This window comes from Trichomycterus rosablanca, chromosome 1 (genome assembly GCF_030014385.1).
Source record: "Trichomycterus rosablanca isolate fTriRos1 chromosome 1, fTriRos1.hap1, whole genome shotgun sequence".
NCBI classification, from domain to species: domain Eukaryota; kingdom Metazoa; phylum Chordata; class Actinopteri; order Siluriformes; family Trichomycteridae; genus Trichomycterus; species Trichomycterus rosablanca.
This window is the reverse complement of record NC_085988.1, coordinates 71,032,697-71,104,785: the sequence shown is the minus strand read 5'-3', so window position 1 is coordinate 71,104,785 and position 72,089 is coordinate 71,032,697. Positions and strand designations below refer to the sequence as shown.

At 41.2% G+C, this 72,089-nt stretch overlaps 2 protein-coding genes across 2 annotated transcripts; both read right to left on the bottom strand.

The window, feature by feature from the left end:
• Nucleotides 1-5,093: 5,093 nt before the first annotated feature.
• si:dkey-39a18.1 (uncharacterized protein LOC557637 homolog) lies at nucleotides 5,094-12,270 on the bottom strand. The gene is made up of 6 exons (XM_063009190.1): nucleotides 12,246-12,270; nucleotides 10,750-10,827; nucleotides 10,489-10,612; nucleotides 9,700-9,896; nucleotides 8,437-8,559; nucleotides 5,094-5,655 (listed from the first exon to the last, which is right to left on the bottom strand). The coding sequence occupies exons 2-6, from the start codon at nucleotides 10,794-10,796 to the stop codon at nucleotides 5,094-5,096; spliced, it is 1,053 nt and encodes a 350-aa protein (XP_062865260.1). The 5' UTR covers nucleotides 10,797-10,827; nucleotides 12,246-12,270.
• Nucleotides 12,271-16,055: 3,785 nt separating this feature from the next.
• Nucleotides 16,056-56,740, bottom strand: cand1 (cullin-associated and neddylation-dissociated 1). The gene is made up of 15 exons (XM_062995948.1): nucleotides 56,445-56,740; nucleotides 48,018-48,161; nucleotides 46,519-46,673; nucleotides 46,254-46,377; nucleotides 40,936-41,192; nucleotides 34,575-34,680; nucleotides 32,820-32,965; nucleotides 28,601-28,893; nucleotides 28,296-28,437; nucleotides 23,305-24,798; nucleotides 21,018-21,113; nucleotides 20,735-20,904; nucleotides 20,483-20,647; nucleotides 20,278-20,385; nucleotides 16,056-17,222 (listed from the first exon to the last, which is right to left on the bottom strand). The coding sequence occupies exons 1-15, from the start codon at nucleotides 56,510-56,512 to the stop codon at nucleotides 16,998-17,000; spliced, it is 3,693 nt and encodes a 1,230-aa protein (XP_062852018.1). The 5' UTR covers nucleotides 56,513-56,740; the 3' UTR covers nucleotides 16,056-16,997.
• Nucleotides 56,741-72,089: the final 15,349 nt, after the last annotated feature.

The window sequence follows — 72,089 nt, the reverse complement described above, 5'->3', positions numbered from 1 at the left end:
GGACAGTATGGAAAATGTAAATAATAAAAAAACAGAGTTTCTTACATTTACTTTAACTTTTATTTGATTGCAGACAGGATGGACCTGAGATATGTCATGTTTTATCTGCTCAACTTCATTTCATTCATTAATAAACATCCATTCCTGCATTTCAGGTCTGCAACACATTCCAAAAAAGTTGGGATGGGGGCAATTTAGGGCTGGTAATGAGGTGAAAAAACTAAATAATGATGTGATTCCAAACAGGTGATGTCAACAGGTGATTGTAATCATGGTTTAGTACAAAAGCAGCATCCAGTGTACCTCAAAGAAAGATTGGAAGGGATTTGCATATTTCTCCCTCTACAGTGCATAATATCATTAAACGATTCAAGAAACCGGGAGGAATTTTAGTTCATAAAGGCCAAGGATGCAGGCTTAAGCTGAATGCCCATGATCTTCGATCCCTCAGACGGCACTGCATCCATACTGTCCCACCTTTTTTTGATTTGATAAATTTTTATACATGTAATATACGTAACAGTAATATATAACAGAATGTTTTAAAGTATGTGCATAAGTAATGCCAACGTATGTAGAATACAAGTTCATGCATTCGATCAGGTATTAAAGTTGGATGAGAGGGCCTGGCCAACAATTGATGTTCCAGTTAAATCCCAAAGGTGTAATGAGGTTACAGTTCTGTGCATGCCACTGGTGCACAATCTTGTCTAAACATGTATTTATAGACCTTGCTTTGTGCACAGAAGCACAATTAGGACCTTTTGCCACAAAGTTGGAAGCATATCATATATTTTGAATATTTTTTTTTTATTAACTCACCACTTGTAACAATCACATTAATCTGTGTCAGGAATAAAACATACAGCACAACTCATAATCAGAAGTACACTTTGATAAAAATACTACTTTAACATACGAGAAAGCAAGTTGTGCTAACCAACATCCAGAGATAACACAAGCATCAACAACAAATAAAACAAATCTCACTTTTTTATTTACTCTCAGAGCAAAACGTCAAGCTACAAAAACAGTTAATATACCTTTGTCAAATGTGCATGATGTAAACACTAACAAAATCCCATATTTAACCTTATACACCGACCATGCATAACATTATGACCACTGACAGGTGAAATGAATAACACTGATTATCTCTTCATCACGGCACCTGTTAGTGGGTGGGATATATTAGGCAGCAAGTGAACATTTTATCCTCACAGTTGATGTGTTACAAGCAGGACAAATGTGCAAGCATACGAATTTGAGCGAGTTTGACAAGATCCAAATTGTAATGGCTAGACGACTTGGTCAGAGCATCTCCAAAACTGCAGCTCTTGTGGGGTGTTCCCAGTCTGCAGTGGTCAGTATCTATCAAAAGTGGTCCAAGGAAGGAACAGTGGTAAACCGGTGACAGGGTCATGGTCGGCCAAGGCTCATTGATGCATGTGGGGAGCGAAGGCTGGCCTGTGTCGTCCGATCCAACAGACGAGCTACTGTGGCTCAAATTGCTAAAGAAGTTAATGCTGGTTCTGATAGAAAGGTGTTAGACTTAATATAGCCTCCATGTCTTGAGTGTCTTGAGGGCTGTTTTGGCAGCAAAAGGGGGACCAACACAATATTAGAAAGGTGGTCATAATGTTATGCCTGATCGGTGTATCTGTAACATTCAGAGTGATATCAGAGTTGTGTCCCTCTGTGGGTTCTAGTTTGACCTGATTTGTAAATTTTTCATAGTTGACAAATCAACATGCGTCTGCGTCTCCTTTGGTTCAGGGCTTAACAACAGCTGGGCATTGAACACACAACCTAGGATTAACACACAAACTAGACCACACAGAGGGACAAGTGGGGTTGGAGACCTCAGTTACTTGTGATTTGTCATTCTCTGTCATCAGCGCTTCACAAGTGTTACTTCATTTCAGGTGGAAGGTTTCCTATATATCATGGCTTCTCTCGGTCTTATTTGCCAGCTCCTTGGTTGGCAAATCTGCATTTCTCTGAAGCAGTGATGCCGGATCGATCGATCTACTTATCGTTCAATTGCTGACGCAGAATATCAACATTCTGTTTATTTCTGGGCGCTCATCCTGGTGTTGCGACTTGTAGGGCCTTACATGGGAACTGTTGGATTCGCCTATATAACCAGCGGTATATTCAGGGAAGTTGGTGTGATTAGGATTCAGAGATCCACTCGAGCATTGCTGGAACTGACAGGTTCGGGCAGTTCCCTGTCTTCCCTGTTTTCCAAGAGCTGGTAACCAGGGACAGCCAAAGTAGCTTGTCAGATTGCAACATCCAGTTCTCATTACTGCACTATCCCTTTCCTATCCACTTTCTCCTTTGCGGGTTGTGGATGTTACTGTGTCTTTAATTTGTTACTTATTTGCGACTGTCCCACTTTTTTGTTAGCCCCAGCATTTTTTTACTTTGATTAATATATGTATGTTAATGAGTTTTATTTCTTCTCTGGTAGATGTGTGGGGATTGCGCCTTGCTAGAGAGGGAACGAGCCATGTCCAGTCCCATTATAGCCCCTAAGTAAAAAAACTGGAGCAGAACATGCAATCTGGTATCACAGCTTCTAAAGAAACATGTGTGCCAGCCAGTGCAGTGACAAAGACCTTTCACCTGAAGCACTTCAGCGCCTATAGATCACAAGTGATTGTCATTAAGAGAATTGTGACCCCCCTTCACCCAAACTAGGCCACACAAGGTGCACAACTCTTAACGTGGATGGCCTGCCGAATCTCCATTTGGTAGCCACCCTGTTAAAGAGCTCCCCCCTCAAGGAACGGCTCTTAAATGCCAAAAATAGCCTGAAAATATTTTCGGACAACATTTACAGAAGCTGCGTAATAGCCATAATGGGAAGGGAGAGGTGGGACAACATGCATTTGCTGCCCTCATAGCCGTAATCCCTAGAGGCGGAAGGAAGAAAGTGGAGGGGGTTTGTAATTTGGCTTACAAAATTAGCTACAACTTTAGTAAATTGAACATTATTATCATCAGCAAATGAATCCCATATTACATGGAAGATTCACATTGCCGTATTTACCTTCGTACATCTAGCCCAATATAATGAGCAGTCAAAAAATGTGTCTCAAAAAAGTAATCACTGGTATCATTTTCCCAAACATACCAGCTTGTCTAAAACTTAACACCAGGCTCCATGTAAAGCCTTGGTCAGTAATGATTTCTACAAGTTATTGATGACTTTAACAACTATACTTTGTGTACAGCGCTCAATATAACAGAGGGTCCTGATCGAAAGCCACTCCATGGGCATTGTGTCTGACTCAGCAGGCTTCATCGATTTTATTCCGTAAAAGATAATTACAGTACATTTCAGTCAGACTGATGGAGAATCTTCGCTCTGGGGGCATAAGGCATCAATGCCCTGATAGCTGAAGCTATAAAATTGCTCACCTCGCTCATCCTCTGTCTCTTATTGACTTTCTTTAGCAAAGTGCAGCCAGGAAACATCATTTACAAACACGGTTGAAAGACCCCCTGTGGCTGGATCAGAGACACATGGGTTTCCAGCTTGAGGTGACACTCGTAGCTCAAAGCCCAGTAAAGCTTCTGTCTCTGCTGACTTCTTAACACTGTAGTAATGATGTTTGTTACCTCCGTCATGCTTCCAAGAGGTGGATTAAATGCTTTCCCGTTTGGCTCTTTGTAGAATCAGGCAAGTGGGTGGAATCTGTATAAACAGTTTTAGACCGCTCTGCTCAGTCACTTAATTATGTTGTAATCATCTCACAAGAGCTTTCTCTGCATAACTAATGCATTAAAGGGAAAATGCAAAATGCTATGAGCCCATGAGTGATTAAGAGCATTAAATAGAAAAAAACAGCCTTATTTACCAAAAAATACAAGGCCAGTCAAATGTTCTGTACATTATTTAGAGAATTAACACCAGTAGTTTAATGTACACATATACACCAATCAGCCATAACATTAAAACCACCTTGTTTCTACAATCACTGTCTATTTTATCAGCTCCACTTACCATATTGAAGCACTTTGTAGTTCTACAATTACTGACTGTAGTCCATCTGTTTCTCTGCATGCTTTGTTAGCCCTTATTCATGCTGTTCTTCAATGGTCAGGACTCTCCCAGGACCACCACAGAGTAGGTATTATTTGGGCGGTGGATCATTCTCAGCACTGCAGTGACACTGACATGGTGGTGGTGTGTTTGTGTGTTGTGCTGGTATGAGTGGATAAGACACAGCAGCGCTGCTGGAGTTTTTAAACACCTCACTGTCACAGCTGGACTGAGAATAGTCCACCAACCAAAAATATATCCAGCCGACAGCGCCCCGCGGGCAGCGTCCTCTGACCACTGATGAAGGTCTAGAAGATGACCAACTCAAACAGCAGCAATAGATGAGCGATCGTCTCTGACTTTACATCTACAAGGTGGACCAACTAGGTATGAGTGTCTAATAGAGTGGACAGTAACAACACACACTAACACACAACCACCATGTCACTGCAGTGCTGAGAATGATCCACCACCTAAATAATACCTACTATCTATTAGTACTGACTACAGTGAGTAATTTTAGAACTACAAAGTGCTTCTATATGGTAAGTGGAGCTGATAAAATGGACAGCAGTAAGTGTAGAAACAAGGAGATGTTATGGCTGATCAGTATATATATATATATATATATATATATATATATATATATATATATATATATATATATATATATATATATATATATACGTATATATATATATATATATATATATACACGTATATATATATACTGTATATAAACAATGCATTTTACGCTTCCAATTTGGTGGCAACAAATGCCCTGTTTTAGATTGACACAAAATGAGAATTATACAGACAAATTTGGAAGCATATATTCATCAGAGCTTATTTTAAACACCTATTGGCAATCGGTGTGGCTAAAAACACTAATTCATTAACAGAATGTCATGCATTTCAACACTATTTCTTAATGTTTAGCCAAACTATTAATATAGGATGTTCAAAAGTGTTGACAGGCAGTGTATTTGTAGGTAAGCTACTTTTAAAAGAATGGGCAGAAAGAAGGAAACTAAACTACTCAAGCTACATGCCTGTTTTCCGGGTGGTGCAGGTGGTTGGGGGAAGGTGTCGGACAAGTCATTGTTATGCTGGGAAGTCGCTTGCCTGGAGAATTGCAAAGCTCCACAGTGTGCTCGTTCAGAGAGCGGTGTGCACCCTGGGATACAGGTAGCATGGCACCCAGGTGCAGGAGGTGATAGGAGTTGACCTGTGGCAGTGGAGAATTAAGCAGCTGATGACACAGATGCTCCTGAAAGCCAGAAAACTGCTCCAGCAGGTGTGGATCACTGGGACAGGGGAGGAAGCTTTCCTCTAAGAGGCACTGAAGAGCTCCTTTGTTGAGAGCCTGTGGTTTCTTCAGTACAGGTTTCAGAGGTTGGTGAGATTGTACAGACAGCCTGGTGTCTTTCATCTTGTCAGTAGTGACAGGGTAGACAGGCTGTACCACTGGGCTCTGAAAGGTGATGCGAGGTCCCAGGGACAGTGATGATGAAGGCAGGTGCTGGAAGCTTTCTCTGATTATCCATGTTTTTTCAGAATGATGACTCGGATTGAGAGGAGAGTGACCAACTTTGTGTGGCCTTTAAAAACAAGAATATATAGTATTACAGCTAGAAACGATTCACTGACACAGAGCAGTTGAGTATCTATCACATATAAATATTACAACCCCAAATGAGAAAAAGTTGGGACAGCATGGAAAATGCTAATAAAATAAAAATGCAGTGTTCCTTACATTTACTTTGACTTTTATTTCATTGCAGACAGTTTGAACCCAAGATATGTCATGTTTTATCTGCTCAACTTTATTTAATTTATTAATAAACCTTCATTCCTGCATTTCAGGCCTGCAACACATTAAAAAAAAGTTGGGACAGGGGCAATTTAGGGCTAGTAATGAGGTGAAAAAACTAAATAATAATGTGATTCCAAACAGGTGATGTCAGCAGGCGATTGTAATCATGATTTGGTACAAAAGCAAAACCTTTGTCAAGCACTACAATACGGAGTTACATGCACAAATATCACTTAAAACTTTACTGTGCAAAAAAAGAAGCCTTATGTTAACCATGTCCAGAAGCGACGTCGACTTCTCTGGGCTTGGAGGCATCCAGGATGGACCATCACACAGTGGAAACGTGTATTGTGGTCAGATGAATCAGCATTCCAGGTCACTGTATGCTCCGAAACAAAGGTCATCCAAGAACCATCCAGACTGTTATCAGCAACAAGTCCAAAGGCCAGGGTCTGTCAGGGTATGGGGCTGTGTCAGTGCCCTTGGCAAAGGTCAGTAACACTTCTGTGATGGCAGCATTAATGCAGAAAAGTACATTGAGATTTTAGAGCAACATATGCTGCCTTCAAGACGTCATCTTTTCCAAGGACGTCCAATGCATTTTTCAACAAGACAATGCAATACCACATGCTGCACACATTACAAATGCATGGCTGCAGAAGAAGAGGGTACGGGTACTGGACTGGCTTGCCTGCAGTCCTGACCTGTCCCCAATACAGAATGTGTGGAGAATTTTGAAACGAAAAATGCGACAACGACGACCCCGTACTGTTACACATCTTAAGACGTGTTTGCAGGAAGAATGGGACAAAATAAAAGCTGAAACACTAAATCACTTGGTCATCTTTTAATTGTGGTGAAAAGGAATGGCAACATTACAAAGTGGTAAATGCTTTACTGTCCCAACTTTTTTTTTATGTGTTGCAGGCCTGAAATGCAGGAATGGAGGTTTATTAATCAATGAAATGAAGTTGAGCAGATAAAACATGACATATCTCAGGTTCATCCTGTCTGCAATCAAATAAAAGTCAAAGTAAATATAAGAAACTCTGTGTTTTTTATTATTTGCATATTCCATGCTGTCCCAACTTTTTCTGATTTGGGCTTGTATTTTAAATATTTTTACCCTAATTTCTATTTACTGTATAAGTAACCTGGATGTGATCGCAATGGGTTTCCCTTCTAAGTCTATGAAAAAGTTGATTATGAGTTGCATAGCAACATGGGTCCTGTGAACCTTGGTTAAATACGCTGATCGGAGCCCAAAATTATGAGTTTTGGCTTTTTTTTTAGTGCCTCCAAATCCCAGAATTCTTTATTTTTGCATTTTCCCCTTTTCCTTCTAACCATCATTTCCAATTCCCAATTGCAACCCCTCTGCTGCCTGCACCACCCCCAACCCGGTACATTTGCAACCTCTGGTACACTTGCAGTCGAAGACACTCAGTAGACTCAGTAGTTAAGTCACTGGACTAGCAGTTAGAAGGTTGCTGGTTCAAACCCCACCACCACCACCAAGCAGCCACTGTTGGGCCTCTGAGCAAGGCAAAATTGCAACTCCTTTGCTGCCTGCACCACCCCCAACCCGAACAAGGAGAGCTGGACTGTCATGCACCCCATCTGACATACATGCAGTCACATACACTTCTTTTTACCTGGATTCGCCACAGCTCAGTAGTTAAGGCACTGAACTAGTAATTAGAAGGTTGCTGGTTCAAGCCCCACCACCATTACCAAGCTGCCACTGTTGGGCCTCTGAGCAAGTCCAATTGCAACTCCTTTGCTGCCTGCACAACCCCCTCCCGAACAAGGAGAGCCAGACTGGCATGTGCCACCTCTGGTACACTTGCAGTCGCAGACACTTTTTTTAACCTGGATTCACCACAGCTCAGTAGTTTAGGCACTGGACTAGTAATAAGAAGGTTGTTGGTTCAAACCCCACCACCACCAAGCTGCCACTGAGCCGCTTCTGGTACATTTGCAGTCGCAGACACTTTTTTTTTTAACCTGGATTCACCACAACTTGTTTACTGTCATTCAAACCCTTAATGTTATAGATACACTTTAATTTAGCTTGAATTAAACGCTAGTATGGCTGTAGGAGCTGATAGTTATGTAAATTAGCCCACTCTGCTCACTTTCTCTTTTGCCCTTTTCTGTACCTGAGTTTGTCTTTCTGTCTCACTTCTGTCTCTGCGGCACCTTGCTCTCTGATAAATCCTCTCCATGCCAGGGAGGCGAGACTAAACGCACTTCAAATCATCAATAGGCAGAAAATGACTACGCTTCTGCTGCTCAAGATATCGGCTGTGCTCTTTTAAAAATGCACTCGGAAATGTAATGAAAGTTATTTTCTGCAAACTGAGGTTCAGTCCTGACAGCAAAACAGAAAAGCACCTTGACTGTGACATCAGGTGTATTTATACATCAAACAAAGGGGGAAATGATGCCTCCATAAAGAAATGTACAGGTTATTGAAAAGTGAAGTGAAATGTTCCTGTTGTAGTCTTTGATCAATGAGCCTGTGGTTTTAGAAGTCATTACTTTGTGTAAAAAGAAATAATACCTGCATCCTGCACGGCATGGTGGTCTCTCCTGACTGGTGCTCTCCCAATGAGCCTTGGGTTTAATGGCAGGAAGAAATCCTCTGGACCTTGTACATCCAGTACCTTTTACCATAAGAGTGCATCTGTGGACATACATACAGTATATATCAATATAACATATTTAGTGTTATGATATGGTCTTTTTACATCAAGTATATAGCCGCTATTTGGCCAGCAGTATGTAGATCACTGACTGAGCTTGTTGAACATCCCATTCCACAATCATAGACATTTATAAGGAGATGCCCTCCTCTATTAAATGAACATCCTATTCCACAATCATATACATTCATAAGGAGATGCCCCCCTCTATTAAAAGCTTTCCACAAGACTTTGCAGTGTATTTAAGGGGATTTGTCCTCCTTCAGTGATGTACGATTAAGCCTAGATGCATGCTATTTATTTATGCATTTTTTTCATTTCTCCTGATTTAGCGTATTCAATTTGTCTTCCGCTGCTGGGGGATCCCTGATTGCATTCGAAGAAGGTATATTCCCTGCTCACGCCTCCTCCGACCCATGCACAGTCCTTAGCGGACCCTTTCTTTTTCACCCATGCACTCCGCACAGGCGCCTCTATCTGCTAATCAGGGTCCTTGCACAGAGTTAGAAGACCTCACCCACATAGTCCGGTCATCCCGCCCTAGCAGACACGGTATCCAATTAGAGTCTGCTGCAGGCACTGCCAATTATGCTTGCTAAATGGCGCCCAGCCAACCGGTGGCAACCGAGGAGTTCAGAATCTCAGCGCTGGTGTGCTAGTGGAATATCCCCCTGCACCACCTGGGCACCCCTAGATGCATCCTAAAGATGTTCAGTGCACGTAAAGACAGGTTGTGCAGACCACTAAAGTTTCTTCATGCAAAACCAATCAACCTTACTAAGTGCACTGAGGCAAGTTCAATTCAATTATACTTCATTGTAAATTAATAGTGCAGTATGTGTACAGTCCACATGAGCATGATGGAGCTTAATATGTAGAAATGCTCAGTAAACTGTAAACTATAGGGAGCAGAGTTAGTAAGTCATGCTGAACCATAAAAGAGTCTTTTCCAAACTGTTTTCATGAAGCTGGTGGCATATAATTTACTTAATATAATATAACTGATTTTATGCACCTGTTAGCAATGGGTGTATCAATGGCTGAACCTCTGAACTTAATAAATAAGTGGTGTGTTCACATACTTTGTCCTATATTTTGTATGCTGTAATATAGTTTCATACTTGGAGGTGAGAAGAAGCGGCAGGCTGAGGTCAGAGATGACGTGTCCTTTATGAAGTCTGTGTGACCTTTTGACCTCTTTGTCAAAGGCCAATGTGTTCATTACTGTAGGCAAGCTTTTGAGACTCTGAGTGTCTTCGTCGTCCTCATCTTCCTGATCAGCGGCTCGAGTTAGGGAAGGCAGTCTCACAGTTACATCCTGCACATCACACGAACAACACAAAATTATTCAAAAACTGTTTTTTGTGACTAAATAAATACAAAGTGTGATAAAAATAGGAATGCCACAGTTTCCAGTGAAGGATTTCAGATCATTAAACAAAACAAAGTGAATTTGAGTAAGGGCCGGTCAAGGTAGAAGTGCTTTATTGGTCATTTATACACATACAGTACATGTGTACAGTACAATTAAGTTCTTTTTCCACATATCCCAGCTTGTTTGAGAGCTGGAGTTAGAGCGCAGGGTCAGCCATTGTACGGCACCCGTAAAGCAGACAGGGTTAAGGGCCTTGCACAGTGGCTGCATAGCAGAACCTGGATTTGATCCGACAATCTTCCAGCTGACAGCTCAAAGCTCTACCCACTAGGCTACCACTGTCAGACCTGTTTGTGTGGAGTTAAATGCCATTATCAAGCCATTAAGAAGCCCGAAGACCCAAAAAAGAATACAGGATCCTCTGGAGAAACACTATTCCTATGGACACCAGAAGTCATAAATGACTTCACTTAATAATATTAATAATAATAACCTAGCAGTAAATTAAAATTAGGCACTCAGGCTCAGTAGTTACCTTTCGTTGTCGAACTGAAAGTGGTTCAGAATAGTAGGATGGTGCTGGAGAAACTGCACGAGTTGGTGACCGACTCCTCTTCACCTTGCGATTATTGCATTTTCGGAAATGTAGTTCAGCAGGCCTGGTGTCAGAAAGCTGTATTATTTTATTTTCGGACTATGGACAGTTTGCTTGAAATTAAAATTTTATACATCTGAAATGTCACTTTAAAAATGCAGTGTTATCTTTCTATAAAATAAAAATGATAATGTTTCTTACCAGTTTGCTGCCTCGTCCATGACAATGTGTTTTTCTGCGACGCCCATTCTCTTCTCTTTCCTTTCCCGAGAAGAGCAACTGGTTAAAATATTTGTATATAATTATAATTGTTGTTTTTTTTAATCAATAATAAAATACACCGATCATGCATAACATTATGACCACCTTCCTAGCATTGTGTTGGTCCCCGTTTTGCTGCCAAAACAGCCCTGCAACTGTGACACACTGTGTATTCTGACACCTTTCTATCAGAACCAGCATTAACTTCTTCAGCAATTTGAGCTACAGTAGCTCGTCTGTTGGATCGGACGACAGCCTTAGCTCCCCACGTGCATCAATGAGCCTTGGCCGCCCATGACCCAGTCGCCGGTTTACCACTGTTCCTTCCTTGGACCACTCTTGATAGATACTGACCACTGCAGACCGGGAACACCCCACAAGAGCTGCAGTTTTGAAGATGCTCTGACCCAGTCGCCCTTGTCACACTCGCTCAAACCCTTACGCTTGCCCATTTTTCCTGCTTCTAACACATCAACTTTGAGGATAAAATGTTCACTTGCTGCCTAATATACCCCACCCGCCAACAGGTGCCGTGATGAAGAGATAATCAGTGTTATTCACTTTACCTGTCAGTGGTCATAATGTTATGCCTAGTTAATCAATGAAGCGATACGCTGATGCAACATCATTGTCTGGGAGAAGTTTCACATTCTTTATTTGTTCGTGTGGGTTTCCTCCAGGTACTCCGTTTTCCTTCCCAACTCACTAAAACATGCAGTAAGTAAAGTGGCTATTTCTAATTGGCCCTTGGTGTGAGTTAGTGAGTAATTGTGTATCAGTAAGTGTTGCTCTGCAATGGATTGGCTCAGGTTCAGGGTGTATTCCTGCTTTGTACATAATGTTTTCTAGTAACCAGGACAAAACGGTAAGTAAAAATGAATAAAATCGCAGTGTTAATTAATCACAAATGCTTTACCCGTAAAAAGAATATTGCTTAATTAAAATTAAGATCTTATTGCATATAGATGGCCTATTACTAAACCTAGCATGGTATGGAAAAGCATTAGCATATAAATGGATATTCTGCTGTTTTGCTGCTTTAGTGCAAAATACCATTTTTGAACCAGTATGGTGCCTATTCTTCTATTGCTGATCCAGGAGAATGCAGATAAAATAATTAAACGCACAATCCACCATGAAATAAACTGTTATATGTCCCAATTGTTCTCTTTCAACTGCGTATTTTTTCTAATCTCACATCTGAATCAGTATCTGAAGTTACTTTTAGTGGGAATTAAATAGAACCATTTATTCAGAATCTAAAAAACAGTTTTACAAGCAATAAAAAGTTAAAACAGCAAAGTTTGCTTTAAAGTGTTGTAAAGTAAAAAGAATCCTTAAAATCCTTAAATAATAGCCACGTTCAAACCTTTAAGCAGAACAAAGCATGATAGATACTGTATGTAACAGCAATAAAGTAAGAAGCATTACAATACCTGGACCCTGGGTAGGTCTAGGGACCTCCTCTTTGCAAGGCGTCTTGGTGGTGAATAATAAACATTAGCCTGTCTGCCAAAGCAGTACAAGTTAGTCATGTAACTTCTGGCTCCTGATTGGTTGGTTCTTCACAGCCAGACCCCATACCGAGATGCCGAGAAATTCCTTCTGAAAGATGACGATTACAAAACGAAGGGCTGAATGTCCCATGCAGCTTATTGCAGAGAAATTTAACAAGATTATCAAGTAAAGCTAAATCTCTGACTATAAGTATGTAATTTTTTTTTCTATTTTATTTATGCATTTTCTCCCAATTATCTCCCAATTTATCATAGTCAATTTGTCTTCCACTGCTGGGGATCCCTAATTGCAATCAAGGTGGGTATATTGCTGCTCACGCCTCCTCCAACCCGCACGCAGCCCTTAGCGGAACCCTTTTTGACCTATGCACTCTGCACAGGCGCCTCTCTATCTGCCAGTCAGGGTCCTTACACAGAGTTTGAAGACCCCACCCACATAGTCCGGTCATCCCGCCCTAGCAGAACCGTGTCTGATGCAGGCACTGCCAATTATGCTCGCTAGATGGCGCCCAGCTGACCGGTGGCAACACCAAGTTTCGAACCGAGGAGTTCAGAATCTCGGCACTGGTGTGCTTAGTGGAATATCCCGCTGCGCCACCTGGGCGCAGACTAGTACGTTCAACCACATTACCTATCACATATAAAACTCTCCGTAGACAAACACTAACAGCAGAGTGGGTTGTATTGTAGAGACTTTTCAGGGTGTCCACTTTTTTAATAGATCAGTTCATCTCATTTCTGTCCTGTCTGCCCCGGTTAACCGTAAGTTCTGTTACTGTGAAGTTAAAACATCAAGGACTGAGGTATGTCAATCATCATTGTAAAGGTCTGGGTCCTATAGATTCTCTCTCCAAGAGGTGGCACCCAATATTTACATTTACATTTTCTACATTTAGCAGACGCTCTTATCCAGAGCGACTTACTGAAGTACTTCCACAGTAAACATTTCTCTACTCTAGTGTAAGTAGACAACAGTCCAAGAACAAAAATCTGCTGAAACTCTGTTAGAACAATATTTTTTAGGAAATAAGAAATGAATAAGAATAAAAGCGTTAGTAAGTACATGTTGATTCTCAGCTTAAGTGCATAGTAAAGAGGTGATGAAGGTTTTTAATCATCTTTTGAAGACAGTGAGAGACTCAGATGTTCGGACGGACAGAGGAAGTTTGTTGCACATGAATAAATTAGAAGTAAAAAACTTGAATAAGGGCAGCATGGTGGCTTGGTGGGTAGCACTGTCGCCTTACAGCAACAAGGTCCTGGGTTCGATCCCCAGGCTGGGCGGTCCGGGTCCTTTCTGTGCAGAGTTTGCATGTTTTCCCCATGTCTGCGTGGGTTTCCTCCGGGAGCTCCGGTTTCCTCCCACAGTCCAAAAACATGCAGTCAGGTTAATTGGAGACACTGAATTGCCCTATAGGTGTATGAGTGTGTGTATGTGTGTCTGCCCTGCGATATTCTCAGTCCAGCAGTGACAGTGGGGTGTTTAAAAACTCCATCAGCGCTGCTGTGTCTGATCCACTCATACCAGCACAACACACACTAACACACCACCACCATGTCAGTATCACTTCAGTGCTGAGAATGACCCACCACCCAAATAATACCTACTCTGTAGTGGTCCTGGGAGAGTCCTGACCATTGAAGAACAGCATGAAAGGGGGCTAACAAAGCATGCAGAGAAACAGATGGACTACAGTCAGTAATTGTAGAACTACAAAGTGCTTCTATATGGTGAGTGCTGATCGGTGTATCTGCTCTGTACCCTGTCATTAATTAAAGATATCTGTGACGTCTGAATGCTGACTGAAGGTAAACCATTAACTGTGTCGCTACAGATCTGCCCAGTGTTTAGTCAGGTGGCAAAGGGGAAGTGCAGACCGGACTCCCACTGCATTCAGCCGTGGGGTGATTCCAAGTGCAACAATCATTACCCTGTTTATATTCTCATTTATACATTTAGTGTTTGTGTTAGGCTGCCTTTACTTTCCTGGTAGACCACCAGAGCTCAGCAAACTTAAGAAAAGTGATTCATCACAGGAACTTAATGCATAACAAATGTAACTGTAATGTGTAACTGATCAGCAGGAAGTCTGCTTTTGGCTGCAAAGCTAGGGTCAGTGGGTACAACTGCATGGATAAAATCTTTATGTAGCTTTCTACACAAAAAAGGAAAATATGACCTCTACTGGTTAATACAATTTTAATGTGCCACATAGCAAGAAGTTTGCATTTTAAAGCCAAGATACAGAATTTGTCAAGCCAGAAAGTCTGCACACCCCTTTCACCTTCTCGCTTTTTATTGTTACAGACTCATTCTATAATACTAGATTGAGTTCTTTTTTTTTTTGCCTCAAACATCTACACACGATCGCCAAATGAAGCTACGAGCTTGGCACTTGGCACACTTGTTTCTGGACATTTTTGCCCATTCCTCTTGGCATATCCTTGCAAGCTCCATCAGGTTGGATGGGGAGCGTCGGTACACAGCCATTTTCAGCTCCTTCCACAGATGTTCGATTGGATTCTGGTCTGGGCTCTGGCTGGGCCACTCATGGACATTCACAGGCTTTCTCTGAAACCTCTCCTTTGTTCTCTTGGCTGTGTGCTTCGGGTCGTTGTCATGTTGGAAGGTAAACCTTCACCCCAGTCTGAGGTCCAGAGCACTCTGGAGCAGGTTTTCTTCAAGGATCTCGGTGTTCTTAGCTGCATTCATCTTTCCCTCTATCAGGACTAGTCGCATCCCCACATCATGATGCTGCCACCGCCATGCTTCACTATAGGGATGCCATTAGCCAGATGATGAGCGGCATCTGGTTTCCTCAAGACGTCACGTCACGCTTGGTATTCAGGCCAAAATTTAATTTTGGTTTCATCAGACCAGAGAATCTTGTTACTTATGGTTTGAGGGTTCTCTAGGTGCCTTTTGGGAAACTCCAAGCGGGCTGTAAAAATTTGGAACTTCTTAATACATCCCACACCCTTGGGGGTCTGCAGACTTTATTTTTTGAACTACTGGTGTAGAAAAGAGGTTTTGAGCTACCAAATCTTAGCCTTACTATTCCGTCACCAAAAAGTGTTTTTTTTTTCCATGATCAAGTTACCTCACAATTTCCTAACTCAGAAAGAGACTAGCTGATCATGATGCTCAAGCGTAAATGTCCTTAATTCTGTTAACATAGCTTGACATCGCAAGCTGACAAATGAAACAGATGCTTTGAGTTACCTCTGAGGTAATTTCTGTGCTACATGGTTGGCTGTGAGATGACACTTCACTTATGAATTGTTTTTAAACGTCTATAAACAAATGGACATTATTTCCTTTTGTTTTGTCTACCTGTGTGGATTGGAAGATCGACAATCAAACACTGCAGCCAGCACACAAACCACAGCAGTGAAGTAGAGCAGCGGTCCCCAACCTTTTTTGCACCACGGACTGGTTTCATACAAGATATAATTTTACAGATTTAATATAGAATAACTATAGAATGGAAAATCAGTGTGAATCCTGAGCTTTTTACACCGCAACGAGACACTGCTCCCACCTAGTGGTGATTGAAGACAATAACACCCAAACAGATTTGGAAATGTAATTGCTCTTGTAGCGATCTCTATTTATTCTTTCTGTGCGGCCCGGTAATAAATGACCCACTGACCGGTACCGGTCCGTGGCCCGGTGGTCAGGGACCACTGAAGTAGAGTGTGTGCATTAAAAAATACTATGATACGAGCCTGCAGATAAAGACAATACTCTCCACTAGTATTCTTTATTCACATGTGTGAAATAAAAGTCCATACAGAGCTGTTATTTCAGTACAATTGATTCAGATCTCAATTCTGTATGCTTCAGCCAAACAGATTTCTCATCTGTAGCAAAAAGGAAAAGAAATCATACACACACACTGAGTGTATTTAGGTCACTGGATGTCTAATACATGCTGTTACACCATTTAAATCTGCAGATGTCGGGAATGTTGAACTGACATTTTTAGGGTGATGACCGGTGTCCACTTCGGTATTAACTTGTCCGAGCGCATCCCTGAATCACAAAACATTTCTTCTATGGAATATTTCTAGCAAAGCTGCAACTCTCCCAAAAGTCCACCGACTTGCCGACCAGCCATTTGGACAGAGTGATGAGACGAGAGATGATACTTAAATTGTACAAAACACACCTGTTAAAACTGGTCTGGTAAAGAACATGGTAACATGAAAAACACAAAAATGGTCCTTAGACTAAGTGAAGTGACTGAATGCTAGCATTTACCCCTGTTCAACCAGTCCCGAATGTAAAAAAAAAAAACCTCCATCGCTAACCCAGTTATGTCTGCACAGTCCTTTTCTATGCTCCGTTCAAGTCCCTCAACTTAGCAAAGTTCTCATAAACCAGTGAGAGGAACAAAAAAGAAAATATAAACAAAAAATAATGAACCAAACAAAGAGAATAAGGAATATGGTGATAAGCTTTACAGCTCAAGAGACTGCATGTCTTAAATCATTTTTCAGCATTTTCTTATTGTAAGCTTTTTTTCTTGGGTTTTAGCTTTTCTTTGATTTTTTTGTTCCTATAGTAGTTGATTCAGTGCAATGCATGGAACAATAAAAGGGTCCCCCAGGATTGGTTCTCTTTCAGCTTTTCGTTGCGAGCGATGGTTTTAAGTGCTGCAGTGTGATTTAACTGGTGTCCATAGACTCCATGTTGGCAGATGAGGAGTCCCTCTGGATACTGTCAAAGATGGCAGCGAGCTCGGGGTTAGAGCTGATCTGAGACTGGAACTCGCTCATCAGAGGGCTTTTTTCCGCCTCTGGGATGGTTAGGAGAGCCGCGACCGCCCGCATGGCCGAGCGCTTCAGCTCGTCTTGCTTCTCGAACTCCTGCTTTACAGAGTTTGCTTTAACCTGTGGGAGTAAAGGATGAATATACACTGATCAGCCATAACATTAAAACCACCTTATTGTTTCTACACTCGTTGTCCATTTTATCAGCTCCACTTACCATAAAGAAGCACTTTGTAGTTCTACAATTACTGACTGTAGTCCATCTGTTTCTCTACATACCTTTTTAGCCTGCATTCACTCTGTTCTTCAATGGTCAGGATCACCACAGAGTAGGTATTATTTGGGTGGTGGATCACCCTCAGCACTGCAGTGACACTGACATGGTGGTGGTACGAGTGGGTCAGACACAGCAGCGCTGCTGGAGTTTTTAAAATGCCGTGTCCACTCACTGTCCACTCTGTTAGACACTCCTACCTAGTCAGTCCACCTTGTAGATGTAAAGTCAGAGACGATCGCTCATCTATTGCTGCTGTTTGAGTTGGTCATCTTCTAGACCTTCATCAGTGGTCGCAGGATGCTGCCCACGAGGCCCTGTTGGCTGGATGTTTTTGGTTGGAGGACTATTCTCAGTCCAGCAATGACAGTGAGGTGTTTAAAAACTCCAGCAGCATCTGATTCACTCATACCAGCACAACACACACTAACACAACACCACCATGTCAGTGTCACTGCAGTGCTGAGAATGATCCACCACCCAAATAATAGCTGCTTTATGGGGGGGTCCTGACCATTGAAGAACAGAGTGAACACAGACTAAAAAAGTATGTAGAGAAACAGATGGACTACAGTCAGTAATTGTGGAACTACAAAGTGCTCCTATATGGTAAGTGGAGCTGATAAAATGGACAGTGAGTGTAGAAACATGGAGGTAGTTTTTAATGTTATGGCTGATCGGCGTATATTAAAAAACAGGAAAACTGCTACAAGCAGGTACATTTTAGTAATAAATTAAGATATGAAGCAGTGTGTCCTTATAACATCACAGCTGTGATTTGCTCAAACTGGGTTTACCTCATGCACCCACCGACACGTGCAGTTGCCAACCATTTCTTTTCTCCTACTCTTTTTATTATTATTATTTTCCAATTATTATTATCCAATTACCCATCTGCATTACGCTTCCTCTCTACTGATGTTGATCTCCACCCTAGTTGAGGAGAGCCGAAATTGGCACGCCCCCCTCCGACACGTGCAGTAGCCGACTGCATCTTTACACCCGCACGAGGCGAGTTCATATGCGAATCAGCTTTTGTGTACAGAGAGACACACCCTCGTCTCTGTGCAGGTGGCATCAATCAGCCAGCAGAGGTTGTAATTGCATCAGTTATGATGAACCCCCATCCGGCTTCCAACCCCGTATGAACAACAGCCAATCGTTGTTCATGTAGGCACCCAGCCAGCCGGATAGAAGTTCTACGAGTTCTGATGGGTGTGATATCGTGTTTTACCTCTGCGCCACCTGGGCGCCTTTTCTCCTACTCATCACCCGTTTAAGTGCAGACGCCACCGACCAGCCAGCAGGGGTCGTAAATGTAGCAGTGATGAGGAATCCCTCCAGCCCTCACACCTGGCAGATTTTAGCCAATCATGTCTGCTTGTAGACGTCCAGCTAATATTCAAACTCATGTGTTCAAGATCTCAGCACTGGTTTCATGTTTTACCGCTGCACCACTCGAGCACCACCTTTGTGAAATATTAATTTATATATTGTGCGCACTGCTCTGTTTACAAATTAGGAGTCTTGAAAACTTGTTTTTACTCATCAGAAAAGAAAAAGCTAATTACAGTCAATTCAAAAAAATTAGCATATTATGTACGGAATACCATTAGGGAAGTACAATGTCATGGAAGTTATTTCACATCAAAGGCTAAAGGACAAGTGTTCTAAAAGCTTACTGATGTTAGGTAAATGTTTGTGGCGATTAATTATGATCCAAGTTCATGAACGGTTCATTTCACCACCACTGATTACATTTACTGCATTTAGCAAGCACTCTAATTACAGCGACTTGTGGTTGTTTGTGTTCTTCCTCAGTAAACATTTACAACAGTCTAGGAACACAAATCAACTGCAACTCTGATAGAAGAAAAGTTAGTTTTAGTTTGAGGACACAGTAGTGAGGGGAGCCTTCTGAAGACGGTAAAAACACTCAGTTCACCCTAATGCCTGTCTTCCTTAAATCCTGATTGTGGCTCAAAGAGTTTGTTTGTTTGTTAGAATTTTAACGTCATGTTTTACACTTTGGTTACATTCATGACAGGAGCACCCGGAGAAAACCCACGTGAACATGGGGAGAACATGCAAACTCCTTCTTGCTGTGAGGCGACAGTGCTACCCACTTAGCCACCGTGCTGCCCGCTCAGAGTATGAGGTACAAAACGGGGCTTGGTAAGTCTTTTTTATCTAGGTCGGGGTGGGTCTGTGTTTACCTTTTTTAGACAAGCGCTGTTTAAAATTTTGACTTAAAAACACTAGTCCTCACAGCAAGGAGGTCCTGGGTTCGATCCCCAGGTGGGGTGGTCCGGGACCTTCTGTGTGGAGTTTGCATGTTCTCTCTGTGTCTGCATGGGTCTCCTCTGGGAGCTCCGGTTTCCTCCCACAGTCCAAAGACATTCAAGTGAGGTGAATTGGAGATACAAAATTGTCCATGACTGTGTTTGACATAAAAAATGTGAACTGGTTAATCGTGTAACCAGTAACTACCAGTCCTGTCATGAATGTAACCAAAGTGTGTAAAACATGACGTTAAAATCCTAATAGATAAGTAAATAAATAAATAAAACACTAGGCACTTGTAATAAAAAAAATAAAAAAAAGTCTATTACGATAGCCCACCACTTTCAGATAAAGGTTCAAATCTCAGCAATGCTATTTGCCTGTCGGGCATCTACACAGACATGATAGCGTTGATCTGTGGAGTACATGGCCAAAGCCCTGTGATGGATTGGCTCACTGAGGTCCTGATGCAACCCTGCCTTAGATAATGCTGTCCCCCAGTTAAAAGTGTATTCTAACTACCTATACGTGCCCTGAATTTCTGATTGGCAATGGACCAACTGCAACACTGATCAGGAAGAAGAGGTTGGAGTAAATAAATGAAATGGATTAGTTTACCTTTGTGGTACATGTGGCCCTTAGAGGCTCTACCAGCCTGTCCAGCCTCTGCAGAACAGCACTGGGACACAGAGTGGACAGTCTCGCCAGCATCAGGAATGTCAGCATCTGAGAGCAGATACAGGAGGACACAGATTCTTTTAGTTCCTCACTTACACCATGTAAATGTACTAAGCTCTTAGGTCCCAAAAGATTTTTGGTCTACCTTGATGTCGTAATGGTCTTTTAATCCATCTTCAACATGATTAAGGAACTCGAAGATGTCAAGTCTGTCGAGGCAGCTGTCTAGAAGGGTATACATGCACTCAAAAGCAGCCTTCCTGATGTCCAGCCCATCATCCACCGTGTGTTTGAATGGACCCATTTCAACCTAATACAGAAGAGAAGAGCTCAGCTCAGCTTTAAAAGAGAAGAGTAATCAATGTGTGGAGAATTAATAGAGAATATATTAACATACTTCTCTGATCAGCTCTTTGCGCACTTTGGTCTCATTGTATAAATGAGGGAGAACAGTGTCCAGAAGGTCTCGGATGAGTGAGGGTTTATTATGGGCTGCAGAGTTAAATGTCACAAGTGCTACTCGTCGTACGTTAAGGTCTGGATCTTCCAACGTTTTCAAGAAATCGCCTGTCAAAAGCATTGAAATATATATTTAAAATGTTAAATCCTCAGTGCCATGTTTAACCTCTTTAAGTACACATCAGAGAAAGGTGCTTACAGCCTGAAAGCAAATAACCCACCTATGCAGTTTTTCAGCAGGGGATCAATCGCCTGTGGGTGGTCTGAAATTGTGAACTTCACAGCAGTAACGACTGAGCTTCTAGCATAAGAGGATCCTGGGAGAACAAGAAAAGCAGAAGGTTTTCATTTATAAAAACAGACATTTTTATGTGAAGCCAAGGGAAACTTTATAGACTGGGATCATGAAGATCATCCGGCTCACTAGTGCAGTAGTATTTATTCCCATATTTAACTTTGACACCAGTAGGGTTATTCATTTCAATAAGATTACGAGAGACTGGACGATTTTATCCACATTTTTTCCCTTTTACTCCCAAACTAAAATAGAATAGAATGCTTTTATTTGTCATATATACATATACAGGTGTACAGTACGACGGAATTCTTTCTTCACATATCCCAGCTTGTTTGGAAGCTGTGGTAAGAGCGCAGGGTCTGCCATTGTACGGCGCCCCTAAAGCAGACAGGGTTGACGGCTTTTTGCTCACGGGCTCAACGGTGGCTGCATGGCAGAGCTGGGAATCAAACTCTCAACCTTTCAGTTGATAGCCCAACGCCCTACCCACTAGGCTACCACTCTCCCCAGTCATATACTGTACAATTACCCAATGCTGCAGACCCCAACCCTGCCGAGAAAGGGCCGTACCTAACACACACCCCCTTGGCATGCGTGCAGTGGCCAACCGCTTTTTCACTTGCTCAAGGTGGGTTCACGTGGATCGTTATCGTGTAAGGTTAGTCACACAATGACCTCCATTATTCCTAGCCTCTGTGCAAGCGACCAGTCAGCAGAGGCCATAATTGCAGCAGTAATGAGGAATCCCTATAGCTCTTCTTTTCTCAGACATAGCCAAACATATCCGTGGAGGAGTCCGGCCAGCCAATACCATTTGAGGTATATTTTAATTATGAACAGTTTGTTTTCTGTGTTAAACAATACTAAATGCAATGTAGCTAGTTAGCCAACTAATCAATATCATATTAGGTTTTAGTGTTACAAATGAATTACTGAGTTTAGGCATGCAGAGAAAAAATTAAGCTTGAAGTCTTTGTTTGTAATTCTGATATTTAAACATATATTAATATATTCAGTCGATAATCTGATTCAGGTTTTTGACTTTCAGCCAACCCAGATTGGACAACTGTACAATTACGTACCACTCTAAGGGATTTTTGTCTAGGTCGTAATTTGTGATTAAATTACTAAAACAAGTAATTTGATCCATAAGATTACTCAATATTTTCTTCAAGACTTGCTGGGTGAAAACTATTCTTACAGTTTATCTAGTACTTGGTTGTCTGTCCTTAAGCTCTTTGCACCTTGATTAGCTGCTTTTATTTGAAAAAACTGGACTAGACTTGACTTTTTAGAAAAGTCCACAAACTTCTGATAACGTACAAGACTTTGAAAAGCACATTCTAAATGCACATGATTCTAATTTACTGTAATAATAGGAAAAAGTATTCAAATCAAAGGTTACATCATGGCATCACACTCTTGAACGCCAGTATCAATGCCAACAAAGATATCAGTGCAAAGTTAAAATTCTAATGACCTACAATTGGCTGTTTGGCCGCATATACGGACAATAATCGTCTTGTCCAGGGGAGGGAGGTCCGAATGGATTCCTCATAATTGTGCAAGCGCCGTCGATCAGCAAGCAGACTCTGATGTGTGATACAGATCCCCAAATGAACCCTCGTTATGCAAGTTAAAAGAAGCAATTGTGGGCTACTGCACACGTGTTGGAGGGGGCGTGTGTTAGTCACTACCCTTCTCGGTCAGGAGTGGAGGTCTGAAGCAGCAGAGGTGAAATATGACTGGGTAATTGGTTACGACAATATTGGGAGAAATTCTGGCATGAATAGAAAAATGAAAGTTTACTAAACACTGTGTAAAGCTTTTATGCTATTCACAAGTCACTGTGTATGTTTATATGATAGTCGTTTAAAAATACTGATCCAACCTATCCAATCACTGAACAGTATACAACAATAGAGTTCCCAGTACACTGTAACAAGCCTGTAGTTGAAGAAGTACATACATATACTATAGAGAAGTAAATATCCCCATTCTAATTATTGCTAATCAACCTCCTTGATTAGAAACAATCAGTGGTCTGCAAGAACCCTAATTGTGATTACAGCATTATTACGCCACTATTATAGACCGCCACTATTTTGTAGCCTTAGGCGGCAGTGTTCTAGTGTTCTGTTAGCTACCTCAACTAAGTCTATGACTCAAACCAACGTGGACAGCAGGACATTAAAGCGTGTGATGCTCACCTGATAATAGATAGCCCTTTAGCCTGGGCAGTAGCGTCTCTGGATCTATAAGCGTGAGCTTTCCCAGACACTCTGCCACCACGTTGCGGGTGCCTTCCTCTGTACACTCACAGTGCTTCAGCAGTAAAGCCCACACACTTTCCACATAGGGCTTAAGGCCAGCCACTGACGCTGAGCTGATGATCTCCTTGAGCGAGTGCAGCAGAAGATACTGCCGCTTGGGCTGACCTGTGATCTCCTGCAGCACAAAGGGCAGATACTCCGGCAGGTTGCCCACACTGATGCTTCCCAGTGCGTACGAGGCAGCTGATTTGACCTCCTCGCTGGCTGAAGAGAAGGCTTCTAGGATGACCGATTTGAGCTCGGATTGGCCACTCAGATCCACGTGGTGACCCACCTCACCCAGGGACAGCAGGGCCAACAGGCGGATGGAGTCAGTAGAGCGGGAATTCTTGACATCCTGAATGAACTGACCAACAACGGCAGGGCCCTCTTTAGGGCAGGCTCGTGTGAGTGCTGCAACACACTTCGCGATGGAGTAGTAGGACTGCTTGTGGGTGAGTGATGCACTCTGCGCATACACCGGGCCTGTGAGCATGCGCAGCAGGTCCATGTAGCCTAGACTGGCCGTGCCAGTGCTCACCAGCGCCTGAAAGAAGTCCAGCATGGCTCCCAGTGCACCACCCTGTAACAGTGGGGAGCGTACCAGGGCAATGAGCTCAGTTAGGATTGAGCCGCTGATCTTAGCAAGTGAGTCTGGGTGCACGCGAGCCAGTGTGGTCAGGAAGCTGATGGCCATCTGTGAGACATGCATGTCGCTCTCGCTGATGAGCGGTGGCAGTTCGGCCAACACAGCATCGATCATGGCTGGCGTTACACTGTCGCTATAGTTCTTTACCAAAATATCCAGTGCTGCTAGCGTGCTAAGCTTAAGTGCCCTCTGATTCTTGCGCAGAAATGATGCCAGGATAGGCACGGCATCGGCCAGGACAGGTCGCAGATCGATCTTAAGTGGTGAGCCAGCGATCAGTGTGAGAGCCTTTACTGTGGTCAGTCTGGTGATCTCATTCCTTAGCCGCTCCAGAAAGATGTGCAGCGTGCCGGGAAGGTCAGTTCCCAGGCTGTCGCCAAGGTTACATATAATCTGACCCATGCATGAAATAGCACGCTCTTTGACCTCCTGGTCGATGTCTGCTGCCTTTAGCCGTTTAATGGTGCAGGCAAAGAGGTCATTGATATATGGTGAGGCATCGAAGGCATCTGTTTGGTCTAGGGGCCGGATCACTCGCACAAGCTGTTGGGTGACCAGCAAAGCTTCCGATGTGATCTTATAGAAGGGGTCGCCAACACAGGCCACTACAGGGGGCACCAAGGCCTGAACGTGGGGGTGGAAGACTTGAGGCTGGTGGTTGCACAGTATGACGTACAAACAGGACAGGGCATCGATCTTCAGATTGGAGGAACTGGATTTATCATTTAAAGAAAATATGATTCCTATAAAAAAATAAGGTAAAAATTAAATTACACTGCAGAGAATGTTGAGCAAAAACACACAAATATCAGAAGTACAGCAGGATTCTCCAGTCACAAGCGCAGTTATCTGGTAGTTCTCAGTGTAAAAAACATCCAACATGAGAAAACATTGCATTTTAAGAGAATAGATAATACACTCATTTTTTTCCCTGACCTGAATTGATTTTTTTTATAGAATTTTCCACATATTCAAGGTGAATTCACAGAATCGTAAATCCCGCATATGCCTGTTGCACTGTTAATTTTTTTTTTAGGATTTTAACAACATGTTTTACACAATTTGGTTACATTGATGACAAGACAGGTAATTACTGGTTACATAAGATTTATCAGTTTTATTTATCTTTTTTATTTCGAACAGTCACAGAGAATTTAATATTTCCAATTCACCGCACTTGCATGTCTTTGGACTGTGGGAGAAAGTCAGAGCTCCCGAAAGGGAACCTTCCAGACACAGGGAGAACATGCAAACTCCACACAGAAAGGTTTGATTGAATGATTGAGTTTTATCACCATTATAAGCTCTGTATTTAGAGCCATCTCTACGGTGTGCCATTTGTATGTTTTAAAACATTCTTATTTAAAAAAAGGTGTTAAAACCATGAAAGGAGTTTTAGGATACAGTTTGTTTGTTTGTTTATTAGGACTTTAACGTCATGTTTTACACTTTGGTTACATTCATGACAGGAACGGTAGTTACTCATTACACAATGTTCATCAGTTCACACGGTTATATCGAACACAGTCATGGACAATTTTGTATCTCAAATTCACCTCACTTGCATGTCTTTGGACTGTGGGAGGAAACCGGAGCACCCGGAGTAAACCCACGCGGACCTGGGGAGAACATGCAAACCACACAGAAAGGACCCAGACCGCCCCACCTGGGGATCGAACCCAGGACCTTCTTGCTGTGAGGCAACAGTGCTACCCACTTAGCCACCATGCCGCCCCGTTTTAGGATACATAGTTAGGATATATACAGGGGTTGGACAATGAAACTGAAACACCTGTCATTTTAGTGTGGGAGGTTTCATGGCTAAATTGGACCAGTCTGGTGGCCAATCTTCATTAATTGCACATTGCACCAGTAAGAGCAGAGTGTGAAGGTTCAATTAGCAGGGTAAGAGCACAGTTTTGCTCAAAATATTGCAATGCACACAACATTATGGGTGACATACCAGAGTTCAAAAGAGGACAAATTGTTGGTGCACGTCTTGCTGGCGCATCTGTGACCAAGACAGCAAGTCTTTGTGATGTATCAAGAGCCACGGTATCCAGGGTAATGTCAGCATACCACCAAGAAGGACAAACCACATCCAACAGGATTAACTGTGGACGCAAGAGGAAGCTGTCTGAAAGGGATGTTCGGGTGCTAACCCGGATTGTATCCAAAAAACATAAAACCACAGCTGCCCAAATCACAGCAGAATTAAATGTGCACCTCAACTCTCCTGTTTCCACCAGAACTGTCCGTCGGGAGCTCCACAGGGTCAATATACACGGCCGGGCTGCTTTAGCCAAACCTTTGGTCACTCGTGCCAATGTCAAACGTCGGTTTCAATGGTGAAAGGAGCGCAAATCTTGGGCTGTGGACAATGTGAAACAAGTATTGTTCTCTGATGAGTCCACCTTTACTGTTTTCCCCACATCCGGGAGAGTTACGGTGTGGAGAAGCCCCAAAGAAGCGTACCACCCAGACTGTTGCATGCCCAGAGTGAAGCATGGGGGTGGATCAGTGATGGTTTGGGCTGCCATATCATGGCATTCCCTTGGCCCAATACTTGTGCTAGATGGGCGCGTCACTGCCAAGGACTACCGAACCATTCTGGAGGACCATGTGCATCCAATGGCGGTGCCGTGTATCAGGATGACAATGCACCAATACACACAGCAAGACTGGTGAAAGATTGGTTTGATGAACATGAAAGTGAAGTTGAACATCTCCCATGGCCTGCACAGTCACCAGATCTAAATATTATTGAGCCACTTTGGGGTGTTTTGGAGAAGCGAGTCAGGAAACGTTTTCCTCCACCAGCATCACGTAGTGACCTGGCCACTATCCTGCAAGAAGAATGGCTTAAAATCCCTCTGACCACTGTGCAGGACTTGTATATGTCATTTCCAAGATGAATTGACGCTGTATTGGCCGCAAAAGGAGGCCCTACACCATACTAATAAATTATTGTGGTCTAAAACCAGGTGTTTCAGTTTCATTGTCCAACCCCTGTAGTTGTTTATATAGTTGTGCATCAAAACTGTAGAGGTTAAAATTACAACAAATGTTTCAATTTTATGCTTTTCAGAAATTTTAAAATCTTAAAATGAGCAGTTTTCCTAAAAATGTCATTTATGTCCAATCCCATCAGGTACAGATTTCTGTCCTGGGTAAAAACATAGCATTCACATAGAATATGTTTCACTGATAGGGTAGTTGAGCAATGAAGGCACTTTGGGGCCTGTTCTCCTTTTAGTAGATGTCCGTGTGTAAGTCTTGAATGTCCTATCTTGCATCGTGACACAGAAAGGACCTGGATCGCTCCACCTGGGAATCGAACCCAGGACCTTCCTGCTGTGAGGCTACGGTGCAACCACCAAGCCACTATGTCGCCCCACTATAGAGTTAAAGGATTTGTTTGTTTATGCCATGTCTATGGTTAAAGGAACCCCAATATAATTATGTATGAATGTATATATACAGTCAAGTCGCATTATTATGACCACCAGCTAATTTCAAGAGCAACCGCCGTGTGCAGCACAATCAGCAGCTAGACGGGCTGGGAGTGACTCAATAAGGTCCTGGTGGGTTGTCACAGGTATCTGGAGCCATGCTGACTGCAGTGCATCCTACAGCTGATGAAGGGTGCGTGGGGGAGGATCCACAGAGCGAACACGTCGATCGAGGTGCTCCCACAGATGCTCAACTGAGTTCAAGTCTGGGGAATTAGGGGTCCAGGGTAATACTTGGAAGTCTTGGTCATGCTCTTCCAACCAATGTTGGACATTTCCAGTCGTGTGACATGTCGCACTGTCTTGCTGGGAGATCCCATCCGTTTTACCCATGGTACTTTCACCAATTACAGCAACGAGGGATATATGTGCAGACAGCCTATCACACACTTTATATACCCAGCTACCAGATGTAGGCGCCGCCGTCGAAAGTAGGAAGTGGTTATATTAATGGGACTAGACTGTGTATTACAACAAGTAACAAACAAATTGTGCAAGTCGGAATATTAAAAGCGTGTTAGGGTTAACCAGTCTTGTGCACGACTGTAGCTGGGCAGCTGCTAGATTGGACAATAGCATTTCTGTGCTACCCAAGACGTGCATACTAAAATCTGCCTATCACAGCCTGAGGCTGAAGCTAACATTCTCTTGCAAAGTGACAGGTCGCTTTAAGGAAACAGGTTTGGCCGTGTATGAACATGTTCGGCACATTAAAAAAGAAGACATACCTGGGACTAACACTGGGATGTGCTGAGTCAGGGCTCCAGGCAGCACATTCACTAGCTCTGTTAGCATGTTGAAGCAGCACTGCCTGGTCTTTACGCTCTTCTCCTTCATCTGTTTATGCAGAGCTTTCACGATCATGGGCACCTGCATGGACATAAAAATTTTAATATAACTGCATCATATACATAAAAATGAGCATCACCATACACCAGTGCAAAAGTGTGTACGATCAGCACAATGTGCATTTAAACATATGAGACTAAAGGTACAGCAATGGTATTTGTACACGTGTGTATAGTGTTCCCACCTGGCTCTGTAGCATCGTGAGTGGCGTCTCGCCCTGCTCCATGGCGTCAGGGTCGCAGAGCCAGCTCTGGGCTGGCCGTGTCTGCTTAAGCAGGGACAGGTATGCATGGAAGACGTCAGCCTTAACGTTTTCCTCCCGTTCTTTAAAGCGGGCAATGAGAGCCGGGGAGACGGTGCGGTAAAACTCGGGCAGCATCTCGTGCCTAGTGCTCACCACGGCATCCAAGCACTTAGCTGCCGCCCGTCGCACCTTCCAGCTCATGTCGTCGTCGTCGCTGTACTCATCGTCACTACCTGCAGAGGAAAAAGGGGAAAGGTATATTGTGTTAATTAGAATGTGCATCTTCATATTAACCAGCCCTAATGTAATCTGCTTAAATAAAAATCCCATCCCAAAATAAATACTGAAATTACGGCACATTCAACCTTTAGGTGGCTCACAAGCCAAAAAAATGAGTTGCAGAGAAAAATAATAATAATTCAATAAAGTTGTACACTAACACCCCTTTGTGGAGGCTTTATGTTACATCTTGTAAGCCACAGTGGGACTAGATTGTACAGAGCAGAGAAGATGCATTGTTTTTGTTGCCTGGGTCGTTTAAAAAAAATCATAAACAAAATGTGGGTCGTTTGAAAAAGAAAGTTTAAAAAACCCTGTTCTGGTGTATTACATCAGTCAATGTAGGAGGGAAAAATTGCATATCCTGAGGGCAACGTCCACCCTAATACACAATCAATAAGTTGTGTAATTATGCATATTTGTTTCTCCTGTGTGTCCCAATTATGTTACAGATATAATTCATGGCTGCCACAGTTTAGCAAAGGCGGGAGGGGAAATAATGACAATCTGGCAATTTGTTAACTCATGAGAACAAAAAGAAGGTCTACTTGCTTCACTCATTTTTTTCCTGATGTTAAACAACATGTCATTGTACAACACTTACACATGCATTGTTTGTTTGTTTATTAGGATTTTAACGTCATGTTTAACACTTTGGTTACATTCATGACAGGAACGATAGTTACTCATTTTACAAGATTTATCAGTTCACAAGGTTATATCGAACACAATCATGGACAATTTTGCATCTCCAATTCACCTCACTTGCATGTCTTGACTGTGGGAGGAAACCGGAGCACCCGGAGGAAACCCACACAGACACGGGGAGAACCTGCAAACTCCACACAGAAAGGACCTGGACCACCCCACCTGGGGGATTGAACCCAGGACCTTCTTGCTGTGAGGCGACAGTGCTACCCACTTAGCCACTTGACACTGTACCACATGTGTCAAACTCAAGGTCTGCTGGCCAAAGCGAGAGCTTAAGACAAATAATTGTCTTAAAGTACACTGTAAAATCGTACATAAACTGCATCTCCCACAAAGTATGTTGATTTTGTGACTGCATCCCGCCACTAGATGGCAGTGTTTCCACATCGGTATTTAACTGAGGCGGTTTTCCAACAAGTGATGAGAAATATTTACAAATAATCCCAAAACTTACAAGAAAAAAAAACTGAAGCAGAAGGAGGTAATTTAATGAAAGATGGGAAAGTGAATACAAGTTTGTGCTTCAAGAAGAAAAACCGGTACGTCTTTTGTGTTATGAGGCCGTGTCTGTGGTAAAGGAGTACAATATAAATGTAGATATATATTATAAATATACAGTATAAATTTGGCATTTTGACACCAAACACAGAATTTAGCCTCCAAGAAAAACAACAAATTGTCCAAGACTCAAAAGGCAGACTGCAATCACAGCAGGATACGTTACAATAGGCCCTTTGAGGGCTACCATAATGCAGATAATATACTATACTACAGTTCCATAATAAAATACGTCAGTCAAGTTGTGCATTTTACATTTACATTTATAGCACAAAGAAACTTTTTAAAAAAGTTTTTTTGTTTTGTTTGTTTTTATAATGCCATGTTGTCATATTTAGGACATTTAAGGCAGGAATTGGTGCCAAAAAGAGTTGTAACCTAATACAATTTAAGCAACTGAGTGTTAAGGGCCTTGCTCAGTGTCCAACTGTGGCAACTCAGCAGTGGTTGTGCTTGAACCAGTGATCTTCTAATTACTAGTCCATTACTTTTACCGCTGAGCTAAAAACCAATTAGAATCTCTATTAGACATGTTCAGTTAATCAAAGCATGTTTTATTATATACTACTTCTGTGTAAAAGCTCAAATTTGGGTTTTCCGAGTTGTTCAGGGTCAGTAAGGTGAATATTTAACACTGTCATTTATCCAAATAAGCAAAGTCTTTCAATATTGCATTATAAAAATCACTATATTCATTACATATGAATTCAATCACAAAGCCAAACATTTTGTTTAGGGCTAAAATAGAATTAGTTGGTCCAACAGATGCAGATATCAAGCATGCAAAACCGCTGTTTATTTACCATATACACTCAATGACACAACAAACATTCATTTCCTTAAGTAAAAACGCAAATACGCGCATTATAAGCATTTGAAACAGGTGGCAGTGCGCTTTCTCACTTCCACTTAGCCGCTTCCAATCATTTCCCATCAGTCACCAAGACGGAAGTGACACAGCCAAGCACACAGTAACCCACAAGCATTTTAAAGCTCCACTAGTATTTTCCAACCTAAGGCTCTCTATAAGCAAATAATATCAAAGGCAATATCATCAGCTGTGAGAACCTGACCATCAAGACTTCCATCAAGCCAAATACAAGCAAATATTCATTCAACAGTCTGGTGCACCACCCACACATGCAGCACTTCAAGTGGAGAGGATACGAGGCGCTTGTCAGTATGAACTACTCAAGCTGCTATTTTCAGAAAGCACAACAAGCTTGTGTACATCACTATGAAGAGGGGATTCCAATGTAAAATAGAGACATGACGACCAGTATATTTCCTTTTATACACCAGGTGGCGGCACAATGGCTGAGTGGGCAGCAAGAGTCCTTGGTCCCTTCGATCCCCAGGTGGGGCAGTCCGGGTCCTTTGTGTGGAGTTTGCATGTTCTCTCTGTGTCTGTGTGGGTTTCCTCCCACAGTCCAAAGACATGCAGGTGAGGTGAATTGGAGATACAAAATTGTCCATGACTGTGTTTGACATTAAACTTGTAAACTGATAAATCTTGTGTGACGAGTAACCTACAAGTAAACTACCGTTTCTGTCATGACTGTAACCAAAGTGTGTAAAACATGATGTTAAAATCCATTAAATAAATAAATATCAGGCTGTTTGTGGTTAGTCAATTAAAAAAACTTCCACTGTACAAGTACAACTGTTTTATTTGAGGGTGGAAGGAAATGTTGCTCAGGTTCTGTTTTTCTGCTCTCCATCAGCTTCTAAAAACCAATACGACTGTTGTGCAATATAATTACAAATTAATTCAAGATAGTTGAAGTGCTGTGTATATAAAATGTCTCTCCTCTGGAGATTAGTGTGTGAATGTTTGATACTGATTCCTGGGTGAGCCCACCATGTGCAGGAGATGAGACAATTGGCTACTACATTTGTGTCGAAGGATGTGTGTGTTACTAACACACACTAACACAATAAAGACTCAGAAACAGGAGAAATCTGCAAACCCAATTAGAATAAACCAAATTACACAAAAACTCAGAACTAAATATCTGAATTATTGGGAAACTGAAACTAAAGTCCAGAGTAAAATGCAGTGTTCCTGGCTGCCCCGGGAGGAGAGGCCGTGTCAGCACTGCACTCTCAGTACAGTAGAGACGGAGCTGCACTTCCTCAACCAGCGTACCAAGTACCACCACATCCGCTCCCAATTCTTGCCCAAATTTAATAACATCATCCCCAACTTCAACTCCCTCCTAGACCCCGACGAACTGCCGCACGTACTGGGGGAGCACAGAAAGAGCTGCACACTAGCAGCACTCTATACACACACCTGCCACCAGGTGAGGGACAGTGGTTGACCATGTCTCAAACACACACACAACAAACGTTTTTGACTACCTCATTATTGTAAATGTCACCTTTTTTATTGTTATTATTTGCACTGTTTATATTATTATTTTATATTTTTGTTTATAGTTTTGTATATATTTGTTCTTATTGTTATTTTTATTATTTCTCTGTAACTGAGCTTTGGCAATACGAACGTCCTTATTTGTCATGCCAATAAAGCTTCTTTTGAGTTTGAGTGTTAGGTACGGCTCTCCTCTGTCAGCATTAGAAGAGACACAACTGGGTTACTGGTTACCTTGATAGTCTTCATCCACTCCATCAGCATCCATGGCATTCTCATCTTCATCCTCGTCATCATAGTTGTAGTTGGGGTCATAGGTTAAGTACTTGAGACAGATGTTGATGACTGTGGGTACGTGAGGGTACACCTCTTTTGGACACCTAAGCACAGGAAGATTGTAAGGTACTTGAATAGTCAGTTTTAAAAGCTTTTCAGATTTAAAGCACAAGTGCAGCAGAGTTGCAATACACTACATTTTCTTCCCTGTGCTCTGCTTATCTCTGCTCCATTGGCTTATCTTACAGAAACACAAGGTAATCCTCTTCGTGTCTGTCAGTTATGTCGCAAAGCAAATGTGGTTTGATTAAGCCCACAGACATCCCACATATAAATACAAAAAAAAACACACAAAAGAGAAAAGCAGCCGTTCTACATAGACAAGGTTAACAAGGAGATGAGAGGAGAAGCTCTAAACATGAAATATTTCAAGCTATTTCTAAATTCATGTTCATTGACAATGCATCAGTCAGCAAATAGTGTTCTTTTTTTTTTTTCAACAAATTTAGAGTAAAAAGCAGAGCAATATGGATAGTCATGACAATCCAATGACAATGGTATTTATGTAAAACAGGGAAAGAACTACTTTCCCCAGACTGTAGGCCTCCATTTGTTTATGCCACTACACTGATTATTAGGATCAGTTCAGAAGAACATTACCATTCTGCATGTTACAGGCACGGTGCTGTTGCTAATTGTGTTTTATTTTTTAGCTTTGTCTTAAACAGCTTTTGTATGTATTAAAATAACCACACGACAGGTACATTTAGGTGTGTGTCCAGTGTTCTAGTTTGCTGCCAAAAAAACAAAGCTAAAATATGTATAACTATTGGGATTCTGAGACCTCTCTGGCACAAACATGTCCTCATTAAATAATTTCGGAAAAGTCAACTGCAGTTCATGATGATGGTTGAAAACAGCAGATTAATACAGTCGCACAAAAGTTGAGTAGTGCATCAGGCTATTAATTCCAGATGACCAAAACAAACCCAAAAAAGACCTAAATCCCAACCAAAAAAACAATATTTTAAGACAGGAACAGACACTGTTACACATTGCAATTTTAAACAGAAATTTAATTCTTAATTTTAGCTACTGGGAGCTTAAGGTACTAAGGGTACTAAGCAGATGATCAGAAGCGGCCACACACTGCATGTGTCGGAGTGGGCATGTGGACAACCCGCTCTCCTTGATCAGATTGTGACTCTGGCAAGTGGCAGCAGATTCATAATCGGGAATTGGAAATGACTAGATTGGGAGATGAAGCAGGAAAATCCAGGAGAAAACAAAGCATTTGCCAAATCCAATAAGATGCATTTAAGTAAACAAGGTGAATATTTGATAATAGTTGAAGTAGGCTTTAAGATCGCCATTAAAAATGTGATCTGTGTAATTTCGTATTGATTGAGTTCTCTAGAAGACTACTATTTCTTAGTAAAACCCAAACAGTAAAGGTAATTTAAAGAGATGGGAGGGCAGGTATTACTGACATTAATGACATTTTAGAACCAGAGACTGAGCTAAAGAAACCAAATTAAACCACAAACAAAAGCTTTGCTGTAATTTGGTCAAAGCACAAAAGTGACTGGCTACAGATCCTGTTTTAAAAACAGACAAAACGCTGGATACCTGTGGTGCTTTATTGACCAAGCAAGTGAAAGCATTTCCAACAGTGGTGAATCGACAGCAAATGTGTGTTTTGTGGACACCAACCTCCGGACGAAAGACTCGAATGCCTGTATGCAGTATTCCCTCAATTCATCATCATCAATGTTGCAGAACTTCACTACCAAAGGAATGATTTTCTCCAGGTACTCGCCTAAAGGGAAGAGAAACATTAGCTGAACGAAACAGTTACACACTGAAACACTAACAATCAGTTTCCCAGAGGAAAAATAAACAAATGTATAGGATAAAAGTCCTATTTTGCTGTGTGCAGCGTTAAAGAAACAATTTATTTCTACATACAACACCACATTACTTCCTGCAGGGCTGTATATTTTTGGGTAACTTTTGAGTAGAACATGCAATACATACTGTACCACCAAGTAAGTAAGTCCAAATGCAGTAATCACTAAAAGATGTCCAATTTTTCATTTGATTTATATACACTGTACGGCCAAAAGTATGTGGACACCCCTCCTAATTACTAAGCTCAGGTGTTTCAGTCACACTCCTAATAGGTGTATACAAATTATTGACAGAAGTTGTATTTTATGTTTTTAACTTTGTGGCAACCATATAAGGAACGCCCTTTCCTGCTCCAGTTTGACTGTGCCCCGGTGCACAAAGCGAGGTTAATAAAGACATGGTTTAATGACTTTGTTGTAAAGGAACTTGTATAAAGCTCGAATCTCAAAGCTTCTGAACACAATAGAAAGTAATCAGAGCAGCAATTATGGGCCAACATTTTTTGTCCAGCATCAGTGCCTGACCTCACAATGGCTCTTCTACAGACACACTTCCAAACATTGTGGAAAGCCTTCCCAAAACAGAGTATGTTGCAACATGCACAATTTGAGGACCAACACTATACTTTTTGGCTAGTGAGATAGACCATGACTAGACCAAACCATGAGATAGACCAAAAACTACATAATTGAACTGGTGGATAGATCATGCACAGGAGGTCACATGCGAATAACTGGAATTGAAATTCTTCCCTTAATGAGCACAATGATGTAGCAGATTGTTTTCAGATAAAAAGACTTGTTTTATAACTTTCACAATTAAAATAAACAGCCAAAAATGAACTGTTGTGTTATAAAGTTCACCCAAAACCTGATACAGCAAAACCTAAAAGAAGAACATATAAAGCCCAAAACGATTTTTCTTCCCCATTGGAGGCCTAGGAAAAAAGGTGACTTCCTTTTAAATGCAGATTAACGAGTAAACATTAAAAAATCCTTAAAAAGATTTAAACAGACATAAAAAACCACCCCTAATTAAAACTAGAAGCAGGAGAAAGATGTGCAAGGCAGCTTTGAATGCACCACGGTGAAGTTATCTTTCACATCTTAATTGTTGCTGTCTTTGTCTCATCAAACAGGCTGGTAATTGGCTTCTGGCTGGCTTTTTACTTTATTCCGCTTCAGCACTCTGGGTTTGGTTCGGCGGTGTGAGGTGACAGGTAATAATAACGTTTCAGAGCAGTGCCCCATCGCCTGTCACACTCAACCTGTGCCGTTAGCATTCAAGCACGGTCACCTTTATATCTGCATGATATAAAAAATGTCTATAAGGGTGAATCTTGCTGCTATACTGCAAATGTACTGTGAACATGAGGAAAATGTAGGACACTAAAGCAACAAAAAAATTTTTTTACAAAAATGTCTATGCATTACAGCAGCGGCCCCCAACCTTTTTTGCACCACGGACAGGTTTTATATAAAATATAATTTCACGGACAGGTAGGGGCAGGGGGATTTAAAATAGAATAACTATAGAATTGAAAATCAGTGTGAATCCTGAGCTTTTTATCCATGCAATAAGACGCTGCTTCCACCTAGTGATGATTATAAACAACCACACCCGAAGAGTATTGGAAATTTAATTGCTACTGTAGCGATCTCTAATTATTTGTTCTTTCTGTGCGGACCAGTAATAAATGACCCACGGACCGGTACCACTGCATTACAGGACAAACTGAGAGAAAAGACATGGTGGATTCAGACAGTATTCAGACCCATTGACATGTTGCACATTTTATCATGTTGTGGATTTGATTTAGAATGAGTATAACTGCTTTAAATGTTTGTCCACTACACCTAATCATCCATAATGGTGAAATAATAAAAACATGTTTTTGAAGTTTGTAAAGTATTCAGAACTAGGGATGCATCGATACCATTTTTTCCCAACCGAGTACGAGTACAAGTACATGTATTTTTGTACTCGCCGATACCGATACCTATTTAGAATGATGCAATCTGGAGCATTATGGAATAGTGTAGTTTTTAGTGTAAAATAGTGCAGTGGAACAGTTGCTTGGGTTGCCATCACTAATTGTGAAAAAAAAAAAAAAAAAACACCGCACAGACATCATTGAGAAAGCTTCTGACAAGCTAACGTTAACGTTCATTAATAAACGCACGTAATTAACGTTGTGCACATCATACATGCGATGCGATTCTGCTGATTGAAATATTTACTTTAAAAGGATAATACAGTCCGATCCCATCTGAGCCGATTCTATCAGCACATACTGTACATTCGTGGTTCACCTCGGTAAATCGTAAACGACTCTGAGTCGGCTCTCGCTCTGTGGTAATAACCAGTATAATTAAGCCTGAGCTTTATAGTGTAAGCGAGTCACACAAAATGTTCTGTAGTAGTTGTTTATTTACAACCGCAACATTCATTATAACAGTAAACACGGAGAGATGACTGAGAAAAGAAACTTACACTGCGCTTAAAATGAGTCGACTCCTGAATCACTTGTATCGACACTGTGAACAGAGTATTGAACACAAACACGTCCTATAACAGCGGTCACTGCTTTTGTAACCGGTTATTTTCGCTGTTAGCTCTATTTTGAAGTTTGTTTTTTTTCAAACGGAACTAAATAACATTAAACGTGCGTGTGAGCGTGGTCAGTGAGAATAATTCAAGTTTTAGAAGTAAAAAAATCTCGCAATGTCACGCCCCCGGTCAGGCACTCGCGCCCCCAGACAAGCACTGCCGTCCCACAGGTTGAAAATTCCTGCGTTAACACAGCCAGCAGCGTGCACTAGGCACAAGGTATCGGAGGTTTAGTATCGGAGCCTCGTTTGCGAGTACGAGTACGAGTTAATGAGCGCGGTATCGGGCTAATACCCGATACTAGTATCGGTACTCATGCATCTCTATTCAGAACCCTAACTCAACACACTGAAGAAGTCCCGTTGGCCTCAATTCCAACTGCAAGACTTAATGGATACATCTCTACAAGCTTTCCACATCTGAATTTAGGCAGTTTATCTTATTCGCCATAACAAATCCTCTCAGGTTCCATCAGACTGACATCTTCAGGTCTCTCCCAAATGTTCCATGTACCTGTTGCTGAGAAGCACCCCCATACCATGATAGGGCACACAAGAAGGATAGGGGTCCCTGCTGAGTCTACACTGTGTTCCAAATTATTATGCAAATAATATTTTCTCAGATTTTCCAAAATTACCTATATGAATTGCAGTCATTGTAATTTTCCAGTCATCAACTATTAGAGTACAATTGAAAGGTTTTTGAACAAACTGCCAATGATAACAGTATATTTTTAAAAAAATAAAACACTCAAAATGCACTCAAAATGCATGTTCCAAATTATTATGCACAGCAGAGTTTTCAACCTTTTCATTTTTATAAAGAACAAAAAAATGGTCATTTGTGAAATTATAAGCATTAGCAGGTTATTACAAACTGAAATCAAACAGTTTTCAAGTCAAAACTTTATTCTAGGTGATGTTACATTTGCACATAGGACCCCTTGTTCGAAAGGAGCTTCTGAACTCTCTCGTCCATTGAATTTGTCAGGTTTTGGATGGTATCTGCTTCAATTGTTTTGCATGAGGACAGAATACCCTCCCAGAGCTGTTGCTTAGATGTGAACTGCCTCCCGCCATCATAGACACTCCTTTTGATGATGCTCCAGAGGTTCTCAATGGGGTTGAGGTCAGGGGAGCATGGGGGCCACACCATAAGTTTGTCCCCTTTTATGCCCATAGCAGCCAGAGATGCAGATGTGTTCTTTGCAGCATGAGACGGTGCATTATCATGCATGAAAATGATCTTGCTGCGGAATGCACGGTTCTTCTTCTTGAACCATGGCAGGAAGTGCTATTTGAGAAACTCCACATACATTATGGAGGTCATCTTTACCCCTTCAGGGATCCTAAAGGGGCCGACAATCTATCTCCCCATGATTCCAGCCCAAAACATTACTCCACCTCCTCCTTGTTGGCGCCGTAGCCTTGTTTGCATGGGGTGTCCATCAACCAGCCATCCTCCACTCCATCCATCTGGACCATCTAGCGTTGCACGGCACTCATCGGTGAACAAAACAGTTTTGAAGACAGTCTTCATGTATTGTTTGGCCCACTGGAGCCGTTTCTGCTTGTGTGCAGTGGATAGAGGAGGTCGACAGGATGGCTTACGCACAGCTGCAAACCTCTGAAGGACCCTGCATCTTGTTGTTCGGGGGACGTTGGAGGCACCAGCAGTTTCAAAAACTTGTCTGCTGCTATGACAAGGCATTTTTGCAGCTGCTCTTTTAACCTGACGTAATTGCCTGTTGGAAAGAGTCCTCAATTTTCCCTTATCAGCACGCACAAGTGTGTGCTCTGAATCAGCTACATACTTCTTGATTGTGCGATGATCACGATGAAGTGTCTTGGCAATGTTGATTGTAGTCATGCCTTGACCTAAACACTCCACAATTTGTTGCTTCTCAGCAGCCGACACATCCTTTTTCTTTCCCATTTTGGCTGAAAATGTAGGCTGCTTAATAATGTGGGACAGCCTTCTTAAGTAGTCTTGCCTTTAATTGGACACACCTGCCAAACTAATTAGCACAGGTGTCTGCAATTGCTTTCAGTGATATAAAGAGCCCTGACACACATCACCATCAATGAGTTTAACTGACAAACAAAAAAATTCTTACCTTATCACTCCTAAACACTTTTTGCATAATAATTTGGAACACAGTGTAGTTCCTCTCAAGGTATCTCCCTGTATTTTATTGCAATTGAGGGTTTAAGGCTTTGCTCAAGGGTCCAACGGTGGCAAGCTGGCAGTGGTGGGGCTTGAACCAGTGACCTTTGGATTACTAGTCTACTATCTTAACCGTTAGGTTACAACTGCCCTCTACCAAGCCATGTTTAACACACAAGTGTCATTTTATGGCAAAAAGGGTATTATGTATCTGTCTGCTTATTTATGTTGTCTTTATAATTTGGGCTCCCCTATAGCATGATGCTGCCACCACTCGCCCGTCAGGTGATGTGCAGTGCATGTTTTTGCCAGACACAGTGCTTGCTGTTCCACCCAAAGAGTTGCAGATTAGTTTTATCAAACCAGAGAATCTTTTTCTTTCTTACCATAGGCCTGAGTTATGGTGTTGCAAAATGAATGTCTAACAGTTCCCCCCCCATCTTTCCAAAGGAGTTCTTTTAAAGTAATAATTGGGCTCTCTTTTTTTTACTTCCCTGCCCAAGACCCTTTTATGCTTTGCCTAGTTTGGCCAGACAGCCAATTCTATGACGTCTCAAAGTTGTGCCATGCATTTCACATTTCAGAATTATTGCGGCTAGTGTGGTTCTGAGAACTTGCCCTGATCTATGTTTTGCCACAGTTTGATTGTGGAGATGCACAATCAGTGCCCTGGACTTGATTATTTTTGTCCTGACAATGCAGTGTAATTTGGGGGCCTTTCAGACCCAGATGTGCCTTTCAAAAGTGTGTCCAATCAATGCAGATTGCAACAATCAGATTCCAACTGAGTTCTAAACATATCAGAGATAGTTAAAGATAACAGGATGCACCTGACCACAATCGGAACTGCCACAGCAGAGAATTTTGATACTTTTTTAATTAAATGTCAGTTTTTGATTAGATTAATCTTCAAAACAACTCTAAACACATGTTTTTATGTTAACACTTCGAATGATTAAATTCAGCTTAATGGGTAAATTTGGCAACTATATCCATTCAAAATCAAACCTACAACACAATTAGGTGCACAAACAACTCCAAGGGTCTGAATATTTTCTAATGCACTTACAACACAGGCTTACACAGTTTGTTTCTACAAAGTAATACATTAATAGTCTGAAAATAGAATCTGTGTGAATTAATTTCATGGAGACCTGGCACAACGAAAGGTGCCTTGAGATATTTTGCTGCCTTAACATAAAAAAGCTGGTCTATTTAAGATAAGGGCTGTTTAAAACAGCTTCAGCTTTATCTGCTATAGGTAAGGCCCTATCTAATTTAGGGCCGTGAAAATCACGTCACATTTTCCCTATAGGCATAAAACATATAAAGCAAAGGTAAAACAAAACCATCATGAAGCATCCACATAAAAAAAAAAAAATCATACCAATTCTGTGGCCAGCCTGTCGGCTGATGGCAGCGATGCACTGGATATAAGTGCGAGTGGTGGACATGGAGTCGTTGCGTGAAAGCTCCGACAATAAGTGCTCGATGAGGTCCACAAAGACCAGGTTCCCACAACTCATGACCAGATGACCCAGAGCTATAATGGTCCTCTTCCTCACAGCCAGTCGTGGACTAGTTAACTGGGGCAGTAGGCAGCTCAGAATGGAAGGGTGGAAGTTCACCAACAGTCCTCCTTGTCTGAATAAGAGGACAGAGTAAAAGACATTGAGTAATTTGATGATATCTGAAAGCCCTGTGAGGCAATATCAGAAGAGACAAAGAGAAAAGCTGTGTTATTCTGGCATAATAAAGTTTGGCCTATCATGATATTTTAGCTAAAGTTGATGCATCTCACTGTAATTATGGGATTTTAATAACTTCTGCCACTGGTCTATTTTGCAAAAAAATAATTTTCACAAATTTATATCTAAAACTTTGCTGGGTCAAGAAAACAACTGATATAAACAACTGATATTTAATACCTTGACCCTAAACTCTTTTTAACTTAATCAAGCACTTTTAAAAGCTACAACGATCAGCCATATTAAAACCACCTCCTTGTTTCTACACACACTGTCGATTTTATCAGCTCCACTTACCATATAGGAGCACTTTGTAGTTCTACAATTACTGACTGTAGTCCATCTGTTTCTCTACATACTTTTTAAGCCTGCTTTCACCCTGTTCTTCAATTAGCAGGACCACCACAGGGCAGGTATCATTTGGGTGGTGGATCATTCTCAGCACTGCAGTTACAATGACATGGTGGTGGTGTGTTAGTGTGTGTTGTGCTGGTATGAGTGGATCAGACACAGCAGTGCTGCTGGAGTTTTTAAATACAGTGCCCACTCACTGTCCACTTTATTAGACACTCCTATCTAGTGGGTCCACCTTGAAGATGTAAAGTCAGAGACAATTGCTCATCTAATGCTGCTGCTGTTTGAGTTGGTCATCTTCTAGACCTTCATAAGTGGTCACAGGACGCTGCCCACAGGCCGTTGGCTGGATATTTTTGGTTGGTGGACTATTCTCAGTCCAGCAGTGACAGTGAGGTGTTTAAAAACTCCATCAGCGCTTCTGTGTCTGATCCACTCATACCAGCACAACACACACTAACACACCACCATCACATCAATGTCATTGCAGTGCTGAGAATTAGTGGTGGGCGGATCGATCCAAATATCGAGATTATCGATACCAACGTTGGTATTGGTATCGGATCGATACTAGTGTGATGGGATCGATACTTCAGTTTTACTTTTTCTCCGCTACATTCAGCACATTTCCCCCGTTTCATCAGAAAGTAAAGATCATGTGTGTACAGACTCCTCCGCTCCTCTCACATCTTACATGCTCACCTCGCTCCTCCCCTCCTGCTCTGCTGTGTTCTGTTGTGGTACCGTCACGTTATGTTGTTTAAATCCTAACAGACATCAGTACACTGGTAGGCATTGGAAGATTGTACGTTTTTGAATATTTTGCTTTGCAGATACAATAATAGGGGCGATTTTATGGAAATAACAGTGTAAACTAAACATACATAAAGTACAGACGCACCTTATGCACATGAATCGGAGTATGCGCAGTGAGGCTCTTATTCTGCATTTTGGTGAATGAAAGCTCTTTTCTTTTGAATTTGTGCTTATAAATGTAAACAGATTAGCATCGAGTTTTATTTAAAATGAACAAGGACACGTGTATTCGGTCACTATTATAATTTACAAATGTATTCACCCAGCAAACACAACTATGAGTTAGCTGCTTGGTGTTGATACACCATGATGATAACGTTGTGAGAAAGTAAAGCACCAGAACAACTGAATTTATTTACAACCCTACTGACAGCAGCTACTTACAAAATGTATGTATTACAATAATACACCGAAATGTCATGAAAATTCATTCAGATTTAGCAATTTGAAGATGCATCTACCTTAATCATTAAAAAGTATCGGTATCGGATCGATATCGGCGATACTGGCCCTGTATTTACTTGGTATCGGATCGATAACAAATTTTGCAGTATCGCACACCACTACTGAGAATGACCCTCCACCCAAATAATACCTACTCTGTGGTGGTCCTGGGAGAGTCCTGACCATTGAAGAACAGCATTAAAGGGGGCTAACAAAGCATGCAGAGGAATAGATGGACTAGAGTCAGTAATTGTAGACCCACAAAGTGCTTCCATATGGTAAGTGGAGCTGATAAAATGGACAGTGGGTGTAGAAACAAGGTGGTTTTAATGTTATGGCTGATCAGTGTATTTACAAGCTTTTGGCAGAAATTTAGTAAGCTTTTTGGCAACCCTACTAAACATAACTGGTGGACTTTATTTCAAATTTGTTAATTTCCTGGCACTGCCTATTACAAAGTAGTTCACAGGTTTGTGCCTACAGTTCACAAGAGGACTTTTAGAGCCATTTCAAATGATCAATTTAAGCCTTTATAATACCAGTTTTTCTTCAATTATTTGGAGACACTGTCCTGTTGGAAAACCCAGTTTTGTCCAAGTTTCAGTCATTTGTCTACTTGCAAAAAGCTTGATAGTGGAAACAGTGTTGTTAAAATTAAAAGCCTTTTTTTATTCTTCACTAGACACACTTCTGGTCACAGTGTTTTTGACCACAAAATTGTCCTTTGATGAGAACTCTCTTTAGAGAGTGGTTCTATTTTCTTAGAATGAAAAAAAAAGCAATTTTTTCCTAAATTTGAGCTCTGCTATTGGCTGGCTGGGTGCCTACACAAATACGATCGGCTATATCTGAAAGAGGGCTGGCAAATGGTCGGCAGCATAGAGATGGGGAATAACGGAGATCAGTGCGTAACTCTCTGTACACGATACTGATACATGCGTCAACCCGCCTCATGCAGGTGAAAATAAGTGATTGGCTACTACAGACACGTCAAAGGTTACATGTTAGGTACATTCTCCTTGGCCAGGGTAGGGGTCTGCAGCAGTAGACAAGATAAAAATGGATAATTGGATATGATTTGATTGAGGACAAAAGGGAAAATGCATAAATTGAATTAGAACAAAAATGAATAAAAACAGCCAATTTGCCTACATTGCACCCTGTCTAACGTGCTTAAATCAAGTTTGCTCATTTCTTTGGCATTTAGTTAACCTACTTATATAAGCTTACAGCAAATCAGTGCCTGCACCTTGTTAATTTTTACATCAGGTTTTCTATGCACATTCTGAAGAGCACTGCTATTCCAACCCTTACAATACCATTAGGTCCTGCTAATGCCAAACTTGGCGTGCAAGCTTAGGTACAGCACTAGCAGGCAATAAAATGTTCCAGTTCTAAAGTAATTTCTGTCAAGTGATGCTCTACCAACGTAGGCTGCCAACTCCCACCTAATATCAGTATTCACCTTTTTTTTTCTTTTGCTTTAATGGTATACAGGAGGGGTAAAGACTGACTTGCTTTCTCTGCTATACTAATTGCAGCACATACAGTGTATCACAAAAGTGAGTACACCCCTCACATTTCTGCAAATATTTTATTATATCTTTTCATGGGACAACACTATAGAAATAAAACTTGGATATAACTTAGAGTAGTCAGTGTACAACTTGTATAGCAGTGTAGATTTACTGTCTTCTGAAAATAACTCAACACACAGCCATTAATGTCTAAATGGCTGGCAACATAAGTGAGTACACCCCACAGTGAACATGTCCAAATTGTGCCCAAAGTGTCAATATTTTGTGTGACCACCATTATTATCCAGCACTGCCTTAACCCTCCTGGGCATGGAATTCACCAGAGCTGCACAGGTTGCCACTGGAATCCTCTTCCACTCCTCCATGATGACATCACGGAGCTGGTGGATGTTAGACACCTTGAACTCCTCCACCTTCCACTTGAGGATGCGCCACAGGTGCTCAATTGGGTTTAGTCCATCACCTTTACCTTCAGCTTCCTCAGCAAGGCAGTTGTCATCTTGGAGGTTGTGTTTGGGGTCGTTATCCTGTTGGAAAACTGCCATGAGGCCCAGTTTTCGAAGGGAGGGGATCATGCTCTGTTTCAGAATGTCACAGTACATGTTGGAATTCATGTTTCCCTCAATGAACTGCAGCTCCCCAGTGCCAGCAACACTCATGCAGCCCAAGACCATGATGCTACCACCACCATGCTTGACTGTAGGCAAGATACAGTTGTCTTGGTACTTCTCACCAGGGCGCCGCCACACATGCTGGACACCATCTGAGCCAAACAAGTTTATCTTGGTCTCGTCAGACCACAGGGCATTCCAGTAATCCATGTTCTTGGACTGCTTGTCTTCAGCAAACTGTTTGCGGGCTTTTTTGTGCGTCAGCTTCCTTCTGGGATGACGACCATGCAGACCGAGTTGATGCAGTGTGCGGCGTATGGTCTGAGCACTGACAGGCTGACCTCCCACGTCTTCAACCTCTGCAGCAATGCTGGCAGCACTCATGTGTCTATTTTTTAAAGCCAACCTCTGGATATGATGCCGAACACGTGGACTCAACTTCTTTGGTCGACCCTGGCGAAGCCTGTTCCGAGTGGAACCTGTCCTGGAAAACCGCTGTATGACCTTGGCCACCATGCTGTAGCTCAGTTTCAGGGTGTTAGCAATCTTCTTATAGCCCAGGCCATCTTTGTGGAGAGCAACAATTCTATTTCTCACATCCTCAGAGAGTTCTTTACCATGAGGTGCCATGTTGAATATCCAGTGGCCAGTATGAAAGAATTGTACCCAAAACACCAAATTTAACAGCCCTGCTCCCCATTTACACCTGGGACCTTGACACATGACACCAGGGAGGGACAACGACACATTTGGGCACAATTTGGACATGTTCACTGTGGGGTGTACTCAATTATGTTGCCAGCTATTTAGACATTAATGGCTGTGTGTTGAGTTATTTTCAGAAGACAGTAAATCTACACTGCTATACAAGCTGTACACTGACTACTCTAAGTTATATCCAAGTTTCATGTCTATAGTGTTGTCCCATGAAAAGATATAATGAAATATTTGCAGAAATGTGAGGGGTGTACTCACTTTTGTGATACACTGTATATCATTTAACAGATCAATAAGCTCAACAGATGGGAGTAACTGCCCATAACTGAACAGACAGGAATTTTCCTTTCCTCCCGCTCAGAGAGCAGAAGCAATTAAGCGCTCTAGCACTGTAGTTAGTAGTCCATACTGTTTCAGTATATTGTGCAGCTGAGGGGGGAAAAGTACAGATCTAAAATCTAGCTGGTAAAAGCGTACCTGCACAGCATGTCGGCCATGATATCCAGGGCTTCAAGTTGCACAGACACATCCTCCTGCTTAGCAATAGCGCTTGTGAGGCGGCCTGTAATCTTTTTACATACGCTGGCAGCAAGGGCAGAACCTAGAGTAAAGACAAGACAGTTTCATCAAAGTGCACGTCTGTATATACGAATAAAAAGTTAGGAACTTTTTTCTAGTAAGTATAATAATACAATGTACAAAAGAAACCCTCTATAAATGGTATCAATGTCAGAACCAGTACCGCTGGATGCTGGCGGGAGCTCCCCGATCACCGTCTTCAGGCCAATGCTGGAAATGTCTCGAAGCTGCTCTTTATCTGACAGCATGTTCGTGCACAGCGTGTCCACAATTGTTTCCACTTGGTACTCCTTCACTTTGCTCACGAGTGGTCCCAAACTACAACACAAAGCATCACATTTTACCAGGAGGCCACAAACTGACCTTTTCATATAATGAGTACAAATTTCACATCTCCTTAGGAATGAATTATACTTCACGGTCAAGAGTTACTGCAGTTCAGGATGAGATCATAGGTTGTTTGGCCCTCCGGGCCCAATACTTCATGGTCAATTGATCATAAAAGGAGAGGGCATCTTTTACACAAGTACACATTCATTCACCTCTCACAATGAGAAATATCAACGTTGATATAGCAGTAGTTATAGTGAGTTTGCTGCACACCAGATTAACTAACTTGCACAGAAAACTACAGCAAAGAGGCTAACTGACCAACTAAGCGCAAATCACTAGGGCAAAAGATTACTTTGCCCGAATTTAGGGGTTATTAATAAAAAAATTAAAAAAATAAAAACATTATTGACATGATTTTCCAGTTTTCCTATTGAAGCTATTTAGATTTTATTCATTTCATTTTTATCAACTGCTTTATATTGGTAAGGGTCGTGACAGATCTGGCTCCACCAGGAAAAAAATGGGGGCACAAAGCAGAAACACCCTGGACAGGATGCCATTGGAGGGCTTAGACATAGCCAATCATGTTTGTGCAGATGCTTGGCAAGCCAAAAGCAAAGGTAAAATACTCCAGTTCTAAAGAAACTCCCATCAAGCAATGCCCAAACAGAGGCTGACAATATCAGTATCCAGCTTGTTTTGCTTAAAAAGTATACAGGAAGGGTTAAGACTGACTTGCTCATTGCAGGGCTTGGGCATAGCCAATCATGTTTGTGTAGACACCCAGCCGGCCAATAGCAAAGCTAAGACCCAGATCTCAGTGGTGGTGGGCTAGCGTAATAAACCACTGCACCATCCACATACATTTCTGCTGCTGGGGGGATCCCCGATTGCAGTGAGGGTGGGTATATTGCTGCTCATGCTCCTGCAACCCGTGTGCAACCCTTTTTTACCCATGCATTCTGCACAGACGCCTCTCTATCTGCCAATCAGGGTCCTTACACAGCGTTTGAAGATCCCACCCACATAGTCCGGTCATCCCGCCCTAGCAGAAACGTGTCTGTTGCAGGCACTGCCAATTATGCCCGTTAGATGGCGCCCAGCCAACCGGTAGCAACGGAAAGTTTTGAACCGAGGAGTTCAGAATCTCAGAGCTGGTGTGCTAGCGGAATATCTGCGTGCCCAAATACATTTTGCTATGTAGATACATATATAAAACGTAAGTAAGAACCTTTGAACGCATCACAAAAGCCAATATTAAAAAATGTAATATTGGGAATGTTTTATTTGTGGGCAGTTTTTTTGAGTATGTGGTAAAAACATCTGTACCATTTTACAGCCAAGTTCTGAACTTCTCCATTTTTGTCTTCCAGCAGTTTGAGGATCATCTTGACTACCTTCCGCTCACTGTCATCATCAAGCTTAATGGAGTCTTTCTGCAGCTCGGACATCAAGTCATTTGTGGCCATGAATCTGAAAGAACACAGCACATATAAATAAAGCTATTAATAGACAGTCTGTACATAAGCAGCTCAAAACCACAGAATAAGGTTGAAGTTCCTCCTTTAATTGAACCAGTCCAAATACTTTCATATTAACGCTACAAAGATGCTGTAGCTTGCAGATTATGATGGTATACTGAACTAATTAGAAGGCATAATAGATGCCATGTCTGTATCAGTGAAGTCAGCGTAACCCAAAAGCTTTTCATGGCAGGATTTGGTACACTTGTCATAATCTAGTTGATGAAACTGGAGTGGATTAGCTTTAAGACACCCAATCCTGTCTGTGTTTGAACATCAAAGTGATACATGCCTCCATCACACAGACACATATGGCCCAGTTGTGGGTTTCTTTGGCTTCAGCTTGTTAGAAAGGAATCTCTACAGGCGCTAAGGACAAAATAAATAATTCACGTGGGCGAAATCAGATACAGGGTAAACAAGTCTACTCAAGGATACACACTACTTTAGAAACCTGAAAATAGTGTGGAAAATCTTTCAGAGGCAATCCTAAGCTAAAACATGAAACAAGAGCACACGTCAAATGTGACAGTCCATTGCCAAACTGCTGAATGTAGTTAGAAACTAAAGCTATATGTTTGTGTGTTTGTTTATTAGGATATTTTACACTTTGGTTACATTCATGACAGAACAGGTAGTTACTCATTACACAAGGTTCATCAGTTCACAAGGTTATATCGAACACAGTCATGGACAATTTTGTATCTTTAATTCACCTCACTTTTTGGCTTGAGGAAAACACCCAATTATGCAAGTGAAAGAATCTGTTAAGTGCAGTTTTACATTTGGTAGATCGATTCTGAGCTTATTTGGGAAAATTCCCTGACTGTACACAAATCAAAGTTTAGTTTTTACTCTACAAATCTTCCAACAAATGCCCAGATTGACGCCAAATATTTGCAGACTCAGCAGTTTATTGTTCTAAACAGGAGCAGCCATTACACAGGCAGCCACAATTCTAAAACTTTTTGTATGGAAAGTTTAACCAATCATTATTTAATGCCTTGCCCCAAGAGGGTATAGCTTCTAAAATGGTCCGTTTTGTACTTTAAACCAAACCCCAAACACCACATTTTAAATGACAAACATACTCTCTGCCCAAAGAGACTAGTGTATGGAAGAAAATTCAAAGAAAACAGCACCCATTTCATAAGTGTGTCAGTATCAAGTAGGTTAGTAGCTTCACTGTATTTTTCTGTCAGTCTCTTCACTGAGTATTCAAGGACCTCTTTGTTCATGCTGAACTTTTACTACATTATGATAGATACTAGGGTTGGGCGATATTGCCGATTTTCATACCGTCATCAGGAAATACTGCGGTATACGGTATTACCGCGGCGGGGGGCGTTGCTTATCTTATCTGATCTATAATAAATACGCACAAGTATAAATGCATGTGTATCAATTACACTTTAATACAAACATTAACACATAACATTTTGGCATTGTAATCTCTCTCTGCCCACACAAAACAGAATAATAGCAGGCTAAACACTTCAATATATTTCAAAAGTTAACTGCTTAGTTTATAGTTACAGATATTTCTTAAAAGTGTATGAACGTGTACGATTAGTTATGCCTGTAATCCAGAATTAAGTTCTATACCGTAACAAAAAATATGAATGTAAATGTTCATGTTGCGATGACGGTGATGTAAAATAATGTTAAAATAATTCAAAGTCCAAACATTTGAGTGGTTAACGAGAACGCTACTTAACATGTCACACAAGCTCAGTGCAAAACACGAGCACGGAAACGGTACAAATCCGATCTATTCCCTACACACTCGTGCCCTATAGTGCACATAACATTCTTAAAGGGCCAGACAATATATTTTATAATTCACATTACACAACAGGTGAGACGTTTTTTCTTAATATAGCGCTTTTATTTAGGAAAAAATAGTTCTTACATAGGCAGGAAAATCTATGGCAGACAAGAGTCAGAACAGCGGATTGGGCGTAACGTTATTATTACTGTTTGCTCCTTTTTCTCAACACTTGTGCTCGATTTACACTGAAGATATATTTAGTAAATAAGTACATGACCGCGCATGCACGCGCTTGTGTTCATTTCCGGTTGAACTGATAAAAAATGTTGATTTTGAAAAATTAAAAGAGCCGTTTTTGAATACCGTCACCATTTTTGAATACCGCGGTATACGGTAATATCGTCATACCGCCCAACCCTAATAGATACAGTAAAGTCATTAGTCCGGTTTTACATCAATTTGACTACTGTCTGTTAACTATTATTCTTGTATTTGTTGCAGTCTGGCTTTGATGGAACATGGTAACATAACGTCACTGTATGCCATATATCACCCTGTTTAATCTAACTGACTTCATAATCAAGTGGCAAAGTGTTTATAGTAGTTTTTCACACAGTGTCTGAGGTCTTTGCATTACATTGTAACCCCATTCTCAATGTTTTGCAATGCATTTCAATTCTACACATTATGGACTGTTTACTGCGTATCCACTTGATGCTTTTAATTAGGTATGTCAATGATTAACCAGTAAACGACAATGAAGTCATAACTTGATTAATTTTGTGGGTTAAAAATGTCCTTTAGATTTACTTCCAAAAGCACACTATAACTAGAGATGGACCGATCAGCGTTTTTGAGACAGATTTCGATCGTCGAAAATTAGCAGTAAATAAAAAAAGTAAATCAAACAAATACAGCCAATACTGCAATGATTATATTTAGACCATTAATTAATTTAAAACGAAAAAGTAAATTAAATAAATGCAGTTAAAACTGCAGTCATTAAACGCAGACTCTGGGTTATTTTAAACGAAAAACTTCAACCATTAAACGTAGCTCTTGAATTGTTTTAAAACAAACTCGAATTGTTTTTAAACAGTAAATAAAACAGTCAATGTTGCAATCACATAATTAAACAGTAAATCAAACAAATACAGTTAAAATACTGCAATCATTACATTTAGACCATTATTTACTTTAACACGGAAAAACAGTATATTACATAAATGCAGTCATTAAACCCTGGGTTCTTTTAAAACGAAAAACTGCAACCATTAAATGTAGATATTGAATTATTTTTAAACGAAAAACAGCAAATTAAACAAATGTTGTCTGCATAGCATCACTGAAATCCTTATTGCTTTTCCAATGAGCTAGTGCTTGCGCGCTCTGTGGGATGGTAGCCTCTGAAAGATAGCAATGCACTTGGGATGTGATCGGACTGTCGCTCTCCTGTGTACTCTTAAGTGCCGTATCAGATTAGTAGTGTTAAATGTTTTTGTTTTGGTTCCCCCACAAGACACGTTGGTTTTACAAATTTTACATGTATTTACAAATTTTTATATGTATGCTTTCAGTCTTCTATTATTGAGGAATTTGAGGATTGTTTCTGTATTATCTTGGGTGAGAGTTTCTTTTTGGGCATGTTTTGGGCATATGTAGTCTTTGTCTTTTACCGTTATACTCTGGGCTTTCATTCAGGATATGTTTTATGGTGATGGGTGTCTTCCCTTGTTAGATGTTGGTGTGACAGTCTGGAATGGCCTATTCTTCATCCAGTGTAGATTACTTGATCTATACATTTTCCATAGTTAATTTCTTGGTTGTTCCTGATGTTGGGGTGAACCTCATATAGTTTGTGTGTTCTATTCGAGTAGCCAATTATTTTTGATAGTCATTTATGATGGGTTTGGTGTCCATTAGTGGAGGATCGTGATTAATGATTTTTTTTGTACAGTTCTTACTCTAAAAAGCTGTAAGATTCATGATTAGCATGTACTGTTACCACTGAACTAAACTGTTTGCTATATTCTGAATGCAGAACTGGTTCTGCTCACCGTGTTTATGTTCAGCTTACTGTTCTACATTACTGCCACGTTCACTACTTTATGCTATTTTCAATCAATATTTTTTTCTCTGTGATATTTAATGGAACTTAAGCACTAGATGGTAAAATTGGCATAATCTACATCCCTAATTTTAACACAAATCTTTAAATAGAATTTGTTGTCTATTAAAATCTTCAAATGAAGCATTTTAAAGCATAAAGTTGCACCCTGAAATGTGTGCAATCTGGCAAGTAACAAGAACTCAGTAAAGTACATGGCCTTGCTGGTTGCTGAGAAGACAAATTCAGAAAAGCATATCTATTATTTATTAGTATTATTCTAACATATTTTCAAAAGCTACATCAACCTGACCACTACAGGTTTTCATTACTTTAAACAACTTCATTTGAAAGGGTTTGTAAAAGTGCACAATCTGCAACAGAAAAAGTGAGATATTCCAGAAATATATTAAACCATCCAAAAGATTAATGAGAGCTCATTAATGCAATTAATCTTTCTTTACTGTCACATTCATACTGCATGTCAAACGACCTGCAGTGCAGCTGAAATTTATTCAAAAAATGTATATATACAAAAACAGGCTTATATTATAGTTGTTCTGAAATTAAAGCCTATTTTCCATTGCATGGAACCAATTACTATTACTAGTACTATTACAACTACTACCCCACAGATTACTAACCTTAAGGTTGTGACCCCACCTGGAATCCCCTGAAGATGCAGAAGGGGTCAGATTTTTTTTGCCAACTTTTAGTTTGAAGCAGATTAATCCAACTTTAAATGAGGTCATTATTATCTTACATTATATTTAAATCTTCTCTGAAAATGAGCTAAATAATATGCACTCCAACACTGAATTGCCACTTATTTTTCCTCCAGCTGTTCACTGTATTACAACCATTTTGGACTTTACATATTCAGCATAAATCTCTATTAAAGTGAAAAGGATGAGGTGACACAAAGGGAAATCACTACATTATTTTCTAAATAACTAATCTTAACTACTAAACTATTTCTAAATAACAAAATCATTGAGCTAATTGTTTTTAGAATAAATAATAATTTTGAGAAATTTGGGACAGGGGTAGCCTATGTATAGACTACCCAGCTGGGATATGTGGAAAAAGCATTTTGTTGTACAGTGCACATGTACATATGTTTACATGCCAACTAAAGGCATCCCATCTGAAAATGCTGATTGGGCTGGATGTAGAATTGTGTCAGGGTTGCAAAATTTGAGCCCTGAATTGGAATCACTAGCCAAAAGGTTGAGTACCCCTGCTTTACTGTAAATTACAGTTTCATCTTGCAGAGCCAGACAAGTTCTACTGTCTAATTTTAGATGTAAAGGTGGGCCTGAGGGAGGTAGGGCAGGACCAAACTTAGAATGCATTTCTGCCTCCTATGAGAAAAGATCAAATAATTGGTAGAAAGGCAATGCTAGACTGAAAAAAATTAAATCACCAGACACCACTATGCAGAAATTGGTGACTAAAGCATATAAAGCGCCTTACATGCAGTAAATGAAATATATTTGTCTTTGTCCAGGAAATGTTTTTTGCTTCTGTGGTCCAACCGCTTAGGTTTCCTTATGTTCATGTCTAGCTGACATTATTGTACAAAATGTACGGTGAAAAAATAATAGGTAGAGTTATGAGGAGACATTTACTAAGATTAGTATTGATGCTCGTTGCTGCACTTTTACTCATTAATAAGATGTAAAACAAAGTACACTAGTCCATTAAAACACATCAGAAAGAACTGAATCAAACAGTAAGTCTATTTCTAAAAACCTCCAATTTAAGGCTCAAAGATATTGAGAAGGTTTTTTTTTTTTTTATAAAGTTGGAGAAGATATTTTTCTTGCAGTGCCTATTGATCTTCTCTGATGTTGTATAAGGAGGATTTTTTTTTTTTTATGTGGGTGTGCAAGAACTACCCATAACCAACTTTTGCAAAGTCTTCCCCAGATGTCAGGTCTTGAAGAGAACGGCTGGCCCTGCAAAACTACATTGTCTAAATTTTAATAACCTCGCTTTTGTTAGCCTAATGACAGCTACAGCAAATGACAACTAAAGAAAATCAAAGAGCTGCTGATAACTAACATTCTTAAACCTCTACTTTATTTACACGTTTGTTCTCTCGTTTTTTGGTGTTTCTGTTAATAATTATTTTAATTTATACAAAATGCATGCTAAAGAAATTGATAGGTATGAGTTATGAAAATACATTTACTAAGATTAGTATTGATGCTCAGTGCTGCACTGTTACTCATTAATAAGGATGTAAAACAACGTACACTAGCCCATAAAACACATCAGAGAGAACTGAATAAAATATTCTAGTCTATTTCTAAAAGCCTCAAATTTTATAGACTTTGAGAAGGTTTTTTTTTTTTATTAAAGTTGGAGAAGGTATTTTTCTTGCAGTGCCTATTGATCTCCTCTGATGTTGTATAAACATTACCAACTTTTGCAAAGTCTTCCCCAGATGTCAGGTTTTGAAGACAACTGCTGGCTCTGCAAGACTATATTGTCTAAATTTTAATAACCATGCTTCTGTTAGCCTAATGACTATAATTTTCCTGGTCCATGTTAAATCCTATTGTGTAGGTTTATTTATGTTAATGTCTTGCTGACCCAAATTACTACAGTACAGCTACAGCAAATGACATAAAACTAAAGAAAATTGTACATGTTGGCAAATAAGGGAGCTGCTGATAACGAACATTCTTAAACCTCTACTTTATTTACACTTGTTTGTTTTCCCTTTTTGTGTGTTTCTGTTGATAATCATTTACATTTGAACAAAATGTGTGGTGAAGAGATTGATAGGTAGAGTTAAGAAAGACATTTACTAAGATTAGTATTGATGCTCGGTGCTGCACTGTTACTCATTTGAATGTAAAACAAAGTACACTAGTCCATTAAAACACACCAGAGAGAACTAAATCAAACAGTAAGTCTATTTCTAAAAACTTCCAATTTTATAGATTTTGAGATTTTTCTTGCAGTGCCTATTGATCTCTGATGTTATATAAGCAGGATTTTTTTTTTTTTTTTTTTTTTTCAAAAAAATGTGGGTGTACAAGGACTATCCATTACCAACTTTTGCAAAGTCTTCCGCAGGTGTCAAGTCTTGAAGACGTCTGGCCCTGCAAGACTAAATTGTCTAAATTTTTATAACCTCGCTTTTGTTAGCCTAATGACTGTATAACTTTCCTGGTCCATGTTAAATACTATTGTGTATGTTTCTTCATGTTAATGTCTTGCTGACCCAAATTACAACAGTACAGCTACAGCAAATTACATAAAACTAAAGAAAACACACATATGTTGGCAAATAAGGGAGCTGCTGATATTTACACTTGTTTGTTTTCCCTTTTTTGGTGTGTTTCTGTTAATAATCTTTTACATTTGTACAATATGTGTGGTGAAGAAATTGATAGGTATGATTTGTGAAGACATTTACTAAGATTAGTACACTAGTCCATTATAACACATCAGAGAGAACTGAATCAAACAGTAAGCCTATTTCTAAAAGCCTCAAATTTTATAGAATTTGAGATGTTGTTTTTATTTAAGTTAAAGAAGTTATTTTTCTCATAGTGCCCACTGATCTCCTCTGATGTTATATAAGCAGAATTAAAAATGTTGGTGTACAAGGACTATCCATTACCAACTTTTGCAAAGTCTTCCCCAGATGTCAAGTCTTGAAGACAACATCTGGCCCTGCAAGACTAAATTGTCTAAATTTTTATAACCTCGCTTTTGTTAGCCTAATGACTGTATAACTTTCCTGGTCCATGTTAAATACTATTGTGTATTATTAAAATGAATTTAGATTTTGCAATGTGTGCTAAAACGTTGGCTACATGAATGTTTACAGCAGTTGTTTATAGTACATACTGTAAATATTTGCAAGTAGAGATGTTACATTATATTCACTTAAAATATTTTTGACATAACGATGGTCTAATAGCTGCACTGCTAGCTCGCTAATGTTTGATAACTACAGCTAACTGAAACGGTTTAGGTGGCGCTTCATACCATACCCTAGCTAACTTGGCTACTCAGACTTTTTAACTAAATACAACCCAGGCTTTATGCATTTTCATATATAATGCACGTTGTAAATATTACTCAGTCAAATAAGTGACCGACAAGCACATAATGACCAACAGACTGTGTGTGTGTATATGTTTGTGACAGAGAAGCTAACTGGCTAAGCTAACGCGAGCTTAGCAACATAGCAAGTGATTCGCGGCCTATCGTTAGCTAACTTGTGCAGCGCTAATAAGCTAGCCGGCTAAACTTACCTGTTAATTAATTATGACCTAAAGAGCACAACATATTCTAAACATGCATGTTGAGCTATTAAGTTCAGACGGTACCTGAAGTCCTTATCGCTGGAAGTCATTTTCTCCAGCAGGTTGGAGATGTGGTAGGAGGCGCTCGCCATGTTTGCACCGCTCAGCGTGAGTGTAATGGCTTTAAACACTTGTAAGTATCGCACACCCTGTTGTTATAAACTGATCCCTGGCTTCTCTCGTCTGTGACTGCAGGATAAACCTCTCGTCTTCGCAATGTCCTCTCCTTTCTCTATGCCTGGGATGATCAGCGGCTGGAGAGAGTAAAGTAGACTTTCATCCCGTTGGAGTTTGGATGTTTGAATGGAGATGTGAGTTCTCTCTGCAGAGGTGGAGCCGCTCAAACACACCATACTAGTGATGTGTCGCTTGAGAACGAGTCGACTCTTTAATTAGGCTCCTTTGGGTGTATTTTGGGAGCCGATTCGCTCTGAATGTCGCTTCTAAAGACGTTCTAAATAGTCCAGTGCCACCCCAAACACTACATATACCCCAAAATACACCTTTAACAGGGCACCAGTCTATCTCAAGGCATCACTTATTCATGAAAGGATTTCACACTGAGCTCCACCATTCCAAACCACACAAACTTTGGAAATACACTGCCTGGCCAAAAAAAAGCTCACCACCTGGATTTAACTAAGCAAATAGGTAAGAGCCTCCCATTGGATAATTACTGCATGGGTGATTATGTTTCAGCTGGCAACAAGTTATTTAACCCTAACTGATGCAGTGAGTAGCTTCTCATTTGTTAAACAACCATGTCGAAAGACACATCCTGTGGTCGCGGAAAAGATGTTAATCTGTTTCAGAAGAATCAAATCATTGGCATGCATCAAGCAGAGAAAACATCTAAGGAGATTGCTGAAACTACTAAAATCGGGTTAAGAACTGTTCAACGCATTATTAAAAAGTGGAAGGACAGTGGGGAAACATCATCTTCGAGGAAGGAATGTGATCGGAAAAAAATCTTGAATGATCGTGATCGGCGATCACTTAAACGTTTGGTGAAATCAAATGGTAGAAAAACAACAGTAGAACTCAGGGATATGTTTAATAGTGAAAGTAAGAGCATTTCCACATGCACAATGCGAAGGGAACTCAAGGGATTGGGACTAAACATCTGTGTAGCCTTAAGAAAACCACTTGTCAGTGAGGCTAACCGGCAAAAACGGCTTCAATTTGCTAGGGAGCATAAAGATTGGACTCTGGAGCAATGGAAGAAGGTCATGTGGTCCAGATTTACCCTGTTCCAGAGTGATGGGCGCATCAGGGTAAGAAGAGAGGTGGCTGAAGTGATGCAGCCATCATGCCTAGTGCCTACCGTACAAGCCTGTGGGGGCAGTGCTATGATCTGGGGTTGCTGCAGTAGGTCAGCAATGTTATGTTCCCAAAGAATGAGGTCAGCTGACTACTTGAATATACGTAACGACCAGGTTATTCCATCAATGGATTTTTTCTTCCCTGATGGCACGGGCATATTCCAAGATGACAATGCCAAGATTCATCGGGCTCAAATTGTGAAAGAGTGGTTCAGGGAGCATGAGACATCATTTTCACACATGGATTGGCCACCACAGAGTCCAGACCTGAACCCCATTGAGAATCTTTGGGATGTGCTGGAGAAGACTTTGAGCAGTGGTCCAAATCTCCCATTATCAATACAAGATCTTGGGGAAAAATTAATGCAACTCTGAACAGAAATAAATGTTGTGACATTGCAGAAGCTTGTGGAAACGATGCCACAGCGAATGCGTGCCGTAATCAAAGCTAAAGGCGGTCCAACAAAATATTAGAGTGTGTGACCTTTTTTTTGGCCAGGCAGTGTATAACACTGTGCAAACATGCATGCAATGTTGTCCATAGAGCAGAATTCACTATTCGATGTAAAACCCTTTGATACCCTCTATAAAGTGCTAAGCTATAAGTAATTTGCACACCTCTGAAGGCATCATTAATGCTGAGGAGTGCATATACATTTTGGGGCAAGATACAACATACACCCTCTATATCACTTTCAAACCCTGGGTCACGACCCACACACTTTGATTGCTCGCTACTTGTTGACGTGCATTTTTGAAAGTGGTATCATTAAACCCCTCGTCACTTCTCGCATTTGTTTTCGTGACAAAACGCAGTTTGGAAGACCAGAGAAGCTCTCGTGCGATTCCAGTTGGTGATAGATGGTGTAGTGTGAAACCCCCTAACACCGATCAGTCGTGTAGTGTGAAATACACACCGACTTGAAAGACTCCCGATTACAAGAGATCCGGTTGTGTAGTGTGAACTGTACAGCGACCCGCTGACTTGGAAAGTCGTGTAGTGTGAACTTGGCACAAGGCGAAAAAATGGGTCACAGAGAAAAATAGTAATAATGAAATACATTTGTACATAAATGCCCCATTTGTGAAGGCTTTACATTATATCTTGTATAGAGAGTAAGATGCATTGTGTTGCTTGGGTCACATAAAAATCATGGACAAAACGTGGGTCACTTGAAAAAAAAAACAGTTTGAAAAACCCTGATCTAGATGACTTTTTCAGGGATGTTTCTGTTTGTTTCAGCTAGATGATGCCAAATGTAATAAGAGGGTGAAAGTGCTAGACTTGCCTGCCTGCAGTCTAGACTTAACTCCTATTGAAAATGTATGGCAAGAGGTGAATCAGACAAGGGCAACCACAGAATGCAAGAATGGGCATAAATTCCACTTGTAAGTTGGTAAAACATTGGAAATCCTTTCTTTGTATTTAATCAAATAAAGGGTCAAGAGAATTAACAAACCAGATATTCTTGTTTGTATTGCTTTTTACAAAACGCCCCAACTTTTACTGAAATATATAAGTTCATATAACTTATAATTATGTATTTTTAAAATAATTGTTTTTAATAAAACCATGTGCGTTCCAAATATCTCGCCTGCATTTAGTACCACCCATTATTCAACATAACAGCACAGGTCTTATAAATGCTTAATGAGATAAAAGAACACTGAGCACACCCCTCAAAACAGAATCTCTCCTCTTTAGCACATCCCACAGGTTTTCAGTCTGTGTTCATTGAACCATTTTTTGTGAGGGTTGGGTGAATACCTTTAGTTAACTGGAACTATGTTCACATTCACTACGGTAAATACCACAATAATTACTAATTTATGAGATTATATACAGTAGTTCAGTAGTATGCATTTTAAAACACTCCATCTGCTTTCAGTGTACTTAGATTGATCGCCTGTCAAGGGAGCAGCCTCACACTTCACAAGGGAGCAAGTTCAACCCACACTTATTCATACATCTTTACTAGCCAATCACTGCAAATGTGTGAGGGGATTACGGGCACTTATGGTTTGAAGAATGACCTTTTTGATCTGACTTGCTTTTTAGAAGTGTTTCCAGTGTTTCAGACCACATTTCCATTGTTTTTCAGTCTATCTAAGGTGGACTCAGACCCAAAGAGTTTGGTGGAGTTTTAGCATGGAATGATGTACAGCTTTCCCTTTGCATTACAAAGTTTCAGGTTGCATCTTTGAATCTCATGTTTTACACACTTTGGTTACATTCATGACAGGACATGTAGTTACATGTAACACAAGATTCATGGACAATTTTGTATCTCCACTTAACCTGACTGCATGTCTTTGGAGGAAACCAGAGCTCCCGGAGAAAACCCACACAGACATGTGGAGAACATGCAAACTCCGCTCCACCTGGGAATCGAACCCAGGACCCTCTTGCTGTGAGGCGACAGTGCTACCCATTGAGCCACGTGCCACCTTTCTTTATATAGAACATAATAACTAAGCATTTTTGTCAGTTTAATTTCTTTAATATGCTAAAAGTTAAAATATGTTTTTTTTATTTTCAGTAAATGTAAATCTAATTGGTAGAAATAATTTTTCTTAAATGCTGCATCTAAAATCTGCATCCTTATTCCCACACACTCACTTGGTAACAAGTGTGCCTCTTAAATCAAAGGCTGAAGCAGCAGTTCTGTTTCGTGATTCAGTTGGAGACAAAGGTCAAGCATGATTAAAATTACAATTAAAGTCAGTAGTCAGTAGTATAATCACACTCATGCATTAAGAAGACATTATGCTTCCAAATCTAGCCTTCACCCCACTCTGGAAAATAATCATGTTTCTTGCCAATTGGTTATTTGAGGCAGATTTATTTCCAAAAGCTCTTTTATACTGTTGTTAACCTGGTGCCAATTCATTTGCAATTTGCCATAAAAACTGTTATGATTTTAAAGAACACCCACAACATCTGGCTACGAAACGGCTCTTCGGTGAGCAGCAGGTGGCAAAGCCATAAACATGAAATTAAGAAATAGATTAACACAGCAGTGAGGAACATAACACCATTTAAAACCCACGCAGACACGGGGAGAACATGCAAACTTTGCAAAGAAAGGACCCGGACCGCCCCACCTGGGGATCGAACCCAGGACCTTCTTGCTGTGAGGTGACAGTGACACCCACTTAGCCACCATGCCGCCCTCATTTATTAAATAATTTACTTATTTATTTAATCATTGTCTGTTTTACCAAAGCTATATCTTGTTCAGGGTTGCTTGGGTCTGATTTATTAGGCAAGAAACAACCCGGACAGGTTGCCAGTCCATCACAGGATAGACAAACACACCTATTAACACTTATTTATTTAATAGGATTTTAATGTCATGTTTTACACACTTTGGTTACATTCACGACAGGACAGGTAGTTACTGGTTACACAAGATTAATCAGTTCACAAGTTTAATGTCCAACACAGTCATGGACAGTTTTGTATCTGCAATTTATTTCACCTGCATGTTTTTGGACTGTGGGAGGGAACCGGAGCTCATGAGAACATGCAAACTCTACACAGAAAGGACCCGGTATATATGGTCGGGCAGTCGTTCTACCATCATTTTTTTAGTCTTTAAGATAAAAGGTGAATAGTCTATGTCACATTACCTCCAATAATGAGAGATCTGAAAGTAATAATGAGGCTTACAATGAACGTTTGAATTCTATGAGGAACACTGGCTGGTACACTGTTTAGCTACTAATGCTAGCTGGCTTGAGCTGACTGGACAAAATTCTTGCCTGGTTTATGATGTGTTTCCAGTTTGACCTCATAGTATTTTGAGTAGTGGCTTAGTGGGTAACACTGTCACCTCACAGCAAGAAAGTCTTGAGTTTGATTCCCAGGTGGTGCGGTCTGGGGCCTTCCTGTGTGGAGTTTTTATGTTCTTCTCGTGTCCAGGTGGGTTCCCTCTGGGAGCTATGGTGTCCTCCCACAGTCCAAAGACACGCAGTCAGGTTAATTGGAGATATTAAAATTGCCCTAGATGTGTGTGTTTGCCCTGTGATGGCAATCTGTCCAGGGTGTTTCCTACCTTGTGCTCGGTAAATTGTACCCATTGCAACCCTGAAAATGATACAAACAGACAAGGAATGAATGAATGAATGTTTCTGAGATGGCTTTGGAAACCAACGCAACCTTGATTGCAATGAATCTGTCAATAAGTGAATGAGTGAAATGGTAGAACTGTGCTGACTATAACAATGTTTTGTTATTAAGATGCAGGTAATATTAGTATATATATGTGGTGGATCATTCTCAGTGCAGTAACACGGTGGTGACATGGTGGTGGTGTGTTAGTGTGTGTTGTGCTGGTATGAGTGGATCAGACACAGCAATGCTGATGGAGTTTTTAAACACCTCACTGTCACTGCTGGACTGAGAATAGTCCACCAACCAAAAATATCCAGCCTACAGCGCCCCATGGGCAGCGTCCTGTGACCACTGATGAAGGTCTAGAAGATGACCAACTCAAACAGCAGCAATAGATGAGCGATCATCTCTGACTTTCTATCTACAAAGTGGACCAACTAGTTAGGAGTGTCTAATAGAGTGGACAGTGAGTGGACATGGTATTTAAAAACTCCAGCAGCGCTGCTGTGTCTTATCCACTCATACCAGCACAACACACACTAACAGACCACCACCATGTCATTGTAACTGCAGGGCTGAGAATGATCCACCACCCAAATAATACCTACTCTGTGGTGGTCCTGTGGGGGTCCTGACCACTGAAGAACAAAGTAAAAAGGAGGTTAAAAAAGTATGTAGAGAAACAGATGGACTACAGTCAGTAATTGTAGAACTACAAAGTGCTTCTATATGGGAAGTGGAGCTGATAAAATGGACAGTGAGTGAAGAAACAAGGAGGTGGTTTTAATGTTATGGTTGATTGGTGTATAAAAATAAGCAGTCAGCATCATGTGCTTTTTCATAGCGTCTACCTTGATAAACTACTTGTTCGGAAAGGAAAGGGAGGTAATGAAGAGCTGCGCTTCTCCTCCTCATGAATCAGCAGTCTTGTTTGAGATAGTGAAGATGAATGAGGTTTTTAAATGCCTACACGCATATGAATGTGCATTAGGGATGGTGCTCTCTGGGAATCGTGCCTTAAAGCTGCTAGCATTAAGTAAATAATGTAACTGCACTGTATGTAATGAATGTATTCTCAGATCTGTTTAAATTGATTTCTCCACTTCATCTGTAATAATGTGGGTTAAGCAGGGCATTTACTGGACATTAAGTGTTATGGGATTTGGCTTATACTGTAAATGATTAAAGGTGAAAGGTGATTTCGGTGACTAAATTGGAGACCATGCTTCATAGGACAAGTGGTTGTCAAAATAAAATAGGAAGCCGCTCAGGTGGCGCAGCAGGAAAATACGCTAGCACACCAGAGCTGGGATTTTGAATACGAGGAATCGTATTGAATCTAAGCTCTGCCATCTGGCTGGGCTGGGCAGCTACATAAACAACGATTGGCTGTTGTTCACAGGGTGGGACAAGCCAGACCAGAGTTCCTCATAACTGGTGCAATTATGACCTCTGCTGGCTGATTGATGGCACCTGCACAGAGTTGAGGAATAATGTTGATCAGGGTGTCACTCTCCGTGCACAAGGCTGATCCGCATTTGAACTCGCCTCGTGCAGGTGAAAAGATGCAGTCGGTACTGCACACATGTAGGAGGGGGCGTGTGTCAGTTGCAAGCTTCTCAGTCAGCAGGGGAGGGTTGTATCAGTAGAGATGAAGCGTAACGCAATCAGGGTAATTGGACACGACTAGATTAGGGAAGAAAATTGGGGGGAAATTCGGGGGAGAAAGAGAGAAAAATAATAAAATAAATGAAATAAAATAGAAATATTGGAATTATTTTTTCATATACATCACATGGCAGGATAGAAGGTGGATATAAAGGCCCAACTTATTTATAGGTTGGCTGATCAACCCATGATCAGGTTCCATGATTAATAAAGCACCAACAATATCTCTTTAAAGTTGATATAGAAAAAAATCATATTTATAGGTGTAAAGCCCCCTTTTTTCCCAGCGTCGTACCAACTTCTTAATGCCATCAGCAAAAAATGTTTTCGGTTGAGCGCGCTGATGCACCGCTGCTTTCACATCATCATCACATGGAAATCTTCTTCCCTTTAAAGCTTCTCTGAGCAGTTAAAAATCAGATGGTGCTAAATCCGGACTATAAGCTCTCTCAGTCTCTCAGACACGACCAATTACTGCTACTCCCGCCCTCACCGTTTCCAACCAAAAAATAAAAGTGCGGAAACTTTTTGAAGATGTGAGTGAAATAGAGGAACCTGTTCAAGCCCCACACCTGCAAGTATGGAAGAAATTAACCCAATTGCAGAATACTTAACCACAGTAAAATGTTATTAGGATTTTAACGTCATGTTTTACACCTTGGTCACATTCATGACAGGAACGGTAGTCACTCACCACACAAGGTTCATCAGTTCACAAGGTTATATCGAACACAGTCATGGACAATTTAATATCTCCAAATCACCTCACTTGCATGTCTTTGGAACCCACGCAGACACGGGGAGAACATGCAAACTCCACACAGAAAGGACCCGGACCGCCCCACCTGGGGATCGAACCCAGGACCTTCTTGCTGTGAGGCGACAGTGCTACCCACTTAGCCACCGTGCCACCCCACTTTCAATAGTAAATAGTGATTGCGTAAAACACGCTAGCCCACTGATGAAATCTCAAGCTATCAAGTTAAAATCTCTCTGTGAGCCAGGAGTCTCCACAGTCTTGATCGTTCAAGTCTGAGAGAGTGTGGGCCGAAGGGAATCCTCATTTCTGCTGTAACTGCAGCCTCAGCTGGCTGGTCGAAGGTGCCTGCACAGAGACAGGGTATTAATTAGGGCAGTTGTAGACTAGCGGGTAAGCTACTAGAGACTAGTAATCAAAAGGTCGCTGGTTCAAGCACCACTATTGCCAGGTTGTCACTGTTGTGCTCTTGAGTAAGACCCTTGACCCTTAATTGCCTAGACTGTATACTGTTACAGTACTGTAAGTCACTTTGGATGAAAAGCGTCTTCTAAATGCCGAAAAAGTAAATGTAAATGGGTTTGATTCCGGGAGCTCTGGTTTCCTTTCGCAGTCCAAAACATGTAAGTTAGGTGTGTTGGAGATACAAAATTGCCAGTGATGGAGTTTAATAATGAATTGAAACTGATTAATCGTGTGTAACTTGTAAATATCTGTGAGCCTCTTAGCCTTTGTAGAAAACTTCAAGCTTTTTTCAGCAACTCGAGGGGCGGCTTGGTGGCTAAGTTGTCCATGACTGTGTTTGATATAACCTTGTGAACTGATGAATCTTGTGTAATGAGTGACTACCGTTTCCTGTCATGAATGTAACCAAAGTGTAAAACATGACGTTAAAATCCTAATAAACAAACAAACAAACAGCAACTAGAAAATCATCTGCATTTGACTCCTAATGAAATGTTTGGGTGTCAGGTGTCCACAACCTTTGGCGACATAGTTTACAGACAGGAGGTAAAGTGAGAAAGTTTATGGGACAAAGAGTGGGGCATAGATTAACAGAGGAAATGCTGCTATTAGCTTTTTACAATTGATTGGGCCTCAGGGGTCCATTGTAAACAGAAAGTACACCATTAACTTTTATTTGCACCTATTTGTCTTTAATGTCATTTACCTCTGCTCAGTAGCTGTCTTTTTCTTTAATTAAAGAATCCTTTAGCCTCTAACTAATATTTACCAACATACAGGAGAGTTAGAGCTTGTTGGGGATTTTAGTTGAAAAAAAAAAACTGTGACAAACGTTAAAAAGTATGTAATATGAATAAAAAAATCAGTTTGTGTGCGCAACCCATGTAATTGTGCAATTCCAAGTGCTCTCTAGGGTGTTGCAAGGTGTTTCAATGATTTCTGAGGTGGTTTCTAGGGGGTTGCTAAGGGGCTGATATGGTAATGTGGTATTAGTACTGCATGGTTAATTGCTCTGGTATTGAAGGTGATTAAATAAGTGTTGCTACAGTATATGGTTGCTATAGTAGCCCAGGTAGTTGCTAGGGTGTTGCTAGGAGTTTGCTATGGTATTTTGAGTCATTGCTAAGATGTTTCTGTTGAGTTGTAAGCATATTCCAATTGTTACCTAGAGTGCTGTATTTGAGGTGGTTGCTAGAGTGTTGCTAAGTGATTGGCTGTGTCCAAAATCGCATACTTCCATACTGAACAATATGCGAAAGCAGAGCGGGTAGTGAGCGGGGGAAAGAGAGCGGGTAGTGTGTCCAAATACGTAGTATTCATTAAACAGTGCGTGAAAAATACCCAAATGACCTACTGCATGGGCATAACTGTGGCGATGTGACGTCATGCATCATGATGGCGGACGTAGTACGCCTGAGATTGCATGCATACTGCACACTTGCATACTGAAAGAGCATACTGCTTTACTGGCCGAGCAGTGCGCACTGCCTCGAATTTAGTATGTACTGTTTAAGTATGCGATTTCGGATGCAGCTATTGCTATGGTATACCAGGTGGTTTATAAAGGGTTCCTGGGTGGTTACTAGGGTGTTGTTAGTGTGTAGCAAAGTGGTTGCTGTAATAGAGTAAAATAAATTCTTGTTTGTCTATAACCATATTCATTTCCCCCTTTTTCTCCAATTTAGCATAGCCAATCTGCTGCTGGGGACCCCGACGGTGTCCAAATGTTTATTTGTCTGACACACACTCCCTCCGACATGTGCGCAGTCCACCAATCCCTTCTTATTCTCCCACACTTCAGTGGATTTACGCATGAGGTCGGCTTCGCGTATGGAGAGCCACACCCTAATCTCTACGCTCCTACACTACTGTACAGGTGCCCTGGGTAACCAAAGTTCTTACAGTGTTGATAACCCCACCCCTTATTAGTCCGGTCTTTTCCCACCCAGCAGAATAGAGGCCAATGTTGTCTGCTGCATGCATTAGCCAATTGTGCCTGCTAGAGGGTGCAGAATCTCAGCGTTGGTGTGCTTGCGGATTATTGCGCTGCGCCACTTGGGCACCCCCAATTGGACACTTTTTTGACCGAGTTGTCGTGGACTTAAACTGGATGTTTCTCTTTAATCATTCCATAATGTTTGAACCATCCAATTAATATAATGCCCAAACAGTTCTTACCTGCCAAGACATGGACTCCACATGACATCTGACGGAGTCCTTGGTATCTGGTCCAAGACATTTCCAGCAGATCCTTTCACTTCTGAACATTGTGAGGTATATCATTGTATAGTACACTCTGGTAAATAATGCACACATGCCTGGCTAGCCACACAATCTTGAAGATAACAGGATTTGTCAGGTCAGTCGACTTACTTCCAATCCCAGTTGCACAAAGGAGTTCGATGTAGTGTATGTTGTGACACGTTGACCTCATCGCCAGTTTTAAATGATCTGCAATTTGAGCCACAACGATCCATCTGTTGGTCCGTATCAAATGCCTTAGCCTTCATGTCCTCTGGCATCAATAAGCCCTGGCTGCCAACAACCTGTCGGCACTTGGTTGCCCTTTCTTTTTGGACACAGATATGTCCACAGCTGTAATAAATCATTACCATAAACAAAGAAATGGGAGGCCACGCTGCGTGCAAGTTAATGAAATTCTAGAAGGTTCTGCACCATCAAATGAATAATGTAGTTACGTATATAGATTTGCAGACACCCAACAATAGATTATTCACTCCTTCTTATTCTAAAATCTTAGTCTTTACTACTGCTTCTCTTTCCCTTTTGGTCATGTCTACTCCTTTCACTGTGTCCTTATGCCTGATTAACAGTTAAGAAACACCAAGGCTCTCAAGAGGGCTCAGGGAGTGCTCGGTGTGTGTGTGTGTGTGTGTGTGTGTGTGCGTGCTTGTACTTTGCTTGTTGCAGATGTTTCATATGAATAATGAGTGTCATAAGCATAGTGCAGAACGCGCCCCACCCCCACAGCGTGATTGGAGATGTGAGGGATGCGCTCTGCGGCCCCTGTTGATCCTCCAGCAGGAGTGCTTCATTGCTCTTATTTATCTGCTTACCTGCTGACTGCAGTGCCACTTCATGCAATGCCAGAACCTACGTTTAACTCCCCTGACTAGGGAGGTCCTATTGTTCCAATTTCCAGTGTCAATAGGTTGGACATACACTGATCAGCCATAACATTAAAACCACCTCCTTGTTTCTACACTCACTGTTCATTTAATCATCTCCACTTACCATATAGGAGCACTTTGTAGTTCTACAATTACTGGTTGTAGTTCATCTGTTTATCTACAGTGTATCACAAAAGTGAGTACACCCCTCACATTTCTGCAGATATTTAAGTATATCTTTTCATGGGACAACACTGACAAAATGACACTTTGACACAATGAAAAGTAGTCTGTGTGCAGCTAATATAACAGTGTAAATTTATTCTTCCCTTAAAATAACTCAATATACAGCCATTAATGTCTAAACCACCGGAAACAAAAGTGAGTACACCCCTTAGTGAAAGTTCCTGAAGTGTCAATATTTTGTGTGGCCACCATTATTTCCCAGAACTGCCTTAACTCTCCTGGGCATGGAGTTTACCAGAGCTTCACAGGTTGCCACTGGAATGCTTTTCCACTCCTCTATGATGACATCACGGAGCTGGCAGATATTCGAGACTTTGCGCTCCTCCACCTTCCGCTTGAGGATGCCCCAAAGATGTTCTATTGGGTTTAGGTCTGGAGACATGCTTGGCCAGTCCATCACCTTTACCCTCAGCCTCTTCAATAAAGCAGTGGTCGTGTTAGAGGTGTGTTTGGGGTCATTATCATGCTGGAACACTGCCCTGCGACCCAGTTTCCGGAGGGAGGGGATCATGCTCTGCTTCAGTATTTCACAGTACATATTGGAGTTCATGTGTCCCTCAATGAAATGTAACTCCCCAACACCTGCTGCACTCATGCAGCCCCAGACCATCGCATTCCCACCACCATGCTTGACTGTAGGCATGACACACTTATCTTTGTACTCCTCACCTGATTGCTGCCACACATGCTTGAGACCATCTGACCCAAACAAATTAATCTTGGTCTCATCAGACCATAGGACATGGTTCCAGTAATCCATGTCCTTTGTTGACATGTCTTCAGCAAACTGTTTGCGGGCTTTCTTGTGTAGAGACTTCAGAAGAGGCTTCCTTCTGGGGTGACAGCCATGCAGACCAATTTGATGTAGTGTGCGGAGTATGGTCTGAGCACTGACAGGCTGACCCCCCACCTTTTCAATCTCTGCAGCAATGCTGACAGCACTCCTGCGCCTATCTTTCAAAGACAGCAGTTGGATGTGACGCTGAGCACGTGCACTCAGCTTCTTTGGACGACCAACGCGAGGTCTGTTCTGAGTGGACCCTGCTCTTTTAAAACGCTGGATGATCTTGGCCACTGTGCTGCAGCTCAGTTTCAGGGTGTTGGCAATCTTCTTGTAGCCTTGGCCATCTTCATGTAGCGCAACAATTCGTCTTTTAAGATCCTCAGAGAGTTCTTTGCCATGAGGTGCCATGTTGGAACTTTCAGTGACCAGTATGAGAGAGTGTGAGAGCTGTACTACTAAATTGAACACACCTGCTCCCTATGCACACCTGAGACCTAGTAACACTAACGTGTCACATGACATTTTGGAGGGAAAATGACAAGCAGTGCTCAATTTGGACATTTAGGGGTGTAGTCTCTTAGGGGTGTACTCACTTTTGTTGCCGGTGGTTTAGACATTAATGGTTGTATATTGAGTTATTTTGAGGGAAGAATAAATTTACACTGTTATATAAGCTGCACACAGACTACTTTTCATTGTGTCAAAGTGTCATTTTGTCAGTGTTGTCCCATGAAAAGATATACTTAAATATCTGCAGAAATGTGAGGGGTGTACTCACTTTTGTGATACACTGTACATACGTTTATTAGCCTGCTTTCACCCTGTTCTTCAATGTTCAGGACCCCCACAGGACCACAACAGAGCAGGTATTATTTCGAGGTTGGATCATTCTCAGCTCTGCACTGACACTGACATGGTGGTGGTGTGTTAGTGTGTGTTGTGCTGGTATGAGTGGATCAGACACAGCAGTGCTGATGGAGTTTTTTAATACCGTGTCCACTCACTGTCCACTCTATTAGACACTCCTACCTAGTTGGACCACCTTGTAGATGCAAAGTCAGAGACGATCGCTCATCTATTGCTGCTGTTTGAGTTGGTCATCTTCTAGACCTTCAACAGCGGTCACAGGACGCTGCCCACGGGGCGCTGTTGGCTGGATATTTTTGGTTGGTGGACTATTCTCGGTCCAGCAGTGACAGTGAGGTGTTTAAAAACTCAATCAGCGCTGCTGTGTCTTATCTTCTCATACCAGCACAACACACACTAACACACCACCACCATGTCAGTGTCACTGCAGAGCTGAGAATGATCCACCACCTAAATAATACCTACTCTGTAGTGGTCCTGTGAGAGTCCTGATTATTAAGGAACAGCATGAAAGGGGGCTAACAAAGCATGCAGAGAAATAGATGGACTACAGTCAGTAATTGTAGAACTACAAAGTGCTTCTATATGGTAAGTGGAGCTGATAAAATGGACAGTGAGTGTAGAAACAAGAAGGTGGTTTTAATGTTATGGCTGATCAGTGTACGTCCAACCTATTGACATTGGAAATTGGAACAATAGGACTTTTTTTGTTGGAAGATGTGAAAACTGCTAGTCAAGGAATTGAGTAATACCATCTTTATAAATCCTACAAATCTCTCATGCAGCTAAAGCATGTGTGTGATGTTTTGCACTATGACTGAAGGATCTTCCTCTTGTTCCCAAAGCAAACTGCAAAAGCATAGCAACCTCACCCTACTGCTGTGAATAATGTATCAGATCAAACCTCTTGCCATGCTGAAAACACACTATGCAATGGTGGCTTGGCATGTTTTCAACGCTCGGTGGGACGACATCCTTTTTACAATTGATGGAACAATCAACACTAACCATGTGTGCAAAATATGGGGTGCTCGGGGGGCACAGCAGTCTATTATGCTAGTCCACCACCAGTGTGATCAGGGTTTGAATCTCAGGCTACTCAGGACAATTTTATATTTCTTGTCTTTGGACTGTGGGAGAAAAACTTTTGGAGGAAACCCACACGGACATGGGGAGAACATACAAACTCGACACAGAAAGGACTCACGACCTCTCCACCTGGGACTTGAAACCAGGACCTTCTTGCTATGAGGCGACAGTGCTACCCACCAAGCCACCGTGCCACCCCGCCTAACTGTTAACTTATTCATGTACTGGTGTTGAATCCCCCCTCAGGTGGTGTGACTGACTGTGGAATGGTAAATGTGTAAATATTTTGCTCTTAACTGGAGCCCTGTCTGGAGTCTATTACCAGCTTGTGATTGGTGTTTCTGAGATAAGCTTTATATCCAGCAATGTGACCAGAATAAAGTGGTTACAGATGATGAATGAATTACTGCTATTTGATGCTACAGCACTTTTGATACAAAACTGCTTTTTGATGTAGCACTTTTCAACAATGGCTCTGATCCTGTGTCAAGGTCTTTGCAAAGTAAATTAGTCTTCGTGCTTTGTTTACACAGGTAATATAACAGAATAGAATGCCTTCATTTGTTATTTATATGTATAAACAAGTAGAGTACAATGACAGGTTCAGCCATTCTACAGCGCTCAAGGGCCCAAAAGTGCCTGCATGGCACAAAACCACAACCTTCCGATTAATGACCTAAAGCTACCTTAGACTACACTATCCTTAGATGTGATAGTAAGACCAATTTCCTCTCTTTCACTTTTCCATTACCTGCCCTGTTACACCTCTAAATATATTATGTTCTTGTTTAATTTTACATTCAATTACTCATTCACACACTTTCTTAACCGCTTATCCAATCAGGGTCGTGGCAGGTGGCGGGGGGGATCCTATCAAAGCTTTTCAATGAGCGCAAGGCACACAGTACACACATACACACACACACACATTGGCCTATAGGGCAATTCAGTGTCTCCAATTAACCTGACTGCATGTTTTTGGACTGTGGGAGGAAACCGGAGCTCCTGGACCCATGCAGACACGGGGAGAACATGCAAACTCCACACAGAAAGGACACAAGACCTCTCTACCTGGGACTGTTCTAACTGGGGATCAAACCCAGGACCTTCTTGCTGTGAGGCGACAGTGCTACTTACCGAGTCACCATGCCCGCCCTACATTCAATTAACAAAGCCAAATTGTTAATAGTATCACCTACATACTTTACATACTTACTTTATTT

Bases quoted from the DNA above. Each gene is read 5' to 3' on its own strand.
- si:dkey-39a18.1 (XM_063009190.1), bottom strand. From the start codon at position 10,796: ATGGGCGTCGCAGAAAAACACATTGTCATGGACGAGGCAGCAAACTG. The intron at 9,897-10,488 runs GTAACTACTGAG...TGTGATGTGCAG, and splicing joins TTTCAGTTCGACAACGAAAG to GATGTAACTGTGAGACTGCC. The intron at 8,560-9,699 runs GTATGAAACTAT...GTATGTCCACAG, and splicing joins CCGCTTCTTCTCACCTCCAA to ATGCACTCTTATGGTAAAAG.
- cand1 (XM_062995948.1), bottom strand. From the start codon at position 56,512: ATGGCGAGCGCCTCCTACCACATCTCCAACCTGCTGGAGAAAATGACT. The intron at 41,193-46,253 runs GTACGCTTTTAC...CCTCTTATTCAG, and splicing joins ATGGCCGACATGCTGTGCAG to ACAAGGAGGACTGTTGGTGA. The intron at 28,894-32,819 runs GTAACCAGTAAC...TTTCCTCTGCAG, and splicing joins AGTGGATGAAGACTATCAAG to GTAGTGACGATGAGTACAGC.